Source organism: Chinchilla lanigera, unplaced genomic scaffold (assembly GCF_000276665.1).
Source record: "Chinchilla lanigera isolate Chin_1 unplaced genomic scaffold, ChiLan1.0 scaffold00006, whole genome shotgun sequence".
NCBI classification, from domain to species: Eukaryota; Metazoa; Chordata; class Mammalia; order Rodentia; family Chinchillidae; genus Chinchilla; species Chinchilla lanigera.
In genome coordinates this window covers 42,962,496-43,034,584 of record NW_004955407.1, presented here as the reverse complement: position 1 = coordinate 43,034,584, position 72,089 = coordinate 42,962,496, and the positions used below count along the sequence as shown (strand labels likewise).

The window sequence follows — 72,089 nt, the reverse complement described above, 5'->3', positions numbered from 1 at the left end:
GATTTCTCTCAGTCTTCTCTGAGCAGTGCAATGAGGCTGGGCCCCCAGCAGAACCCCAGAATCCTGTCCTGCTCCTGTTTCAATTTCAGTCTCATGCAAAGGCCTATCTTGTGAGCAGCTCTGTGTCTTGCCATGCTCTGGTGGCTTCAGGAGGTCATGGGGCAATTGACAGGCTGTGTAGCATTTATGCATGGGAACAGATAAAGTCCCTGGGCCCTCAGAATCACTTTGTCTCAGGGTAAGTCCTGATTCCCTGAATTTTTCAGATGTTTGGGAAGCAAAGCATCAAGTCCATAACATATATTCAGAGATAAGGGCTACTGAAAGCTGGCCTTAAGTCCTGTTTTCCAGATCATCTGCATATTGTCAGAGTCTTTACAAAGGGGCATACACGAGTACATGTGGCTGGGGTTCCAAAGGAAGTGGAAATTTGTTGCCACCTCTGATGTGATAGTTATTTTCCTTGGACTGTTTGTTGACATTGCCTTAAAAAAATCAATGCTGACTGAATTAGGACATAAACTTATTTGACTGGAATATTGAAATGGGGGAAAACACCAAGTGTAAGTGTAACACATGGGGGGGAGACCAGCCAAGCCCACCAGGCTTGTGTAAAGGCAACATGGCATGGAGCTTACTGTGCCTGGGTACAGGCAGACAGAAGGCAAAATGGCCATCTCACTGGAACAAAAAGAAGTGGGCCCTTTTCATAGGGATAGAAAGAAGGCAGGGGCACTAGGCAGGAAGATTTTAATAATCATCTGTGGTCAAGGTTCTCTGGCAGTCTTGCATCTCAGTGGGCAAAGTCCTTGAAGTGCCTGGTGTAAATTTTTGGTGGCTCCAAATGTTCCAGGACCCGAAAAATTCCCTGTCCTGTCTTATCTCCTTTATGACATTCTGTGCTTTTGATGATAGACTTGGTGCTGAGCTGAGTTCCCTGCTGAGAATGTGCCTCTGCTGGCAAGTAGGCTGTGGGCTGCAGGACTAGGCTCTAATGGAGTTCCCTGATCACTTAGAGGCTGTGGACCTGATTTACTAGTCTGAGGATTATAGAGGGGAGGTCAAGGAGGCCTCCTAGTGTGATTATGCTCCCTAAATAGATCAGTGAGATGAACATTTCCCCTCAGAGACAAATGAGGGTCTCACAACAAGGTCAACCATGATATCTTTGTCTTTCTCATGGTCCTCACTAAGTACCATAGTTTTTGAGCATTCCCTTTGATAAAATGTCACAAAAGCCTGAACACAAGGCATTTCACTCTGCCTTTTATGTTCCAAGGAGAAATGCTGTAACTGGAGAATAGTCTTGTAGTTTGAAGTACCATCCCATATCTATCTTTGCCACTTCCTCATTCATACTGAACACAGACTATATACCACAATAGCAGATACACTGTTCTCATTTTAAATTATCAGGCTCAAACCTGTCCTTTTCATCAAGGATATAGGCTGGTGGTGAAGTTGGTAGACTCTGTGTGGTGATAAGACTTGATAGATTTCCCACCTGCCTATCTTGGGACCTATATAGAGAAGGAGACACCTAGGTCTGCACTTCTTAAGGTGATGTCCCACACGGAAGGAGACCCAAAGTCCCCAAGATGTTTCCTGTGGGAGTTTTACACAGCTTTGGACAGACATTTCCACCTGGACTTTAGGGGAATAGCAGTATTGAGAACACAGAAGCACAGAAGAAAGCTCTGTGAGGGCTTTTGTCTCCACATCAGCAACCATTAACTCCTTAGGGACAAGGGAGCTGGGCCCTCTGCTGGCCTCCCTAATCCAAACTTCTGTGCAGTAATGGCAGAATTTTCCCAAAATTCTTTTAACCACCTACTTGAACATCTTGGTGGCCAAACTTGTACTTATTCTAAACCTTGATGGTTTAGATGGATGGTATTTCTAGTCCCTTGATTCTAGTTAACCAGAGTGAAACCATATGGAAATCTCTTGTATTTACTATGATGAAAAATGTGCTGTTGTTACAAATGGAAGACACGTTGCATTGAAGAACTTGGAAAGCTGACAGCTTCATTAGGCTGGTGGGCAGATGGGAATCTCAGTTCCAAATCATCAGTCTCATCTTGGGGTTAACAAGTCACTTATATAGGTTGTTAGAAGAAAGTACAAAAGGCAGATAACAGGATATTCTATAGTTGGCTACAAGTTGTCTTGCCATACCTTGCTAGGCAGATTTATTCTGAGAGAGCTAATTAGGGGTTACTATCATATTACAAGAAGGTCAGGGCTGGGGTGAGCAGGAAGAATCAATCATTGTCTAATACTGAGCTGTCTTGTCTCTAGGTGATAAGTCTTTGAAACTTGAAAGCAAGCAAACATAACAAGATGCACTGTTCAGCTGAGTTACATTTATCTTGCAGCTGGTGTTGGAATGCCAAGGCTAGCTAAGTTTTCTTATTCTCTAATTACAGGAGCAAGCTGTGCTTCCCAGTCTTATCCTTGAACAGTATCCAGCTGTAAACTTAAAAATTGCCTTTACATTTATTTATTTATTTATTTATTCGTTTATTTTTGTCTCTTTGAGACAGGGTCTCACTATGCGGTTCAGGCAGGCCCTGAGCTCACTTTGCAGCCCAGGCTGGTCTCAAACTCGCGATGATCCTCCTGCCTCAGCCTCCCTGAGTGCTGGGATTACAGGCAGGCACCACTACGCCCGGCTTGCCTTTACATTTAAAATTGCCTTTACAGTACTAAGAACTGGGATGGCTCTGTTTTTATACACTCACAGTCAGTTTAATTAGCTTTTAAATGTTAAATGGTGTTCTGTTCAGGCATTAGGCCAATCTAGGTGGTAGCCTCAGGCAGGGTCTTGGACCAGGAGAGAGCAAAGTCTTGTCCAGCTCATGGTTCAAGTCAAAAGCCTTAGGCATTTTATAACGTTTCTTTTCTTTTTTTCTCTCTTTCCTTGTCTTTTCTTTTGCCTGGACAGAATCACACTATGTAGTTCAGGATGGCCTCGAATTCAGTATGTAGCCCTAGCTGGCCTTGAACTTACAAGTCCTCCTGCCTCAGTCTCCAGAGTGTTAGGATTACAGGCATGCATTACCACACTGGGCCTATGGGCGTTTAAAAATGGACAAGATTTTTTGGTTTGTGTCCACATCTCTTTGGAGCTAGGTAAGATTGTCACACCCTTCTGGGGCAGGTCTCCATTGCTTGCAAGTCTGCATGCATCTGGAGGGATACGCCTGAGGCACCAGTGCTGGACACTGCCCTGTACATCCGCATTTGCCCGTGGCTGCCACTAGAGTTCTTGGGTCCTGGTCCTTTGGTGCCCAGCCAGTTTGTTTTTCCCATTGCAGTCCCACTCTGCCAAAGGTTTCTTGATAGCAAAGATTTTTTAAAGGGATAGCATACAACTTTTCTTTTTAGTGGGGAAAGAAAGAAAAAGTTTTTCTCTCAGATTTTCCATAAGCCCACATGCTTTCCAAAATCAGATGCTTAGCTAGTAAGGTCAGTTATGAGAGAACGAGAAAGAGAGAGAGATGGTGGTGGCAGGTGAGGCATGCTGACATAAAAGTTATGCATACTCACTCAACAATACAAGATAGTGGCTGGTCACATGGCAAGAAATTATGGCTGCTGGCCACAGAGCAAGGTAACATGGCACTCCTGATCAAAATGGAACCCAAGAAAAATACATTTACAAACTAGAGTAACTGAGACCAAGCTGATTTCAAAAAAAAAAAAAAAAAAGCAAAATATACAACACACAAATGTGCAGAAAACCAGGCAACACCTATGGGGTGAGTGCAAATGGCTAGAAAGATAATCTACATCCCCTTCCCCATGCTCATGGCTAGAAAAGCAGCAAAACAGTTTACTTGAGAGTAAGTCCTCCATATTACTGGCCTTGGAAGACAATAAGGAAGAGAAGGAGAAAAGATACCTTGCAGCATCTTAGAGAAACAAAAAGTGTGCCCACATGGGCCTTACCTTTGCCTTTGGTACTATTACAGACAGCTAAGTTATTTAGAAATATTGTAGGCAGTAAGAAAGGGCTGAGCCCATGCAAGGTCAGTGCAGAAGACAACTGTGGCTGAAGGTGTATTCACTGAAGGCCAGGCTTCACGGAAAAAGAGGAACTACTCACCCGTGTACTTCCAGGAAAGTCCTTGTCTGTCCCTTGGGTACATGACTTCTTCCCAATTTGATTCCCATTGAATCAATATTATCAAAGCAATTATACTTATTGTAATCTTATTGGTTGACTGTAGTTTTGTCTCACCTCACACCCATCCTGTGATTTTCCATTGAATCAAGATTACCTAAATGACTATACTTTTAATCTTATTGATTGATTATAGTTTTGTCCCACTTTGAACCCACCTCACCTCATGGCATTGCTCGGTAATACAACCTTGAGAAGCAAAGCCATGGGCAACCCACTTTCCAGGTCCCCTTCTGTCCCTCTTAGACTGAAGCTTTCTTTTTCTTAATAAATTCTCCCCACTCTCAACCTCCACTGTTCCTAGAATTCATTCCTCAATCTTAGAGAACACAAACTCAGCATTATGGACATTTAGCGGGTTAGAAGTTTCTTTCCCCCATATCAGCACCTGAGCTTTTACTCTTGTGGCTGGCCATGAAAAATGTTATCTTCTGGCTGGCTCTATCAAAATATTGTCACATAGCTCCTTTACAAATGTCTCACCAATTAAACTCATTCTAGGTCCTCCTTGCCTGGAACAAAGAATTGGATGAGGGGCTGGGGATTTAGCTCAGCAGCACAGTGCCTGCCCTGCAAGCACAAGGTCGTGAATTCCATCCCTGGTACTAGAAAAAAAAACAAAAAACAAAAAAAGAATTGGATGAGACAAGCCAAAAATGGTGCCAAAAGTTTATTTGAAAATGAAGGGGTAGCTGGGTGTGGTGGTGCACACCTATAATCCCAGCACTCAGGAGGCTGAAGCAGGAGGATCACTGCAAGTTTGAGACCAGTCAGAGCTACAAAGTGAGCTCAAGGCCAGCCTGAACTGCATAGTGAGACCTTGTCTCAAAAAGACAAGAAAGTGCACTCTGCGTCAGACAGAGAGTCTATAATGAGGAGTCATGATAGTGGGTCTCCTCATGGCATCTGTATCCTTATATGCAGTCCATATCTCATGGGATCTCACGAGCAGTTCCACATAGGGGGTCCTGGGAATTTTTTGGCACTGTCTTGGGATCTTATAATTGACAGGTCCTGCTTATTTTCCAAGCCTGGTTTGCCACACCCTCCCTCCTACCTCAAGACCAGACTAACAGGAGGGGAAGACCTTCTCTGGTCCAGAAGCTGATTTTGCCATCTTTCATCATCTCCTGTCTCCCAGATTCCTCTACTCTTCTTTTCTCCCTTTTTTGTCTAGTGATTGAAATGTTTGCAAAACTTACTGCAAGGTTTGAACTGGAACTGACTCTCCCAGCCCCCAACCTGCTTGCCGGCTCTCAGGGGGGACTCAGCTCACCACCAAAGCTGTCATGGGCAAGCACAGGAAAGAAGATGAGATGGAATATGAAATTTTTCAGGTCCTTGGACATCTGGGGACATCCGGAGACACCAAAAATTTACATTAGACATCTGATTAGAATTAGGGTTAGAATTAACAAGAACACACAGAAAAAAAGTTTACCATCAGTGGCATCTAATTAGTGCATTCTAAACAGTATGCAACCAGCACTACTACCTAGCTCCAAAACATGCTCGTCATCCCAGAAGGGAATCCTGGGCTGGGGCTGTACTGAGAGCCTGTGTCTTGTCTCTGGGCTGTGTATACAGATTGTACCGGTTAGAAGACAGTCTGGTCTCCCAAAAGAGAGTTTTCTTCTTAAGAAAAAAATAGACTAATTCAAGTGGTGATACTTTTAAAGGTAATGCTTAACGTTATTGTAGTGACACATTTTAAATCACATAGTAGTTAAATAATGTATAATTTTAAAAATGACCCCTGTTAGGAGACACTGAGACAGTTCACCCACCCTTGACATCAGTGTGCATCTCATCCCAGGGCCCTTCCTGCATCAGCTCACTGGCTTCTGCCCATGTCATTACTCCACAGTCTAAGGAGGGTTGGTTACTTCTTATTAACCTGGCCAGTTTAGCAAGACCTTATCTCAAAATAAACAATAAAATGGGAGCTGGGGATCAACCCCCAGTACTACTGAGGGCTGGTAAGACCCTCAGCTATCTGTTGAGAGGAACAATAGGGAAATAAAGAAAAACACAGACAATTTTCAAGGTACAGAGGGACTGAGAGGAAAACTGTCTCTAGTGGACTGGCTTGACCACCTTTGTGGTTGGCCCACTTTTATTAGCCAGCAAGAAGTGCAGGGGGAGGGGTAGCACCTGTTTCATGGAACAGAAACTATTGAGAATAGCTAGATAAGGAAGAAATTAATGAGGAACCAGATTCTCTCTATACTCAGACACCTGTATTTTGACAACTGTCCTCAGCAGATGCTGCCTTGCCTCAGGAGTGCCCTGTGATCAGCATTCCACCATAGCCAGGAAGCACACGACCTTCTGCATGCTTCACTATTCCTGAGGCAAGATAACACCGACCTCAAGACTGCCTGAATTACATAGCCTAGTTCCCAACACAGTACCCACCACAAAAAGTACAATTTGGTGCATTTTAGCATATTCACAGAATTGTGCAAGTATCCCTGCTGTGTAGTTCCAGAGCTTTTTCATTACCCCAAAAGGAGACCCAGCAGTCCTAAGACAGTCACTCCCCATTCCTCCCTCCCCATGCCTTTAATCAGCTTCTGTCCCTATATATGTGCCTATTCTGACGATCCTGCATAGACTCCTAAGTGGCTTTTTGCAGCTGTCCTCTTCTATTATAAGGTCTTCAGGGTGCATCCCTGTAGTAGCACGTGTTCGTCCTGCATTCCTTTGGTGGCCCAAGCATTGTGTGGATACTTGTATGTTCCATTGTGTGGATAGCTGCATGTGTTCACCTGTTTATCAGCTGTCAGACGTTTGGGGTTCTTTGGGCTGTTGTGAGTCTTGCATTGTTCTGTTGACTACGGTATACAGCGTGGTCATCCCTGTCGTGCAGATGAGGCACTGAGACCAGAGCCATGAAGCCATCAGGGCTCCTCTGATTTACAGCTCTGCCATCATAGCACCCTGGGGCCCCGCTAGAAGCATTGGGATTTATTCCACAGCAGTTCTGGGCCTTCCTGGCTGGTGTGTCACTCTTAATTGCTGTATGTCTCCCCCCCAACAGTCAGGATGAGAAAAACCAGATGATGACTACCAATGTCTGGCTAAAGCAGGTGAGGCCTGCTCCTGAAGGAAGGGAAAGGAGCCCACTGACAACAGCCCCGGTCTGACCAGGTGCCAAGGAAAAGTCAGATGCAGAATTCACAGTTCACAAATAGTGACTGCTCAGAGCATCCATGGCCAACTGGCAGCAGACAGCATCTCCTGAGAGCTTTGCTCAGGTGTGGCTAAGCTCTTGTTCTGGTAGATTCACAAGAAACACTCACGGAGGTCAAGAATCAGACACAAGTGAGTTAATTTAGCCAGTGGGCAGCCTTTGTTTTCAGGGGTTTTTATACTTTAGCAAGCCCTATGGTTACCACAGCAACTACATTACTTCATTTTGGGGAATTTTACAAAAATGTCACGAGGTTAACAATTTCTAGGAGATTTTCAAGGGCTTGTTAGTCAAGCAGAATGTGGTTAAATTTCAGCTAGCCCCACAGTTTGTCCTGTTTGTTCCTTTAGTTTATGGCTAGCCCTTCCTTTGTGGGTTTTATGGTTAACTAAATGGGAGGGGGTGAGGAGTAAGTTCCTTTAAAATTTAAGTGACTTCTGAAATGGAGTTCTAAAAACAAAATGGAGTTACAATTAGCCATGTCACTCTGAGTCTGCTACCTGATAATGTCACTGATGTCACATACGAGAGCCAAGGGTGCCCCTTGTTGGAAGTGGGCCTTTCACAGTTCTTGCTATGTGAGGACAGTCTGCAGGGCAGCTCACAGCACTGTCACTTAAGCCCCACCAGAAGGTTCACTCTGCCCATCAGATGAGGGTAAAAGGGAGAATAGAGCAGGCCAAAAAATGAGTGTTTAGGTGTGCCTGAGTCTCCAGAGAACACTGAGTGTTCCATGTCTGTGCTGCCTGACAAAGACCCCAAAGCTGAGTGGCTTAAATCAATGACCAGTTTCTCGTATCTCAGGGTTTCATAGCTGCTTTGCATGGTGACAACTATGGTGCTTGGCATCTGGCTGGTGGCTGGGTCTGTTTGGGAGAGTCTAAGACTGTTTCCCTCATACATAGATCTTTTAGTAGGGATGTGTGGGAGGCTCTAGAAAGCTCTAAAAGATTCTAGAAGGCTGGGTCTAACTGAACTCCTCACCCTGTCAGATACTGTGAATATCTTTCCCCAGCAAGGAAACTGGATTCTCGGCGGCTCAAGGCTCCGAGAGTGACAATCCAGTGCAAGGTCCTGAGTTTGATTCCCTGTACCAAAACAAAACAAAACAAGAGTGACAATCCCAAGAAACAGGAAATGGAAGTTGCTGGTCTCCTATGTCTAGATACTGGCCCAGCATCAGTCCTGCTCAATTCAACTGATCCAAAGGAATCCAGCTGGATCCAGGGGGAGGGCCATAGATCTTGTTTCTCAATGGAAGAGAAGCCAAAGAATATGTGGTCCTATTTGACCTGCCACTCCCAGGACAGACTCCAGGTCTGGCCCTGATGAGAGTGCTTCCCTATCCCTTAGGCTCTGCCCAGCCACTCCCCAGGTTCCCAACACAGAGGAGGTGGGAGAGTATGAGGCAAAAAGACCCAGGCCCCTGCTCACAGCCTTCTCCTCCTCCTCACTGGTACCTGCCTGTTCCTATGGCAGAGGATAACACGCAGAAAACCACAGAACCAAAATGTGTGCTCTGCGCTCTCTGCTTGCCTCAGTGGGCCCTGGATGGTGTTGGTTTGTATGCCAGGAACTTGGTTTTCAGTTAGATCCTTGGGATGGAGGCTTTGTGCAGATATCTTCTTTACAGATATGCCAGCTGGGGGCCTGAAAGTCCCTTGGGTACCTAACATGGGTTTCTGGATGCCTAGGGCAGAACCCTATCCTGGCATTGCAGCCCCTCTGTTCTGTGGGGCTTTGGGGGCCCAGGTTTGGGGTACCCTATGTTGGCCCCAGACCCCAACCCTGGAGGATAAAAGAAATGGAAATCTCTATTTTAATTTGTGTGTTTGGTGTCAAATAATTTTTCACTGAGAAGTCAGGGCCCAGGTTTGGGATACCCTATGAGGCCCCAGACCCCAACCCACAAGCTACAAGCTGAGCTGGAACCCTGCTGATGTTGACATTACCTCCCTCTAGGTTCCTTCTGAGTTAACCTGGATCCCTGATATGGTCCCCTGTAACAAGTAAGGGGCAAGTGAAGGAGACCTGGGCAGGGTGCTCCTCTCTCTCACCTCCTTAGCTTCTTTATTTCTTTCACTCCTACACACCAGCATTTAATGAGCACACTCCTACTGTGGAGTGTGGAGTTACAATTAGCCATGTCACTCTGAGTCTGCTACCTGACAATGTCACTGATGTCACATACGAGAGCCATGGCACTGTGCTAGCAGGAAAGACTTGCCAGTTCTAAATCATCTTTGGAAAACACAGTGCATTTTGAGAGAGCTTGTACTGTAAAGGATGGCGATGTTGCTGGAACCAGTCAGTGGCATCCTAGGGAAGCAAGTTGGAAGAGGACAGACTCACTTGTGATTTGTGTTTCATCATGTTATTTATGGTTGCCTCATCCATGTGCACAACCAAAATGGACCCATCTGACCATAACAACTAAAAGCATAGAGAAGGCAGGGGGAGTCTAAAGAGAGTCCCAGTGGGCAAAAGTTAGTGAATTAACTAAGGTAATGTTTGATAAAAGAAGTGGAAATCTCTATTTTAATTTGTGTGTTTGGTATCAAATAATTTTTCACTGAGAAGTCAGGTTAAAAATGTTTTCTAAAGGGGGGCTCTGAGGAAAGCACTGCTTCCTTGAGATACAAATAGGTATGAGGTGCTACAGCCACTTGATTTTGGATAACAGTGGTGTCCATCAAGCCCCCTCAACCCCAGGCCATGGGAAGACCTCTGAGCACAATGGAGTCCTGCGGCAAAGACACCAGTTCTGATTCCCTAGGCTTTAGAGTCTACCACTGGAACTGGAGGGGAGGGGCTGGTGTAGAGCAGGGCATTGAGGCCACTGTGCTACTGCGTAGGGGCAGTCAGGGGCTCAGCTCCCTGTCACCAATTTCTCAATGTCCCAGAACCCAGGTGGGTCACTGAGTGCCCCGTACCTCAACGCCCCTAACCCCATCTCCACTGCTCCCCATTAGCACCTATCTCTCCAGCCCCAAGGTGCCCTGTGAGCATTACCTTTGCCCTACCTGTTCTTTGTTCCCATGAGACCCTCGGCTGTCACACTGTCCTCCCTTCTCTCAGCCACATTCTTCCCTGATCAAGGCCTTGATCAAATGGCACTGTTTGTGATGACCTACATAGTCTCTCCCATTCCTCAGGCCCTAGGGAGTGAGGTGCATTAGAAACGCATGCTACATGGAAACATCCAGCCAGAGTATTAGGTCCCACCTGAGAAAAGACCAAAAGATCCAGGTGGAAAAGCTGTGATCCTCCTCCATCAGAGGGTTGACTTACCATCTGCTAGAAGGGAAAATACAATCACTCTGAAAATGAGAAATAATCAAGCTAAAACATTAAAGGAACAAAAATAGGCCAACTACATATACCATAGGGGCTCAAATATGTAAAGCTGTTATAAAATGATCTGCATGACAGTCAAACATGAGGTGTGATCAAAGTATATGGTGAATCTTCAAGTTAAAAAATTACTATTACAATAAAAAGCACATTGCCACTAATTCCATTCAAAACCTCCCCCAGCTTTGCATATATTTATCCCATCATTCTAGCCACTTTCTGAGCCATTTCTAAATGTTTTCTTTCCTGAGTGTCTTTACAAAGCATGATAAAAAAAATTACAGTAAATGTTGCTATCAAGTGCCATCCAATGGAAAGGCAACCTCATAAAAATATTCTGGTGTGCTGTCACCCACCTTATGCATTGGATCTGGCACCACGTGACTTCTGGATATCCTCCAGAAAACGTTTTGAATCATGACATAGAGGCAGTCACAACAACCCAACTAAAGACATTTAAGAATTCCTCCTCTAGCTCAAGTCTGTAGTCACAGCACTCTGGGAAGCTAAGACAGCAGGACTGCAAGTTCAGTTTCTATCTGGGGAATTTAGCAAGACTCTGGATCAAAATAAACAATACAAATAAAAAAGATCTTGTGTTCAATCCCCAGTACTGCCTATGTGTGTGCACACGTGTGCATGCATGCACACACTCACACACACACACACACACAGAGCCTACCTGGGAGACTGAACAGGAGCAGGATTTTCCTATCACTACTTATAGGTGGGGCAAGGCAGTGCAGGGAGGTGCCAAGTGTGTCAGCTGGGCATCTTCACCTTCCTCCTTTGTGCTGTCTTTATTCAGTGACCGCACATTTTGTAAGCATCACTCTTTCCATGAAAGCCCTGCAGATCCTTGGTTATGTGAAGGTGGGCGCCCTTCCTTGGCCCCTGCCATTTGTACCCAATGTTCAGCACTGGAGTTCATGTTATCAAACTACATAATGAGGAAGTGCCAGAGGTGAGTACTGCATCTGACCCTAGAGTACATAAGAAAATCATATATTTGGCAGCAGCCAGGAGTCCAGACCCCTGGCCTTGCCTATGAGCCCAAGCCCCACAAAGCCCCTGCCCTCCCCGCAGGCCACTGTAGGTCACAACAACCTGCACCTTCCTCCTCTTTCATCCCCTGCAGTTGAGTACAAAGGCAACATGAACAACCAAGTCTTTACCCCTCTGTCAAGTGTAGCATTTAAGTCACAGCAGACCCCAGAAGGGTCCATGCCCCTAGGTGGGTCTAGCATGTCCTTGTGTAGCCTCCTTTACTTGGAATCTAAGAGAAATGGCTAGCTCTGGACCCCACGGGATACGACAGGAACTTTGGATGGTTGAGGAGACTGGAACTATCCCTGTACGTCCCCCACCCCATCTCTGTACTTTCACTGACCTTTGCTTTCCAGGTCTCTGAGGGTTGTTGTTGCTGCGCCTGTAATTGTCCCTACTGAAGCTGTGCATGGGAAGGATACTTCTCCCTCCTAAGGCCTGGTCTCTGTCATTGTGAGCCCCTTTGTGCCTGCAGGTGAAGGAAGACTGGAACTACGTTGCCATGGTCATGGACAGGAGATTCTTCTGATTGTTCATCGCCTGCTTCCTGGGAACTGTCAGGCTCACTCTTCCTCCATTCCTGGCTGGCATTATCTGACTTCATGTTCTGTGTGTTGGCCCCAAGATAACCCTGCTAATCACCTTCTGACATCCTTAATTGTCGCTGCCTCCAGAGCATCCTTTGGAGTCAACACCATCTACCCATATTGCCTCTATGGAGTCCCTAAAGTGGCTCAGACATTGCAGCCTCCTAGGTACATTTCACCTTGACATCACTGCACCCCATAGTGTGATCTGCTGGATGCAAAGCCTAGCTTTGGAGGCTGCAGAGCTGGGAAAGGTGAAGGTATTTGCTCTGCAGAAGGCTGAGATGTGACAATGACAGTGTGAGGCAGATGATGATGCTCCTGCAGGAGCTCCTGGACCCCAAGTGACAGAGGGCATGCGGGAGGATGGACGGGTGGGACCAGGACAAAGAGAAACAGAATGCAACTCCAGGAGTGATGGAGACCGTGACAAAGCAGCTCTGAGCAGGACTTTAAATTAACCAATTGGCTTTTCGTGTTTACTTGTGAGTCTGTCTAAAGCCTAGGCTGCTTGTCTAGAGATGGGCAGTGGACTCACAGTAAGTGAACTTCTTTGAGTCACTGACCCCTGCTGAGGCCTGTAATGGTCAGTGAAGCTATGAAGCCTCAAAGGATGAGACAAGGTCACAGCCAAGGATAACAGGATCCAACCTCAACTAGGTAAAAACTATAGCCTCAGTCATCTCACTCCTGGGTGGATTAACTTAACACCTTACTTGGAGAAGTCCTTAAGTGGCTCTACTCTTCTGATAACTAAGTAAATATAGGCTACCCAGAGAAGGTCTTGGTCTTGGCCCCAAGAGAATCCTGAATTCTGTGAAAGGGTTTTGATCCTCCTGGAGTCCTAAAATCATGCCATTTGCCTCTTTTATTTAGCCTTCATCGTACAGTCATTCGGGAGACTGAGGACCTGATCAGTCTGCAGTAACTAAGGGATATTATTAACCTGATACAGGAGGGCACATGGAGAAAAGGGGAGGAAGCCTGGGGGTGGAAAGACTAGAAACAACATTGTGGGTGCAGGAAAGAGCCCAAATTGTCAAGGAGGAGCAGACAGGCAGCTGGCTACTTGCAGATAGTGGAGCCATTCCCCCACTGAAGTACCTCTGAGCCCCCTCTGCCTCCACACTGTGCCTCTCTCTTCTTTGCTATAAAGTGGCTGTCACCAGGCAGCAGAGCTAAGCCACTACCTGTGGAGCACCCTTGTACCAATCCATGCAGTGGACGAATGAAAAAGAATCCATCCTGAGTCATTCTTGTTCCAACTCAAACTTGCAGCTTGGGCTGGGTATAATGGCACACACCTATAATTCCAGCATTCTGCAAGGCTAAGGCAGGAGGATCACAGTTCAAGCCTAACTTGGGCAACTTCTGCATGAGCTTATCTCAAGGCTTACAAAGAGCTGGGGATGTAGTCAGTGCTACCTGGGTCCAATACTCAGTACTACAAAAATCAAAACAGAGCAAAAATTGAGCTTGTTGTGTAGCCCCTCTGTCCCTCCACTGGGCTTGATCGATGTTTTTTATGATTTAAGTTCTTTTAGTCTGAACTCCTCCAGGGCAGGGTGGATGCCTTCTGTCTCCCCTCCCCAGCACCTAGCACAGGGCCAGGTGTGTGGGATCCAGTCATCAGGATGTGTGGTCCATGAAGTGGGGGGCAGCAACTGAACGGGTTTGGGCCCCAGACTGCTGGGTAATGCCAAGGCCTTGGGAAGGTTCCCTCCCAGCCTTCCCTCCTGGATCTGACAGGCTCTGAATGGGTCTGTGTGGCTTTCCCAGGCATCATAGCAGAGAATGTTCCATGGTTTCAGCTGCTTGTGATTCCAGAGCTCAGCAGCTCACAGAGGTGGGCACTGAGCTCTCCAGACAGTGCCAGACTCTAGGCAGGAAGCAGACGAGGGGGAGCTTTCCATTTCCATGCAGTCTTGGGGCCCTTTCCTTCTAAACCCACACATACCTCTCCCTGGCAGGCCCGAGGGAAACTATCTGACCATGACTGTGGCATGTTTCTATTTCTGGGTCCTCTCAATCTATAAAACAAGAGTCCATGGGGTGAGGAAGGATGCTGACCAAGTAATCAAGTTCTCGGCAGGCAAATCATACTTAGGCCTTGGCTGAATCCAACCCTCCAGGCTGAAGATGAGTCTACAAAAATGGACATGCCCACCCAGCCAACTCACCTTAACCCAGCTTAACATAACTCCCTTCACACCAACATCCAGAGATTGACTAATGTTCAAGAGAATGGTCAGGACAGTGGTCAAATGTCTTAACCCATGTTTTACCTGTCTACACAGATGACGTTTCTTTTTGCCACCACATCCCCAGTGCACATCACACACTGAGCACGTAAAGCATAAGAAGTATTTGTCCAAAGAAATGAGTGCGCAAGTGAAAGGCAATCCCAAGGCTGTGGAGCTCTCCCACCAGATCTGAACCAGGACACTTGCCCCGGAAGCTGGCCAGGTACCAGGAGAATCCCAGCCCGAGATGGTAGCACAGAAAAACAAAGTATGCTGTTTCCTTTGTGTACCATTCAGGAAGGGAAGAGTGAGCTGCAGGTCACAAGTTAGCAACTACCTTTGAGGGGCACCACCTGAGGAGCACCTGAAGAACTCTGTGTGTTGTCATATTTGGCCTGAGTGCTGGGTATGTGCATGTGCACTTTGTGAGATTTCACCTCTCTATATATTCATGATTTGACGGGCTTTCAGTATATACTGTACATTTTAACAAAATTTTGCAAAATGATACAAAAGCAAATTGTAGACATAGAAATACTGCCATGTATATTTCTTTGTAATACCAAGAAAAGATTACAGAGCAAAACCTTCCATGTTTGTGATAAAAAAGTCCACATGCATAGAAATAGGATTATATAGCATTAGTTCATTTAAAAATATTTATTGAGCATGTACTATGTCCAACACATAATTTACCTGGAAGATACCTACACACAGAGCCATCCCATGCAGACCCTCACATGCACTGCCAGCTCCAGCTCTCATGCAGAGCCACAGCAGCACTGTAGCCCCCACGCCCACCACCCTGCTCCATAGCCCCATGTCCTGCACATGGAGGGGCTAAGTCAAGGGCAGCATGGATACCACCGACACATGATGCGTGAATGTCACGGCCACAGGCTACACAGCTGCATGCACGTGTCTGAGGAGCCTAGAACTACACGTAGCTAGGACACTGAGCCACAACCACCTGCAGGCCGCAGTGTGGGCAGCACAGAGCAGACACCCGGGGGACACAGCCTACTCTAGAGGGACAACACTGGGCAATAGCAACAGGGGCTCCTGCCTGTGCAGGGTCCTGATGTCACCTGCCAGGCTGGAAAGGGGTCAGGGTGGCACAAACAGGCATGGACTTCCCAGTGTGGGTGTGCTGGCAGCCAGATGCATCCTCATCCCTCATCCCTGCTTCCTAAGCAGCTCATCAACTGTCATCTCCAGATTGGAAAGACTTTCTCTCCAACCTGGAAGAGGTAAAAGAGAACAAATAATAATTTAACACTGGACAAGGGGATAGCATTCAGGTGTGGGTATTTTTTAAACAACAAACATTTAAACTTTGAGTATGAAATTATTAGAAATCCGTTATTAAAAAGTAAAGGAAATCATAAGACTCTTCTTCTTTATTTTCCATGAGCCCCTGAAACCTGAGGCCTGAGAGTACTTCCAGCAGCCCCCAACACCCTATTCCAGGCAGAGCTGCCCGCTTCCACCACCTCACATGTGAAGACAGAGGCCACTCAGCCTCCAGCACATGTCCAGACCAACTGCGGGGTATGAGAAAGGTGCCTTGTGAAAGGTGCCCGCCAGCACCTGTGTGTGTCTCGCCTCTCACTGTCTGCGTCACCTAAAGAAATGACTTCCCATCCTGAACCTTCCACTTTCCATGCTGGAAAAGGAGAAATGAAGATGGTAAGAGCATCCACTTCTTGTGTGAGGATTAAATAAAATGGTACAAAATGGCAGGCACCCTCCCAAGTGCGAACAAAACCTTTGCCATAGTTATCACCACCCAGAGCTGTTTTTATGAGGACAGCATCCTCAACACATAATTTTAAAACTAAATATCTTACTTTTTGAGATGTCGGGTCTTGTCTGGAAGTCACAGCCCAGCTCAGAGTAACTGACATGTGCCTTCTCCATACTGGGTTTCTTTGCAACACAACGGAACCTGTGACCACATCTCCCTTGTGGACTGGGACTGGGTCATCCATCATAAATAAGGTCTGTTTCCAGTGTGTGGTGCTGCAACACAGGATGTGGGTTACCTGCAAGCCTCACCTGCCAGGTGACCCAGCCCCAATGTCTTACACCCTCCTCAGGAGCCTGGGGACACAGAGCTTGACTTCTCAGTATAACAAAGAGGACAGATTTCCAACCCTAAATGGTCTTTATGAACCACTGTGGCTCAAAGCTACAACAGATAGTGGTAAGGACATTCCTCCAGAGACCTCTGAGGTTCCCAGAGGTAAGGAGGTACATCCAGGAAGCCCACTGGACAGGAGGCACAGGTGCTCAAACCCCCACTGGATGACGGCTGCACACCCAGAGTCACTCTGCTGTCCCCCAGCTGCTAATGCCAGGGTTACTCACAGCCATAAAAGAATGACATACACTGACTACACCAAGTCCCAAATTGTCATTTGTGTGAGGTGAAGTTAGTGTGAACAGGAGAGCTGTAATCCTGAGGGATTACTGCAGGATTCTCTCAAGGAGGTAGGAAACACTTAAGCTCTTTGAGCCTGAGGCCCACATGCCCAGCACTATTCATAGGCTGGCCTGGGACCCTGTCTGTTCTCTGCCCAAACATCCTTGCTCTTCCTCTCCTCCCTGAATGCATCACCTTGAGGGCAACTGCCCAGAAACCCAACATCCACCTGATTTCCCATCTGCTGCCTATGCTAGGTAAGGAGAGGCTGGAAGGCAGCAAGACCCGTGCTACCACTCCCTCCTGGAGTGGTACCTGAAGGCAGTGTACACTGCTGTGCATGGCTGAAAAACCAGGGAATTCTGGGTAGTCCCTCAATTCTGTGTGCTTCTGCCATGGGAGGCCAAGGGGTTCGCTTCTGTCATGGGAGGCCAAGGGGTTCGCTTCTGCGGCAAGGGTGATACTCGAGGCAGTGGCAAAGGGGACCAGGCTGGTCCGTGCTCTATGCACCTTCCTGGTGCACATACCCCCACATACTCCCATAGGCACTCACGGGTGCAGTGGGCCAGTGCTGAGCATCTCCTGTGGCTGGCCCTCCTCCAAGCTCTGGAAGTGCACACTGAACCAAGCTGTGAAGCCATGCAGGGTCCCGGACTTCTGGATGTCGAAGTGCAGCTCCCCACGCATGGTCTGCACCAAGCACAAGACAGTGTTTGGGGCCATGCAGCCTGCTCCAACCAGAACCCCAGGCCTAGTCCAACCTAGACCTCAACGCACAGGATTCATAGACCAGCCCCAAACACAATCTCAACTACAATCCAACCCCCAAATGCAACCCAAACCCATCCCTAAACCTGACCTTAAGCCAGCTCAAACCACATAGTTTGCAGATCAGGCCCAAATACAATACCAACCCCAACACTAACCACAACCCAACCCTACCCAATCCCAACTCAACCTAACTGCAACCACAACCCACATACAACACAACCCCAATGGCAAGTCCCAGCCCAAGTTCATTCCCAACCCTAACCACAACTCCAACCCAACCCAGAGGGTTCACAGCCATGGCCCAAACACCAGAGTCCCTACACACAGTTCAGGTTCCAATGCATAAGCCTAGTTCAGGCTCCACTCCCAATGCCCCAAAGTCCTGCCCGCACTATGGAGGCTGCCTGCTCAGCACGGACCCTACCTGGGACCCTGAAGACCCGCCAGGCCAGCCAATCCAATGTGTGAGTCACACAGGAAATACATCAGGAATTTTATCAATGGTAATTAAAAACCCTTGAAAGAATTTTTAATTCAAATACAGTACCAGAACACACAGAATATAACTTAAGGGATTTTGACGATGCCAAGGATATTAAACACCTAAAAATAACTGAAGATGCTAGAGATTAACTATAAAGAACATGATGTAAAAAATTGAAAATCAAAATGAAACACAAAAAAGGAAAAACTGGAAAATTCAATAGTAAATAGTGTATAAATTCACTCTTTTGTTTGGTAAAACAGTCACCAATACCCCACACTGGCTGAAGGCCTTTGATGAGCCAGGCACATGCCAAGTGTCACTGGCAGCGAGAGAGCAGTCGCCTCTCCTCACCTCTACATCAGAGATCTGCACGGTTCTCATGTCCAACTGCAGTATGGTGCAGGGCTCAGAGAGACAGTCTTCTGGCTTCAGAATGTGATTATACTTGGGCTTTGAAAAAAACTCCTTGATTGCTAAAGATCTGAGGGAAAAGGGCAAAGGAAGGGCTCAAGGTCATCACAGAGATCTTGCTTTGAAACACATCTGACAGAAGCAAGAGCTCACAAGCCAACAGCAGCAGAAGGCTCACCAAGTCTGGTGCGTGGGCTCAGGGCAGCCCTAGGAACCTGCCCTAGAGGTCTTGCCCCAAGGGATCTACCCTGTGGGACCTGCCTAGAGGAAAAGCTGTTGCCCCAGGGCCTACCTGAGCCTCACTTGTCACCAGGACCTCCCTTTCATGTCCTATCCAGGGATCTGAGCACAGGATGCCAGCCTTCACCACATGACACCCAGGGTTAGTGTTCAGTGTGCTTTCTTTTGCTTTTGAATCTCTTTTTTCTGAAGCACTTCTTGTGGATTTCCTATGACATCCACATACAGAAGCAACTCTGGCTGCCAGCTTCTCTTAATGAATGTGATACACAGACGCCTGTGCTGAGATGGACACTGGGTCCACCATGCAGGTCTGACAAATCTTGTTGCCTTTCATGCCTTTCTACTTGTGTTGCCCACAAAACCATTTGCCACAAAAATCTTTTAACACTCAGCACAGCAGTAACTTCTGGAATAGCAAGCACTGCCAATGTTTTCACAAACATTACATATTTCTGATTATATTTCTCATGATAAAAATAATAATGAATGTTTAGAAAACTGGAAAATACAGACAAGTGTAAAGAAATATCTTCAACTACTCATCCTCTTGCTTTGAATGTTTTGATACACTGGTTTTTCTCCCCATACACATTAGCATACACTTACTTATGCAAAAAAAAAAGTCATTTTATAAAAATAGTTTGTCCTGCCAATTTTACTACATCTTAAACCATTCCTAATACATAACGTCACACCTTGGTACTCAACTGCTTTGAAACTGGTCAAACTTGTCACATTTTATGCCAGTGCCTGTCATTCATTTGGTGCTCAATCCACAACCTAGAACTTGGTGTTGACTGCTTTGTGACTTGCTACCCTTTCCAGCTAAAACAACTGGTACTCATTTTTGGTAATTGTCACACCTCCTGGGCCAATTAACTATGATTACAAATGTACCATTATCCTCCTAGATAACCATTTTTTTTAAAAAACAGCACTAGATACGCATGAGGTGCTGTGCAGCAAGTTACATACATCTGTAGGATAGCTGCTTGTGCTAATAAGTCTTCCATACACTCCAACCAGCAGCACGGGGAGTGGTGTGGGTCTGAGGCCCTAGGCCCTCACTCTGCAGCTCTGGAGAGACAACGTCCATCTGCCCCGCAAGCACTGCTGGGTGTGCAGGCAGCTGCTGCCAGACAAATACATGCTGTATTTTAATTTATTCTTTGCTTGTCTAGTAGGCAAAAATAGCATTTATTTTAATTATTAAAAACAGTCTTTTAAAAATTCTAATTTTTCAAGTATTTATCAGTAATTTCACTCATTTCTGTGACTTGGCTATTCAAGTGATTTGCCTATAACCCAGTATGGATATTCATCTTTTCCTAATAGATTCTAAGATCTGTCTGCAAGTATTGCTCCTACTTATTGTCTTATAGTTGTTTTTTGCTGATTTCTAGCACACAAATTCCATCAAACCCATCCTTACCCTCCTGATTTGTAAGCCACTTCTTAAAATACTCTGCTCCATGCTTTCTGCCCTGTCCTGCTGGTCTGTTTCTGGCAAGGCAGTGCACAATTACTCCAGCCCCTCGAAGATTTTAACACCTGGCAGCCAAGTTCCCTTCCCACATCCTCCCAGATGAAATATCCAACCACCTTCCCCTCTACTCCCTCTGAGATTCTGACTAAGGGAACAATGGTTCCATACATTAACTGGAGAAGATTTTATACCCTTGTATTTTTTTCTTTTATTTCTTAATTTTTCAATTAAAATTGTTCCAGAAACTCCAGGCTTTGCCCCAACTCCCCACCTACAAGTATCAACAGGAGCCCAGGCTAATCTGGCCCTCACCTAAGGAACCAGAGCTTTCTTATATAGTCATACCTTGATACTCCAGTGCTTTGAAACTCATCGAATTTGGTATGTGACTAATTTTAGCACAAAACTTTTGTCCTGATACACTTTGTTGGTTTGGTATGCAATGTGCCTCCCAAGTACCAAAGTACCACTGTGCTGACTTAAGCAGGCTAGAGACAAGCAGCTGGGAGGTACTTGAAAACTAAAGATGTGATTTTTCTTCCCTTTTTAAATCATTAACTATAGATATGATCCCTACAAGCTTGTAGCTTCAAACTTCAGATCAAGAGAATATAACATCTCTAGGCTAATAAAAAGTTCAGGGTACTGGTGAGGGGTTGGAAAAACCTCACAGTCTCAAAACAAACTAAATGGAACAGGCACCCACTTCCCTCTGAAGCAGGTAAACACAGTCATTTTATTTTTTACAGGAACTACAACATAGGGATTACCTCAGGGATGGAGAAACAGAATCCTGGGCCTTTACCTGCTGCCCATAAAAAACAGGATTTGTGGTTTGTCCTGAGACAGCCAGGGATTTAAAAGCCACTTTTGCTATGAACCATAACTCTTCACTAGGGCCTATAGTTGCCCAATAGGTAACTAAGAGCAGAACGAAGACTGACCTTTTATCCTTTGCTATTATAAATCTTGAGGCAAGTATCTTCTTAGCTCTGCATATAGATAATCACTCAGGGGTGTTTGTCTAAAAGTTGGCAAAACAAGGCTGAAGTGTTTTTTTTTTTTTTTCGTACCAGGAATCAAACTCAGAGGCCAGGGATATAGCTTAGTGGCATAAGCGCCTGCTTAGCAAGTGCAAGGTCCTGAGTTCAATTCCCGGTACCAAAAAAAAAAAAAAAAGGATTCGAACTTACGACCTTGCACTTACCAAGCAGGCCCTTGTGCCACTGAGCTATATCTCTGGCCCAAAACAAGGCTGATTAACCCTTATTTTACATATTCTGACCCCATTCAAGATTGAGGACACCAAGATGGAGGATCTGCAGGCACATCCAACTATGCCCAGAAGTATCCAGCCCTTGTCCTGTATCTGACACCTGTGGTCACCTAGTAACAAAACCATCCCCACCCATAAAGATTCCAGATCTATGACACAAGGACTGAGAAACTATGACACCAGCAATGGGGTAATATGAACTGGCCCCTAGCCCATCAGCCAATCCTTGAAAGTTGGTCTCCTGACATTCTGGATGGGCCAGTCTGAACCCCTGTATGAGCAACAGTTCTTTCTGGTGAATGAGGCCATTCCCTCACGTCCACAGCACCCTCTCATCACCCTCTTCCCAACAGAGGCTACACTCAGTAAGACAAGCTCAGCAGCGAATCACCTAGTTGGAACCTAAGGTTCAACCCTGAAAGTGTGTCTGTGTGTTGAAAACCAGAAAGGCAATTATTTCCGAGTATTGCTTTCTGTGCAAAACACTGTGAACCACCAACATATTTTCTTACACTCATTAAAGATTTATAGCTTTCAGCTAGGCCTGGTGGCACACTCCTATAATCCTGGTACTTTGGGATTGGAAGGCTGAAGCAGGAGGATCACAAATTCAAACCCAGCCCAGGCAACTTAGTGAGAACCTGCCTCAAAATAAGAAATTTAAAACCCTGGTTATGTAGCTCAGTACAAAGACCCTGGGTTCAATTCCCAGTACTATAGTGTGTGTGTATGTCAGGGGTGCTTACAGCTCTCAGTGGGAACAAACACATTTTTAAAACTCGTACATTTTTGAAAGCCTAATTTTTAAACATAACTTTTTTCCCATTATATTTGAGAACTTAACTTGAAGACATCTCAATTCCAAACTCATCTCAAAAAGCAATGTGCAAAGTTCTTGGGTGCAGGGTGAGTTTAGAATAACTCAGGAGAGCCCAATTCTGAAGGTGGGGCTTTCTTCCCCAAGCTCTTGCCCCTCCGCCATCTCCCTCAGGAGCAGAGTGTGCTACATGACCTCCCCAGTGGCCATCTCACAGATCCAAAATGGTGTGGCCAGGGCCCAGAGCAGAGAAGGAAACAGCACAAAATCCCAGCAAGGTTCTCACAGTTGTCCTGGACCGCTAGGTGAATAAAGGACAGTTTTTCTACAACAACTATGTTTCCCGGGGAATTACCAGGATGACCCCTGAGAAGGCACGGGTGTGTGCAGCACAGAGGCAGTGTTCAGGAAGGCTGTCAGCCCAGTGTGATTGGCCCAGCAACTCCCTCCCTGCCAGTAACCCGGGGTGGCAACGCACAATGCACACCTACTTGAGCGCACTGAGGTTGAACTCGTAGGCATTGTCCCAGAAGAGGACCTTGCTGTGGTAATCCTTGTCAGCACTGCAGGGCACCAGGTGCAGGGCGGCAGTGGTCGGCCAAATGACCCCATCCTCCTTCAGCCATGTGTCCCGGGCATACAAGATGGACTCAATCATGAATTCAAACTGCATGGGAGGTGAGACACATGGAGACTTGTCACCAGGGTTCACCAGCCAGGGTCACAAAGTGACAGCCCACCTGGGAGTACTGGTCTGAGCCTCACACTACTAAGGCCAGGCTGGCGAGATGGGAGGGTCTGTTCTACACCCACAACTAGAATCACAGATGTGTGTCAAGGCATCCTCTCCTGTTGGACTGGGAACTAAAGGGCATCTAACAGCCAGGGCTCTCAGGGCTGCATGGGCTCAGTTTGTTCTAAGGTATTTTCAGAATTTTGGCAACCCTGAAACCTAAACCTTTCCTAAAGCCCTGGAAAATCAGGCAGGTGAGCAGAGGTCCTTCCTGCACACTAGAATCAGGGGCACAGGTGGATTCTACCTTCCGCCCTCAAGACAGTGGGTCATCTCTGTGACAGAGGACCCTCAGCCCCAAGGTCATTGTCCCAGAAGACACTTCCAGTCTGACCAGCATTCACTTCAAACTGGGGAAAAAAGAGAGTGAGACTGAGGCTAGAGGTCCTTAGACCTAAGGAAACAACAGGATTCTGCTTTTCTTAATTAATTTAAAAAGATTTTAGCCAGGCATAGTGGTACCTGACTGTAATCTCACATTCAGGAGGCTGAGGCAGGAGGATCACCGGGAGTTCAAGGCCAGCCTGGACTACATAGTAAATTCAAGATCAGCCTAAACTACATAGTGAGACCCTGTCTCAAGAAAAAAAAAAAAAAAAAAACACACTAAGCAGATTTTTATTGTAGAATAAAACGCTCAGTATAAAAAATTTAGAAAATTCAGAAATGAACAAAAATAAAAATCACAAGTAAACTCAGCATCCAGAAGGAATCACTGTTATCACCCTGATTTATCTCCAAGTATTTTTCACAGCTACAAATATACACACATGAAACACATATTCTTATATGTAACTTAAAAATTTTAGTTTTTGTTACCATACAGCAAGCTGACCGTCTTTATTATACAGCCTGACACTTGTGGCCATCTGTATATCACAACCACAGCCAGGATACACAACCCCATTACCTTAATAGTCTCCCAATAGCCAGTCCCTTCTCAACCCAGGCTCTGGAAACCTCTGATCAGGTTTCCACCCTGCAATACTGTCTTTTGGAGCACAGCATGTGAATGGAGTCACATGGTAAGGAGCCTTTGAGACAAGTTTCTTTCACTCAGTGGAAGGACCCTGGGTTCATCCACCCGAATGTGTGCTTTGAGGATTCTCTCCATTGCGTGGATGTGCCAGTGTACCCACTGACATGCTGAAGGACCCCTGGACTGTTTCCAGCTTTTGAGCAATTACAGTTATTCCATACAAGTTTCTATGTGAACACTGCCTGCACTTCTCCAGGGTAAACACCCAGGAAGGGACTCTGGGTCACAAAGCAAGTGCTGCATCACACTGGAGGAGCCCAAACCTGCCCAGAGTGATTCCCAAAGGCATCCACAAGGGTTAGCTGCTCCACATCTTTGCCAGCACTTGGTACAGCTGTTGTCTTCCTCATTTTGGCCACCCCTCAACAGTTATTTTCTCACCATGGTCTTAAGGTGCACTTCCCTTAAAACTCTCTTCATATGATTGTCTGCCAGTGTATATCCACTCTGATGAGGTCGTTCAAATCTACCCATTGTTCCCTGGGTTGTTTTCCTCCTGTTGAGTTTTGAAAATTCTCTGTATATTCAAGGTACAAAACGGATGTGTGATTTGCAGTATTTCCTCTTAATCTTAGCCTGCCTTTTCATTCTCTTAACATGAACTTCTGCAGGGAAAATATTTTAATTTTGATGAAATCCTATTTATTATCTAAACATTTGGATCATGCTTCACAGCCTGTCTTAGTTACTTTTCTCACTGCTGAGATAAAATACCTGACATGCAAAGTTAAAGAAGGAAAGGTTTATAGTTTATCATTTACAGAGGTTTTATTATTTTTTTTTAATAAACATGGATCCATTTATGAAACAGGATAGGAACAATACAAACATTAGAGAGTTATGGATAGATTAGTAGGAAAGTATCAATGACTGCTGTAATACATGGTGGTATCTTCTTCTTTTTTTTTTTTTTGGTTTTTCTCCGGTACCAGGAACCGAACTCACGACCTTGCGCTTGCCAGGCAGGCGCTTTGCCGCTGAGCTAAATCCCCAGCCCCCATGGTGGTATCTTCAAAGTGGTTTCTCAGGAAGAGAGATACACAAGAAGGATCTAATGAGTAGTTACAGCCTAAGGGTTGTCAAAAATCAAGTGAGCCGTCTGGGGCAAAAGCCATTTTTTGCAGCGTTTTCTCTCCAGCCTCCCATCGCATTGGGACCCCACAACCAGTTAGTGTCCTCTCCCCAGCTGTCAAGCACAGGCAGTAGGAATCCTGCTGCAGACTTCTCCGAAGCTCCACCACAGTCTGTACTGTCAGGGGAAGAATGGCTTCCAATGAGTCTCTGCAGGTATTGTGCAAGGTCCTCCTGGTTTACAGCTTCCGAGCGGCTCTCATGATCCCAGTCCACTGGACCTCTGACTCCGTGGGCTTAGTCTGCATTCTCATGTTCTCTGAGTCCTTGTTCAGCAGCTGCTCCTCCACTGGCTCTGGACCTTTCTGGTTCTCAATGGCAGGAGCAACAGTGGCAAGTTGTATGGCATGTATTCCCAGGGGTTGTTCAAAGTTTGAATGATTCACACACATCCGTGGGTGGGCATCTGCAGTTGGTGCATGGTGGGCCAATTGTGTCACTGTTTCTCTGTGTCATGATAGATCTCAATTGAGCGGTGGCGGCCGGCCTAAGGGCCGGCGCGCAACAGTGCTCGCTGCCGCGTGGCTCCCCATGTGCTGGGGGCCCTCCCTCCGGGGGCCTACGAGGCAGGAAGCTAGCCAGCTGGAAGACGGGCACGCCCCACCCGTGGCTCCCTGTGCGCCAGAAGTCCTCCTTCCGGGGAACTACGAGGCCAGGAGGGAGCCGCCTGTCCAAAGACCGGCGCTCCCTGCCCCTACAGAGGTTTTAGTCCATAACTGACTGGCTCCAAAACCTGATGGCCTGGCAGGGCAACATGGCAGAGCAGCATGGCAGAAGAAAAGCAGACTATGGCAGGGCAGACAGGAAGCAGGAAGCAACAAAGCAGCAGCAGCAGCAAGGCTCCCTTTTCCTCTTATTCCACTCAGGCTACAAACCTATAGGTTGGTACAACCCACACCCATGGTAGATGTTCCCATTAGCCACACCCAGAACTGTTCTGTGGTGGATTGACAACTGGAAATCGAGTTGCAACATCCAGCTGAACTGAATCAACATGGCACTAGGTGTGGGAGGCCCACCTGAGGATTGCTGCCAACAGAATAAAAAGAACTAGAGAAGAAGTTCAGAAGCTGTTGGGAGGCTGCAGGAAGCTGTTAGGGAGCTGTTGGTTCTCTTGGAGGAGCTTATCATGCTGGCTTTCCTGATGAACTTGACTGTTCTCATCAGTGAAGGAGCTTGGGACCTTCTTGCCACTGAGAATGGTTTTCATTCAGTTTGGGGCAGCTCTGGTCCTCACTCTGAGCATTACTTCCTGGTTCCAGAGGGGAAGATGGTGCACTGCTCAGTCTCCAGGAGAAGCTTGATGAGCTTAATCTTAGCCTGCCTTTGGATAATCTTAGCCTGCCAATTTACCAGCTAAACATATAGATAAATATGATCCATATATTTAGGTGATAAACTGGATTTCCTGATGAGCTTGGCTGTTATCATCATCAGAGGAGCTTGGGACCTCACTGTTGCTGACAATGGCTGAGGTACTTTTCAGAGGAACTCTGGTTCTTACTTTGAGCATCACTTCCTGGCTCTAGTGCAGAACCCTCAGCCTGCTAGCACAGATCCTTCATCCCACTGGCAGAGACTTTCTAGTTTCTACCACTGACTTTTGGGTCTTCCCAGCACAGATCCGTGATGTAGTCCTGCATGAGACATTGTCATGGGCTCTTGGTCTCCAGCTGGACTTGTGGAGGGGCACTGTTATGGGCTGTAGGTCTTCAGCTGGACTCATGCAGGATACTGATGTTGGATCCAGGCCCTCAGCTGGATTCTTTTGGTCTTTAGTGTGTGGACAGATTTTCTGCACTCATAAACTATATGCCCTGTATTAAATTGTTTCCCCCTGTAAATCCCTGACTACAACATATTCTAAACTACTTGATGGACTAATTTAGTTATCACATACCTTTAATCCATATTCATGTACCCTATCCAGCCATGTCCAAAAAGCCTTGGGGGCACATCTAGATACAAGCCATAACAGAGCCATACCTAAACTCTGCCTAGCTCCAGATCATAATGACTTTTTTCTTATACTTTCTTATATTTTACACACTTAGGTCTATGATCAATTTTAAATTTAGTATGAGATCTGAAGTTTAGGTTATGGTTCCTCTTGGTTCTGGATATGGTTGCCAACAATTTAATAAACTTTGTTGAAAACTTCCTCCACTAAATTGATTTTGTACCTTTGTTAAAAATCAACTGACCACATCTGCAGAAATCTATTTCCCTATTCTGTTCCACTGACTTGTGTCTAGCCCTTCATCAATGCCACACTGTCCTCAGTAGCTTTAAAATCAAGTAAATAATTCTTCCAACTTTATTTTTTGCAGGCCCTGGCATACTATGTAGCTGAGGCTGGCCTCAAACTCACAGTGATCTTCCTGCTTCAGCCTCCTGAGTGCTGGGAATATAAGCATGCGCCAGTGTGCCTGGCCCCAACTTATTTTCTCTTTAATTGTATTGCTTGGGCCGCAGATATAGCTCAGTGGCACAAGTGCCTGCCTGGTAAGTGCAACGTCCTGAGTTCGATTCCTGGTACACACACCCCAAAAAAATTGTATTGCTGTTCTAGTTCCTTAACATTCCACACAAATTTCAGAATGAACTTGCTTATATCCACCAAAATAATCCTGCTTGACTTTTGACTGGAATTTACTGTCAATCACCCTGAAAATGGATGTTTGCCAGATTTAGCAGGCATCCACTTCTACGCCCAGCATATTGTGTCTCTCCATTCCCTAGATCTCCTGACTTTCTGTATCAGCACCTTGCAGTTCTCATATATAGTTCTTCTATACATTTTGTCTGATTCTTAGCATTGTATTTCATATCTCTGGAGTTACTGTAAATGATATTCCTTTAATTTCAGATTCCAATTTTTAGGGTATAAAGACACAATGTTTTACAATTATCTTTCACTCTATAAACTTGCTAATCTTACTTATTAGTTGTAGGAAATACTTTTGTAGATTATTTAAAACTTCTTTATTTTTTTATTTTTTTTATTTTTTTTCCAGTACCGAGAATTAAACTCACAACCTCACGCTTGCCAGGCAGGCGCTGTGCCGCTGAGCTAAATCCCCAACCCCCTATTTAAAATTTTCTATAAAGATAGTCATATTAACTGGGAATAAAGATGGTTTTGGTTGTTTTTTTGTTTGTTTGTTTTCCCAGTACCGGGAATTGAATTTACGACCTCGCGCTTGTCAGGCAGGCGCTGTGCTGCTGAGCTAAATCCCCAGCCCCTAAAGATGGTTTTGTTTACAATCTGTTTATTTCTTCCTTTTTGTGTAAGTTTGGAGTTCATGTACTATGCCGAACAGGAATGGACCACGTAGTTACCAGTGTCTTAGCCCTACTCTTTTGGAAAGAAGTACCAATTACTTCCCTGCTGTGTATGAAGTCAGTTGGAGGGTTTTGTACCTGAATTTTATGAGGCTGGGACAGTTCCCTGCCATTCCTAGTTTGCCAGATGGAACTGATACTGAATTCTGTCAATTTTTTTCTGTATTAACTGATATAATTGTGTGGTTTTCTTCTTTGCTCTGTAAATATGGTAGTTTTCACTGATTGGTTTTCAAATTCTGAACCAGCTATGCATTCCAAGGATAATCTCTTATTGTACTCTATTATTCTTTTAACATATTGCTGTATTACATTTGATAATATTTTCTTGAGGATTTTTCATTGGTCTGTAGTTTTCATATTTTTGTAATAATTTTTTGGTTTTGGTATTAAGGCAATGTTGAACTCAAAACAAGCTGAGACATACTCCCTCCTCTTCTATTATCTAATGTAGTTTAGAATTGGTGCTCTTTGTTCTTTAAATGTACTGGCAAAATCCACCAGTAACATCAGCCTCAGACAGTGGTGGTGAACCTTTCACAGCTTTCAATGATATAAACAGTTCACTATGACACGTATGCCATAGGTTTGCCACTACTGGCCTAGAAATCCTGCTTTCAGAAGGTTTTTAATGAGTGCAATATCCTCATTAGCTACAGGACCACCAAGGTTATCTATTTCATCTGGGTGAAAAGTGTAGTTTGCAGTTTTCAAAGGAATCAGTGTACTCTGTGCATGTTGTTTAATTCGTATAGATAGAGATCCAAGGGAGCGGAGTGACCAACTCAAGACCAGCTCAGCAGTGCTTCAATTCTTGCCTTCTTCCCTAGGATATTGCTACCACAAAACCTTTCTCCCTGTGCCTGGCCAGGACCCACAGCTGAATCGGGGGAAGACACTGGGAGTGAGCCCTCTCCATCCTACCTAGAAGTAAGCCAGGTCACTGCTGCATATAATTTAATGAAACAAACTGGAACCGTGCTGCACATACTCTTTGTACTTTAAAATCACCAATATGTCCTCATATCTTAGCTCAGATTATTAAAAATCTTTCTAAAACATAATTTTAGTGATCATATGGATTGTCATAATGTTTCCACTGTTTCCAATATTCTACTTGAATAAAATGGTGCTGTCATGAACTTTTTTAAACATAAAGTTCTGTAAAAATCTGTTGCCTTAGGTAATGGAATATTACTCAGCTATAAAGCAAGATAAACTCCAGGCTTTTATAGGTAAATGGTCACAACTACAGACCATACTCATAAGGGAAATAAACCAGACCTCCATGTGTAAGCAACGTATTGTCTCACTAGTGTAAAAACCTGAAAGAGTGAATAAAAATTAGGAGGTATGACAGACACTGTGAAACGAAAAGAAAATGCTCAAAAGTAAAGAGCAACTGGGGTGAGGGAACAGAGAAAAGAAAGAAAGGGAAATTATGTATATATGTAAATACAGGATAGCTAACATAGTTGTACTACTGACTTCTACTGCTTTACTGAAAGGAACAGTTAATGATTAATTGATCAATCTTGCATGTCTCTATTTGTTTTCCTGAGAAACCACTTTGAAGATATCAACAACCAATGACCCACCTGTCACTCTCTTCCTACCACTTTGTCTGTACCTCTGTACTGCATGTATTGTTCTTATGCTGTTTTGTAAACGGATGTCTGTTAATGTTTTCCTTCTATTTTTAAAATAAATTTTAAAAAAGTTTTCTTAAAATAATTCCATTTAAAAAAGGTTAACACTTTTTTTGTGCTCACTTTGGCAGCATATATACTAAACATTTTTAATGCTTTTTGACATGTTCTGCCCTATTTTACCTCAAAAAGCTGTAGCAATTTACAATAACCCAAAACACGCATAATGGTGCACATCTTCCCACAAACAACAATACTGGTTAGATGACTGCCCAGACAACTCCTCCAAGCAGAAATATTTATGTAATTCTCTCATGACGGCATGAGGCTCATACTTCTGTATCCTGCAGTTCTCTGGGGCATTCATTGCCTTTCCCTCCCTCTCCCCACTGCCCATGAGGCACCCATCTCTTGCTTTCCTTCATGCCTTGCTGGAGCTCCTTGTATCATAAAAGCTGCAATTCTTATATGATAGAATAGTTTCACTCACCTTATGATAATTTATTTATAAATGGTAGTTTTTCATCAAATATTTTTAGTTTTTGCTTTGTTCTTCAAACAATCTTTTTCACCCTAACATCAGAAAAACTTTTAGTAGTTTTATACTTAAACAAACAACTCTTTACCCATGTGAACTTTAATCAGCTTGTGCTGTGAGGGATCTGTTTTCTCCCAGTTTATCACCTGTATTACTTCTGTCTCTGACTGACAATACCCGTCTCTCCAAATGGAAGCCTGAGCTCTCACCCACCTGTCACTCTCTTCCAAGCTAGCAGTGTGCATGACAAGGGAGTGTGCCGTGTGTGTTAGAAAATAACCACAACAGTCCAGCTGACCCACCAGCAAGACCAGGGTGGGTGGCTTCCAAGGCCAAGCACCAGGTCTCACAGCTACTAACCACGGCTACCAAGCACCACAGGGCAGCCTAAAGTGAGGAGCCAGGAGCCAAAGACTGCTGACCTAACTAGAGAAACCACCTTACTGTGCATTCTGGACCACTGCAAGCCCCCAGGCAAGGCAGTTTCTATGACTCATAAGAAAGTGACATTAACTTCAACTTAGTTTCCTACACAGGTATTTTTCTTCAATCAGTTAAAAATCCAAGACACTGACCCAGAGTTCATAGAAGAAGTCAATTATGCCTCACCATAGGAGAAAAATCAAAGCTAATCATGATTTCTTAAGATCTCTGAGGCAGGCCACAATGTCTAGTTCCAGAAGCTCCAAAACCCACTGCCCCTGGCCAGCACAGGCCAGCCCTTACCAGCAGGCAGGTCCCCATCCACTCAGACACCAGGACATCTACTTTCTCAGGCAGTACCACATCCTCCACCTTCTGCTGGAACACGGTGATGGTGTCAGCAAAGCCGTTCTGCAGGACCAGCTGGCCCGTGTGCTGTGCCATCTCACTGGCCTCCACAGCGTATACCTGCAGTGGCAACATGCTCAGCAGTGCACATCCTGACCCCGTGCCGTGGCCCGTGTCCTCTACCTTCCTTCTGGATCACAGTCAGCACAGAAAGTTGCACAGTGTTGGACAATAGTGGGTGGTGCAGACCAATGCCCACAGCTCACCCCCTCAGGTGATGCCCAGGCAAGCTGTAATTGCTAACCCTGCCACCCACCCACTCTGCAGGTAACAAAACCACTACCCACCCAGCTGCTCCTGCACTCAGAAAATATGACCACTGTCTGGAGAGCAGCCAGTCTGAGAACACAGTGGCCTGAGGGGCAATTAGACCACCCTCATACAAAGGGCGCTGGGGTTGGTCCTGCCAGCAAATTCTCAGCAGCTTCCATCATTAAGCCAGCATCTCGTATACTGTGTCAGGCTCTGGGGGGAGGAGCCATGAAGGGAGGGTAGGGAGGCACAAACACTGACTCCAGGACATACGTCTTATATTTAATTGAAGTAACAGCTCAAAAAACACACCCCAGAGCACAACTTACTCAGTCACATCCACCCTATCCCATGCCACTCCTAACTGTCCGTGACCTGTACATCCATCACTGTTGCCCATCTGCCTGACATTAGGCCTCACTCACAAGGACACACCAGGACCACTGAGTCACCCTACAGCCAACCTGGTGACAGCACCTATCAGACTCAGATACCACCTGGGGTATCACTTTGTACCCTACTCACCGCCTTGGGTCGTGCATGGTGTGCACAGAACAGGCTGATGATGCCAGTACCACAGCCAACATCCAGGATGACTTTGTCCTTCAGGGATTCCTTGTTCTGCAGGATGACACTGTGGTATTTTGTTGTCCGTGGTTGGTCTGCCAACATTTCCAAATGCAGTTTCTAGAGGAAACACACTGAGCATCACTGTGAGGCCACAGTGGGCAGTGCAGGAATGAAACAGGTTTCTGGAATTCTCCCAGTGCAGGCCAGTACCACCTGCAACTCTCCCTGTATCTCCCCTGGAGCCAAGTGAGCAGTGGGGACCACTCCAGATGGAGGAACAGACACCTCCCCGACAGTCAGCGGGATGTTGCATCCTTACCAGGTATCTATCAAAAGAGAACACTGAACATGTCACAGGAGAGCTGTCAGTGAGGCCCAATGAGCTCCTCTTCACACATAAGTTTGCCCCTTGATTGCCTGAGGGTGGTGGAAATTATAGCTTGCATGGAGGTAACAAATCTGGTTGGCCCATGCAGCACGGTTGAGAAAGGAAAGCATCTGGGCCCCAGGAAGACAGAGAAAGGCCCCCTTAGGATGCTGGCAGAGCCCCGGGCCACTGCAAGGATGCAACACACCCCACCATCCTCGGCTGCAAGACCCAGCTACAGAAGAAGCACCACTAGAGGGAGATAAGCAGCCAGCAGAGCCCAGGAGACCTTTCTGGGACACACAGGAGCCTGGATGAGGACCCTTGCAGCTCCTCACAAAGACACCACAGCAGAATAAAAACAAAGGGGCAGGAGGCAGGAGGCTAATAGAGAGGAAAGTCAAGCCCACTCATCTGACAAAAGTATCCCCTTGACACGTAAGCCCAGACTGGGTGAAACACAGGATGGGAAGGCATGCCACACTCACACCATGGGAGGAGAGCTGGAGCAGCTGCACTGACATCAATCAAAAGATATTTCAGGGAAAGGCATGTTCCCAGGTGACAACAACACAGGAATTGACTCATCAAAAGGACGTCATAACTCTAAATATTTCTGTGCCTGATAACAGAGCGTAAAAATATAAGCAGCAAAAACCAACAGAAATGCAAGAAACAGAGTTCGTTACAGGTAGAGTCCGACACCCTCCTCAGTAACCGACTAAGTGGACAGGGCACATCAACAAATGTTTAAAACAGTAATAACTAGCCCAAAATGTTCAGAGATAAATTTAACAGGAAAAGTAGACCGCTGTGTACTATAAAAACCTTAAAACTCTGATATGAAACAAGGCCTGAGCAAAGATAGAGAGTAGACACCACAGAGATTCGTGCCTCCCAAAATGCTACTCACAGTCCAAGCAGCTCCAACTAGAGCTCCAGCCAACCTGGCATGGGGGGCACAAAATGAGAGTATCTTTTCAAAACAATAAATGCCAACGCTACCAGGAAAATGTTAAAAATAGAATGGCTGTTGAGCTAGCTTTCAGACTTACACAGCTACTGTGACGAAAAGAACAGCAGAAAAATAAGTGGATCAATAATATAGGAAAAAGATGCCAGAGGAGATGCTTGAAATATAAGATAAGTGTGGCACTTTCCCAACTACCAGGGCTCGATTAGCAGGTATTTGTGGGAGGAACCTAAGGCAGAATATCTTCTTCTGCTTTATCGCAAATAAATCACAGAATGCTTTAAGTATTTTATTGTTTAGAATTTTAACAGTTGTGCCAGAAAGTGTCCGTGACCCTTAGTGAAAGAAACCTGTAAGAAGCAGCTGTCTTTGTTCCAGGAGTGCAGGCCAGGAAGGCTGATTTAGGTTGAAAGTTCTAACCATGTACATAGATTAATAAGTGGCTTTTAATTGTAATTTTTAATTTAGAAATACAGCACATGTACCAAAAAGTGAATTAAAAATACTGGTACAGATTATCACATAGTTTACAAAACAAACCCTGAGTGTGAGCTATAGGATGCCGCACAACAAATCTGCCCGCACAGCATGTGATCACAGACCCTCCCCGTAATAAGAACGGCCACCCAGTTTCAGGCACAGACCCCTGCTACCAGTGTCACCACTCTGCTACATTCACATCTTTATGTAAATGAATCAAATGTCACTTGTGCCTGCTTCCTCCACTCACTCAACTGCTTTTGTAACATTTATCCCACAAGTAGCTGTTTATGTCTAGCTTTAAACAGGTGTTGTTGCCTGAGCCATAGGGCACAGGCCTTTCTCTATAGCAGCAAAGTAAAAAAATTAGTAAGTTGGCTATTTATAGGTATCACTGATTTATGTAATTTTTTCTACTTCAATTTTAAAGTAAAATGTATTACGTCTTTTAAAGGCTGACAGAGTTCACAATCTCTTACTCAAATAGTGTCTCTAAACCGGGTCAGCAAACAGCACCTCTTGGGTCAAGTCCACCCCCACTTGCTTTTGTATAGCCTCCAAACTAAGAAAGGCTGCTGCATTTCTGTGTTTTCATCAAAAGAAAAAGATCTGGTGACGTATGAAAGTCATATGAAATTCAGATTTCAGTGTCCCTAAATAACGCTTTATTGGAGCATAAGCATGCTCGTTCGCATGTACACAGCTGCCTTCACATCACCATGGCAGACAGCAGCTGCAACAGAGACCTTATGGCCACCTGAGCCAACCAGGGAGTTTGTCACTCATTCTACATAATCAGAAGAATCACGCCAGAAATTATTTTTGAAAATCTAGAGCCTAAAACTAAAGAGAAGAATCTGCCACCAACTCAGCTAAGCTGGGAATCTGGAAGGTCATACCAGAGTCCCGTAGCTGCCGAAGTACTCCTCATCCTGCCACGTGTCCTCAGGGTCATACTCTTCCACCTGTCTCCCCATGTGGTTCGCTGGGATGTACCCACAGCAGCCTGCCCGCTCACCCCACCACCAGTCAGCTGTCGTTTGTCTCAGGATAAGAATTTTTTCTCCCCTCAAAAAACTGAGCTGCAAAACAATCAGAAGCAAACAGACATTAAAATCCAATAAAGACGCCAGTAACTTCATCTCAGTGGTGACTGGGAGGTAAATTCCTGTCAGTAGTGAGTAAATTGGGGATTTCAAACAGGGCCCACAGGTAATTCCAGCAACTGACAAATTATGAAAGTCACAGCAGCAATTAAGAGATGTTTTGTGGAGTATCTATTTGAATAAATGATACATCTTAATTCCTACTCTTTAAAAGAGCAAGCTGGGCATGGAGCACATAGCTGTAATCCCAGCATTCTGGGTGGCTGAGGAAGGAGGATCACAAGTTTGAGCCCAACCTGGGCAACTTATCAAGTACTGTCTCAAAATAAAGTTAAAAAAGTACTGGGACATAGTTCAGTGGGAAAGCCATTGGTTCAAACCTCAGTATGAGAGAGAAAAGAGAAAGCAGTTGAGGGGAGACTGGCAGGAAGGAAGGGCAAATACTCTCAAATGGTTTTGGGCAGAATTTCTCAACAGCCTGTCATTATACTTGTGTTGTGGCACACTCAAGTCACAGGGAGGCTCACAGTTACAGAGAAAGCAAGCAAAGTCCAAACAGATGCTTTGGACAGCTTCTCTGTAACAGTGGGTTCTTTAGTGCAATTTCCAAGCAGCAGTGGAGCCAGTGCTTCTCCCTGGGTGGGTCAAGGGCCCCACTCCTCACCCAGGTATGCTCACACCCTACTAGGTCACAATCTGTGAAGATGGGAGGCAAAGGACATGCACAGGCTTTAAACGTCCCACTTGTTTAACTTTGGTATGACACTGCAAAATTCACATCTAGATTAACTACCAAATATGTTGAAATGCCTACATCACACGTGTTGCGCAGCTACCTGGGTCTCATCAGTGGCAGCATAGTCTGCGATGGCCACAAATTCCTCTGGCTGTGGCTGCACACCCTCCTGCAAGAGCTGGGCCTCGCCAAACCCCATGGGCTCCTCTTCCTGCTCCTGCCACAGAGACACAAGGACAGCACCATGGAGTTCCTTTTTTTCCATACAGGTGATTGGGATGGGTTCAAATAAATATTCCTATGAGTAAGGATTTATTAGGCAAATCCCTTGGGTCATCTTTACTGGCATAATTGAGGCTCTCACCTTCACTCCACCTTACTTTACATCACTGATATGACTTGCAACCTGAAGAGAATGTCAATAGGAGCACCAAGAAAAGGGGTCTACGACCCTTGGCTACACAGGCAACACTTCCTGAAAGTGAAAGGGCACACAAGAAAAAAAAAAAAAAAAAAAAACTATAAGGGTTTGGGTTCCAGAGACCTTTTCTCCCTAGGACAGAGCTAGTGGGCACAGCCAAAGGCCTATGGAGGGGCGTTGTGACCTGGCATAAAAGTTCCATAAATATCTGTGGAGCCCAGACTGCCCCACTGGGACCCATGCTGCTGGATCTGGAGGAACCCTGTCCTCTGCCACCTTCCATCAGGATCCACAGGCCTGGAAGACAGCCCTGGAGATGGCAGAGCCCCAAGCCACACATCCCTGCTCAACAGAGCATCCTGTCCCAATTGATGTACCTTTAACAAGCATTCCTAAACACAAAAGTAATTTCTGCTCAATTTAGGAAATGTGTGAAAACACAAAAGAAAACAAAAATATACTGTATACTCATCCTGGAATCAGAGATGACACTTAACACGTTGGTATTTACCCTTCCAGACTGAAGAAAGTGCACATTAGCACTTGCACAGAGCACTTGCTGGAATCAGTTGCCTTACTATGTCTCTCACTTCCTAACTCTGAATATTTTCCCTGATACTCAGTATGCTTCTAAACATATACAGATATACAGTGGTACCTCAGTTCACAAACTTAATTCTTTCCACGATTCTGGGTGCAAACTGATTTGGATGAGAACTAATTCCAATTCAGTGCTTAGGATCAATGTTGACCTTATGGGGAAATTTGATTTGCTTCTCATCCAGTTCAGATTGTGACCAGAATCAGGCAGAGAATTCAGTTCATGAATCAAAGTACCACTTGTACTGGGGGTTGAACCCAAGGCCTTCACATTAAATGACATCACTACCCTTTTTGAAAATTTTTTATTTTGGGTCTTGCTAAATTGCCTGGGCTGGGCTGGAATTTTCAATCCTCCTGCCCAAGCCTCCCAGAATGATGGGATTATGAGCATGCATCACTACACCCAGCTTCAATCCATATATTTTTATTTATTTATTTATTTTTCTTTTTCCCCCCCAGTACCGGGAATCGAACTCACAACCTCGCACTTGCCGGGCAGGCACTGTGCTGCTGAGCTAAATCCTCAGTCCCTCAATCAATGTATTTTTGATATTGATGTAGTATTCTAGTCTGTGAACTTCCATAACTTACATAATCTCTCTTAAATTTTGTACATTTGTACTTTTAGTTTCTTTCTATAATTACACTAAGGTCAAATTTCTTAAACATTAATCACACTGCCTTTACCTGACACCTTTCTTAGAATAAATTTCTGAGTGTGAAGATGACGGATCAAGACTCCAGCCCTTTGTGATCTTCGATTCTACCATCAAATGCCTCCAAAAGGGCAGGGTTCCTCACTTCCTTGGGAGGAGTAGAATTTGATCATGTGAGTGGCAACTGCCAATTTCCTGCACCCTTATCAACAACAGATATCGATCCCCTTCATCTTCACCAATTCCCTGGGTAAAAATTACTTTTTTTTATTACTTCCACTTGCCTTTCTTTGATTATTAGTACAGTCAAGCATGTTTTTCAAAGTTCTGATCGGCCATATTTGTACTTTGCTAATAGCCTGCTGTGTCCTTCACGTTCTCCCTACTGCAGTTCCACTCCCCTCCCACCTCCCTCACACACCTGCTCCATGTTCACCACAGACACCTATATGCCTGCATACACACACACGGGCCCAGTGGGTTTTTATTCCTTTTCACATAGCTTTTTTGGTAAAGAAGATCTCAGACCTTTTCATTGTATTTTGCTTTTCTTACACAGTAGTGTGGAAAACTTTCATATTTTCAATGATTACAGAATATTTAATTCTGGTTGATTTATCAACCATCCTCTATTGATTTTCATATGGTACCATTTCCCATCACCAAAAATCATGCTAAAACAACAACACAAAGTCTGTGCATGTATTCATATGTAAAGACTTTTTTTTTCTTGTTACTGGGAATCAAACTCAGGACCTCACACTTAGCAGTGTAAAGATATTTTCTTCCCAAGGGAGAGACTGGGCAGCCTGAAGGATAAACAATGATTCAAACATGTCAGAACCTTCACGTACAGGGTGTGCCTACTTCACTAGCAGAACACAGTACTAGCTGAACACCCAGTACAAACAGGCACCATCACTGTCTCTTAATATTTGGCAGTACCAGGTATGGTGTTGATTTCAATTATTTGGTAACATTTTTTTCATGGTTTTTGGTTGCTTAAATCTGTTATAAATGGCCTCTGCATTTGGTTTGCCCACTGTTTTATCTGGCTATTTGTTTTCTGCTTATCAGACTGAAAGAATTTTTTGTATTATGTATCTTATTTGCAATTTTGAGTAAATGTTTCTCCACATATATTGCTATTCTTTTTTTCAATAATAAGTAAAGTCAAAGTTAACAGGAATTATACAGCCACACTGAAGTGCACACAGACACACACACTTTTTTTTTTTTGGTTTTTCTCCGGTACCGGGAACCGAACTCACGACCTTGCGCTTGCCAGGCAGGCGCTTTGCCGCTGAGCTAAGTCCCCAGCCCCCACACACACTCTTAAAAAAGATGAAAAACATGAGACAATGGATGAGACATGTGAAACAAGCAAAAAAAATGTAACTTGTATGCAATCAGAGTCCTCCCAAAAAAGAGACAGAAAAAATAACTGAAAATTAATGGCAGAAATTTTTATAAAATTAACAAAAATATCACCTCAGATTCAGGATAAGTACAAAGAAAATAGTGGAAAAAAAAAGAAAAAATCCTGAATGTAGCCAGTGGAGAGGAAAAAAAGAGTTCAATTAACAGAACGAGACAGTGGTGACTTCTCACAGGAAACAACAGAGCCAAAAGATGATGAAATGACACATGCTAAGTGGTGGGAAAAAAAAAACTTCAAACCTAAAACTCTATATCAAGCTAAGACACATCTCAAAACCAGAGTCAAAATCATTTTCACTTACACCAAGGCTGACACTACATGATCAATAAGCCAACTACCTACCAAAATAAGCTGTTCATGTTGAAAGGAAATGAGCCTACAAAAAACTAAGTATCAGGAAAAACAGAAAGGCCTTCAAAGAAATGTAAGAGACTGTAAGACTTTATTTAAAAAATGGCTTTCAATAGTATACAGCAAGAGTGACCATCTAATCTAGGACCTGTAACATGTAGAACTAAATACACGTGCTGGAAAATGGAACTTGCAAGATTTTTACATTGTAAAGTGAAAAAGAACATGGAAAAAAGATTGCATATTGCAGTTTCTTGGGAAGCCACTAAAATAATATATAAAAAAAATACAAGCCGGGTGGGGTGGCGCAGGCCTGTAATCCTAGCACTTGGGAGGCTGAAGCAGGAGGACTGTTGTGCCTGGGCTACAAAGTGCGCTCAACCCAGCCTGAACTGCAGAGCGAGACCCTGTCTCAAAAAGGCAAAAAAAAAAAAAATGCTAACACAAAGATAATCAGCATCATCAGACTTTTCTTCTGTAGTGGAGAGTGCATTATCAGGATGATTTAACACACTACCAAGCGGGCTGGGGATTTAGCTCAGTGGCACAGCGCCTGCCTGGCAAAAGCGAGGTTGTGAGTTCGAGTCCCAGTACCGGAAAAAAAAAAACAACACACTACCAAGATTCACAAGGAATCAGGGAAATTAAAAAATATCATTTGTAAACCCTCTAAGTGACCAAAATTAAAGAATCTGATGCTGTCAAGTATCAGCACTACTGTGAGCTCCTGGAGACCTGTGAACCAGGGTGGTTGCTTGGGGGAACAACTGATCTTTCTCCAGTGAAAATGACTGTATCCAATTCCTGCCCCTGGCAATGCCATCACTGGAGGACGATGGACAGAGGCTGTTGCCACACAGCACTGTAAGGTGGGGAAACCTGGAAAAACATGCATTGTCCAACAAAAAGGGAACAGACAAAATGGGGTACAACCTTCTGTGCAAGGGTAAGAATATGACAGGCCTGCATACGCACCTATGAAAGTAAAGTGTTCACGCAAAGAACACGCAATGAACCCGCATACATACCTGTGAACGCAGTGTGCTCACACAAGGATCACTGACAAGATCTCAAAAGTATTGAAGCTGAAGTAGCATGACACACTAACAAGGACAAATACCCCAGAAGTAAAGTTATATGAGAAGGGCAATCACAGGTGACAGTGAGCATGATACTACTTACCCAAACTTTAAAGAGCACCCACAAAACAGTATCATAAATTGTTCAAGGTGGCATTAAACCATAAAAAAACAGTGCAGAGGTACACATATCACTCCCTAATTCACAGCACTGTTATCCTCTGGAGAAAGAGTAAGAAGTCTAGGTATAGAGAACAAACTTTTATTTACAATATCATTATTTCATATGTGTATGTTCTGAGGCAAGTATGACAAAATGTTAACAACTCTACACATAGTACAATGTGTACTATACTCCATGTTTGCAATGTTATTCAACATTCAAACATATAAATTTCCCAAAGGAAAAATAGGACTTCATGGAATTAAAACATTTTTGTGACTAATTCTAAGAAATAGACTTGCTGGGCATGGTGGCATACACCTGTAATCCCAGCACTTAGGAAGCTGAGGTGGGACGATCAATGCAAGTTTGAGGCCAGTATGGGCTACAAAGTGAGTTCAAAGCCAGCCTGAACTGCATAGTGAAACATTATCTCAAAAAGACAAAAAAAAAGACTAACAAACTGAGCCACATATAAACAAAATTCCTATATATAAAAACCCAAAGAAGGAAAAACAATCAGAAGAAAGTACTAAAATTGACATCACAGACATGATTTTTAAAAGTTTATTACAGTATTCATTTAATTGCACATAATCAACATTCTTTAAATTTTAAGGTGATTTCCCTGCTAACTTGAAACTCTACATGTCCAGAAGGCAAAGAAATAACACAAAAATGGCTCTCCTCTGATGCCAAGCTTACCTTCAGCACCGCTAGTTCCCTGCCTGCAACTTCACTAAATACTCCAGAACTATCTGAGGCCTCAAATACAGGGCTCTGGATGATTGTGCCGTTGGAGGCATGATAAGCATTTCCCTGGAAGTACTTATATCAAGTCAGAAAGTTGAAGACTCACATCCACTCTATTTCCCCCTTTAAATGTAAACATTATATTGTTGCCAGCCACCTTCCAAGGGACAAGAAACATTCTTCCACCACAGCTGTGAGCCAATGCATAGCACTCTGCACTGTTCACGTTCCTGAAGCACAGGCTCTTACACACCAGAACCACAGTTACCTGCAATTCACTTTGGGGACAGTCAGCCGGTGTTGCCATAGTTCACTTAAGCATTGCCTCATAACTGATGCTTTTATTGTTTCATTTTCCTGTCCTTCTCTACTTTAAAAGAGAGAGAGAAACATAAAGTACATGTTACACTGCTTGATGACTAAATTCACGTCACCTGTAAGTCCCTCAATAAAGGTCCTCTATCAAAAAATATGTGTCAATAGTATAGAAATGTAATTTATCATTACGAATCTTTAGAGACAACTAAAAGCATTTAAAAATTATACAAACTTCAATTTGTGCTTTCCCTACTTCCTACATGGTGCAAATCTTATTCCACAGCTTGTTAGTTTCTGTTAGATCACCATGCTCATTTGTGACAATAAATCCATGCCCATTCTCTCCCTGGAACTCTGACAGCTTTAACTCCATTTGAAGTCATTTACCTGGCGCTAGCAGTGTTTCCAATGGCAAAACCGTGGCCAGCTCGCCCAGACCCTTTCCCCCTCAACCTCATTTTCTAAGGGCACTCTAGAATGAGTGTCTTTTTCAAATACAAGCAATTATTTGTTTAAAGTTGTGTTTCACATCTAAATCAAGGCTGATATTAATTTATATACATTTTCAAGGGAAAGTCTGGGCCAGGATTGGTTGAGGCAGCAGGGGGAGGAGACATAACTCTAGAATACAGTCTGGGCAAGGGTCGGGAAGGCGTGGCTCCGATTCATAGGCCTCCAGCGGCGCGGGCCGGGGAAGGGACTTTGGGCAGAGCGCGGGCCGCGGGAAGTGGGCGGGACAGAGCTGGCTTGGACCCAGAGCTTGGAGCCGACACGGGGGTGCTCGCGGAGGTCTCGACTACTGTCGGAGGCATCGGTCCGCCAGCAACGATACGCAAAGTGAGGGCCCCTCCTTTAGGATATCCTGCCTCACCTGCGTTACAGCTGCCTGAACTGCCCATCAGGAAACCTACCTTGGCCTCGTTTCTCCGCTGAATATGAGTCTACACCCCAGTAGGCGACGTGCCACCGCCCTCCACCCGCGCAAGCGCAGTCCGCACAAACTGTCTGAGGCGTGGGTCCCGCCCAGTGCTCAAAGTCCCGCGCAGGCGCAGTCCGCACATGCCTCACCGTCTGGAAAAGCGGAACCGCCGCTTAGGTTCCACAGCGGCGTAGGACTCCGCGCAAGCGCACTTTACAGCCGCGTCTCCCGTGTCTCGCGAGGCGGGCGCGCCGGCGGAATGTTGGGCTTCGAAATTCCTGACCACCGGCTGTGGCTGCGGCTGGGGTGCCTGGCGGGCCTTCTTGCGTGACCGCTGATTTAAGGAACAGGCGTCGTTTCTGGTGCTCGCGCACCGGCCTCTGGGAGTCCGCGGGGCTTTCGAGAGAGACGGTCGCTGCGAGCATTCTCGCGAGGTCCCGCCGCGCGTGATGGTGGGGCCAGCCCTGGCTCCTGCTTCTCGAAGACCGCGCTGCCCGTGAGTAGCCGTGCACGCCTGTGCCCGAGGCCCCAGCGGGCCCAGAGACGCAGTGCACCTGTGCAGCGGCCTGGCGCAGAGCCTGTGACGAAGCCAGGGCCTGGCAGGCTGCGGGCAAACACGTGAACTCTGGGCCCCAGTGGCGGTGAGCTCGCAGGACCTCGGGCCGCGCAGCGTGTGCCTACACATGGCCGCAGCTTCCTGAGACCCTTGCTGGGTTTTCTAGGCCTGTCTGAAGAGAAGCTAGAGTTGAGCCAGAGCTCCCAAGGCTGACAGAGGCCCGGCGTGGTCAAGTTGATGGTTCTCAGAAGCTCAGGCGCAACGGGATGGGCCCAGAGTGGAATGCACTGCATAAACCAACTCAGCGTCTCCAGCTCAGCCCCCAGCAGCCTGACGAATTAGGAGAGGGTCTCTCCCTGGTAGATGACATTAGGCATAAAGCTGACGTACAGTAAAACTGATACTGGATGTGTGAAGAGGCGGGGGGAAAGTAAACCATATGCATTCTTGACCAAGAAAAAAGTTGAAGTAGATGTACAGATGGTACAGCTTCCGGAGCTGGCAGACTCGGACATTAATGAAAATTGGTGTGTTAAGTTTTTAAGGGAAAGGTAGACAAAATGGATATAAGATGAGAAACTAATATAGAAAATAAGGACATACTTTTAAAGTCAAACAGGTAAGCTCAACTGAAGTACTATAATACCAGAAATGACCAGCACATGGCAGAGTGGATGCATGCAGCAGAGGTAGGAACAAAGAATCCCAAACAGATCTAAGGAATTTATCCAAACTGTGGCACACAAAAAAGAACTGAAAAAAGCAGAGGCAGGAAAAGGGAAAGAGAAAAACACAAGGCCCAACAGGAAAGAGGTCAAATTAACTCTTTTATAATCTTGAACAAAACTTTTTTTTAATGTGTGTGTAATACTGGAACTTGAACCCAAAGGCACTCTACCACTGAGCTACAGCCCAAGCCCTCTTTATTTTTTATTTTGAGACAGCATCTCACTAAGTTGCCCAGGCTGGGCTCAAACTTGTGATCCTCCTGCCTCAATCCCTCAGAGTGCTAGGATTACAAGTGTGCATCACCACATCTGGCTATGGACAAAACATTTTGAAATTATCAACATACGTAGATGAGGAAACTAAAAACATACTATCCAGTAATGTGACCTCCAGAATTAGTAATCTTTAAGTCTTTAAGAGTAAATAAAGCTTAAGAGTTTATTTAGGCTTTTCTTCATTAACTCACTCATTTTGTATAAATACTCTGCTTCTATGGTTTTATTAGGGGCCATAATATGAGTCTATTGAGAAGAGCCTAAGGGAAGAGAAGCAATATGCCATGCTATGAAAAGTAATTATTTATTTTACCCAGTGGTTTAGTTTGTTTTAGCCCTTTGTCACATCATGGTACTCACCAACTAGTACCTCACATGGGTGTGGGGTGTGGCCCTAGAGTAGATTGTGCTTTCCGAAGTTGTCCACAGCTCTATCTCATGCTCTTCTCCAGTGTGGCCTTACCTCTTCTGCATCAAGAAGTAGATTTTTTAAAAAAAAAGTAAATTCTAATTCCCCTCTCTTTGATTTTGGGTTGGCTTTACAATCTCCCTGAAACCAAGAAATTGTGACAAAATAGCCCAGGATGACTTCTGAGGCTAGATCACAAAGCCTATATAGCTTCTACCTCATTCTCCTATGTGAGGCAGCTCACAGGTCAGAAGTTCAATCACTGTGGGATGCAGAAGTGGCCCCATCTCTCTGGCCTTCAACAAGGGACTAGACGTGTGAGGCCATAGTGGCCCCTCTAGACCACCTCAAGTGCCAGCTGAACTGAATATCACCAGTGACCTCAGTTGACACCAAGTGGAGCAGAAGACTGGCCCAGTCCAAATCTTTCCTATAGAACCTTTGGGTATCTAATTTTTTTTTTCTTTCGGCCATACACTTTGGGGTATTTTGTATGCAGCAATAGCCACTAGAATACTCTGTCGTGTGAGAAAGTGTCTTTCCTCCATGTGTGGTACAGGACATAAAGCCACTGATAATGGAGCTCTGGCCACTAAACAAGATCTTTCACCTTTACCCGTTGTGAGTATGGAGTTTATTTATTATTTTTTAAATGATTATTGAAAAGCAACTATAATTCCACTTCATGGTAAAAAATGAAAACAAAACACACCGGTTACAAGAGTATTAAAATATAAAATAGTAATAAATCTCACCTGAATTTACAAGACCTGTACACAGAAAGCTAGAAAACATTACAGAGAAATTAAAAATTTCAAGAAACATTTTAAGGTGAAACACTTCAAGATAATTTTCTATAAAAATCCAAAAGATTTGAAATCATTAAAACAATTTTGAAAAGGAAGAAAAAACTGGAAGGCTAACATGACATTATTTCCAGAATTAATATACATTTATACTATCCTATAGTTTGGAGCTTTTTTAATGGATTTGAGATTTTTACAAGAAAAATGACAAAAGTTCAGTGATAAAATTTGCATATAAAACTGCATTGTTTTTAGAAATATTCCTAGAAAACAAAGAATTAAGAATCAAGTGTAGATCCATTTAGTCCATTTTTTTTGCTGCTATAGCAGAATACTGTAGACCAATGATAGCAAACCTTTTAGAGATCAAGTGCCCTGGTGGGGCCTGGTGGCACACACTTATAATTCCAGCACTCAGGAGGCTGAGGCAGGAGGATTACTGTGAATTCAAGGCCAGCCTGGGCTACAAGGTGAGTTGAGGGCCAGCCTGAACTGCATGGTGAGACCCTGTCTCAAAAAAAAAAAAAGATCAAGTGCCTGAACTGCAACCCAAAACCCCCTTATTTATCTAAAAATGCCAACACTGCAATTAAACTTGAATAATGAAGTTTTAGTTTAGAAAAAGCAACTATTATCCAATGCTCAGCTGCTGGAGGGACTTGGCTCACATGCCATGGGTTCGACACCACTGCCATAGACTAATGTATGAACAACAGAAGTTCATTTGGTTCATGGTTCTAGAGGGTAGGAAATCCAAGATCAAGGGGCTGCATCTGGCAGGGGCCTTCTGGCTGCATCACAACATGGCAAGAGAGCTGTAGGAAAGAAAGCTAAAGAAAGACAAACACAAATTCACTCTAGCAACAACATAGCCAATTTTATTTCCATACTGAGGATTGAACACGGCATTTGCACTGAGCTACATTCCCAGCCCTTTTATTTCTTGAGGCAGGGTCTTGCTGAGTCATTAAATTGCCTAGGCTGAGGTCAAATTTACCATCCTCCTGCCTTAGCCTCCCAGGGTGCTGGGATTACAGGCCTGCATCACCACACCTGGCTAACACTAACTTTTGCTATGGTGACAGTAGTTCAAGGCAGAGCCCTCACAGAGAATCATCTCATACAGGTCCACCTCTAAACATAGTTGCACTGAATATGAAGTTTCCACCACGCAAATGTATGGGACACACTCACACCATGGTACTCACCTTCCTTTCACTTTTATTCATGTCTTTCCTGAAAGACTTAATTTTAAAAAGGCTGAATTTATAAAAAGAACTACAAAAAGATCATACAAGAAAACTCTTGTTCAGGATGATAGCTCAGTGGCACAGCACTTGCCTGGCAAGTGCAAGGTCCTGAGTTTGATTCCTGGTACCCCCAACCCAAAAAAGAAAGAAAATTCTTTTGTGCCTCTGAGGAGCAGGGTATTTCCATGTGCTGCAGGACCTGTGGGCACCCCTGCAATGCAGTAGGGACTTTGACTCTGGAGGCAAACTCAGGTGCAAACCTTGGCATTGGCCCTTATCAGTGATGTCACCAGGGTACATTACTTCCTTCCTATAAGCCTGTTTCCTCCTCAATGGTGAAGAAACATAGATATCTTGAAGAGGCTGAGATGCCAGCTGAATTTCTCCTTGTCAGGGATTGCCATGCTTATATTCCCTTGTTTCTTCCAAGTGTGACTTGTCCTGTGAGTGCTTTTGCAAACCTGAGGATTCTCTTCTATCCAAGAATGAGTCTCATCCCAAATGACACCCCCACAGACAAACAAATCCAGGGGTGTGGGTATCTGAACACTCTCGGGGGAACCCTCCAGGATCTGGACTGGACTCTGAAACAGCTCTAAGCAGCAGAGCACACTCATGTTTGAAAAGTGCTGACCACAGGACCTGGCAGCAGCCCTCTACCTGGTGGAAGCATCAACCTCAATATGCCCAGGTAGAGAACGTTGGGCACACAGAAATCCCAGCCAGGGATTCAGTTGATTGTTGTTAGGTTACAAAGTGTGTCCCTGAAAGTCACCCAAATCTTTACTCAGGGTGGTCTCTGTGTCCTGAACTGCACCCTGTCTGGTGCGGGCTGAAGCCAGAGCCTCACAGCAGGTGCTGGGTACACAGGCAGTAGCCTGCCTCATCCCCAGAGGGGTTCAACACTATGTACACACTCTCATCCCCAGGTGCCTGAGTTTTTGTTTGAAAAGCTGTGATCACAACACAGTCCTCATCTGCCGCTCTGTCCCACAGCCTGCCAGGAAGCGGGTGCAGCTCAGGCAAGCAGGGCCTCTGCACATTTTTGAGGAGCCCTATAGGGAAGGCCCAGGCCACCCAGGCTGAATCAAGAAGATTGCTGCAAGAATCCTGCTCATGAAATTTTGGAAAATGCTTCAACATATTAAAAATACATTAAACTAGTAATATAAAAATGTTTCACAAGACATTTAGAAGTATAGTGACAGATAAATGTTAACATTAGCATGCATGTTATAAAAATATTGCTTTTAGTATGGAGATTACTTTAATTCCAAAAAGTCCTTCCTATGGTTTTACCTACATATCCTCTATTAGTTTTACTTAATTAGCACTCAAACTATTAGATAATAAATGTGCCTGTGGACATATTTCAGTCATACTAGTATGTAAATACAGTGCCATCCTCTATACAGCATCTTTAATCAGAAGTGTACATCTCAAAAGCAAAAGACACAACTGTCTCTAAATTATGAAAACTAATGAAAAGAAATACTGTGGCAGAGTCTACAAAAGGCAAGACTCCAAGTTTTCCTTTGATATCTTCCCCAGCAACAGCTCAAATGCTTCTCTCCTGGATCACAGTGACAGTCCCTGAACAACAAACCTCACAGGTACAAGTGCTGGGAAGTGGCTTTGTGTGGCTCTCTACAACCGCCACCTCCAGTCCCTCCCCAGAACCTAAAAAGAAAGAAAACAAAAACAAAAGCCAAACAAAAGCCTAGTTGTTTTAAGCTCGGCACTCACGTTGCCATGGATGCAGAGGAATGAACTTCAGTCTGCTTCCCACTCCAGGCTCCATGCTGAGCCTGCTCTTCTGCAAGGGATACTAGTTTCAGACTTAAACTAAATGGATTCATGGAATTTCAAGTGGTGCAAAAATAATAAAATGTGATACCTATAAAACACTGATATTCTATCACTATTTGCCTAATGGGGGCTCCTGGGCTCATTCTAAATTAGCCAGTTCACCCTGCACTTTTGGACCCTAACACATCTGGCTCAGAAGGACATCTTGTCCTGTTTTCTGCTGTTCTTTGCTTGCCTTGGCTGCCTCATCTACCAGGAGTTCACTTGACCATTCTTAATTTACACCTTCAACAATCCTGAGGCACACCGCTTCTCTATTCTGCTGAGTTGAGAAAGATGTCACTTGCCAAGGTATGCCTGCAGAAGTAGGAACTGAACAAGCTCAGCTCCAAGACTCCAGGGAGCCTCTGCAGCATGGCCTCTTGGGGCTGGTAGCTGCATTGTTTAGGAAAGTCATTAACCTTCCCTGCATCAACACTGCATTCAGTACACAGAATCTTTTGTCACTTCTCCCACATTCCTGTAGAACACAGGCCTCCTTTCTCCCTGTGGACACCAGCCACTGGAACCAACCTCATGAGCAGCTTGGTGGCGGGTGGCACTGTCCTTTGTGTAAGGAAACAGTGTTGCTGCCTGAGGCCTTTCCTCCTGACTGGCAGGCCAGAATGCCCTCTTCTTGCCCCAAGGCAGTGTGGCTAGGCCTGTGACTGGTAGCCTCACACAGCAGAGCCAGGAGCTTGCTGAGTGGAGAACTGGGCTGAAGAGAGAAGGAACTCCCAAGTGACTGGGCCAAAGAGAGGTGCCTGTGGATCCTCCAGGTTTCTTGCCCACTGCCTGGGTGGAAAAGGCTTCTTGGCCTGGGAGGCAAAGCACTGTCCCTGTTGTGGTAAAACTGGGCCCTGGGGCAGCCAAATCGGCAACCCTCGCCATTTGGTGAGGTCAAATGTGCTGCTCATAGTCTTATCCACTGTGAGCTTTACCGCCATGCTCAGGGCCCTCAAGCGGGGCTGAGTGCTGCAGTTGATTGTCCATGCTTGGGCCACACCAGTACATTGTGCAGACCCATCTATAAGCCCGGCTCAGGTGGTTTCTTTCCAGAATTTTTCTTTCACCTACATCTCAGGAGGTAACAGACATGACTGCAAAAGAGGAGGCAACAGGACGAGCTGATGCCAAAGGAGTCTGAGTCACACTTACAGTCTGCTGCATCTTCAGATTTGCTGAGATCCATCTCCCACCCCACATCCACTTGATGGCATGCCCGGGACCTCCATGTTCAACTCCATGGCCAGACAGCACTGCACTGCAGTCTCCCTTGCTCCATGGTCAAGGCACAGCTGCACCCAGAAGCGGTAAAGTAATGTGCACTACTGCTTCATTCTCCTCTGACCTCACTCAAAACCACCAGCCTATTGGGCTGAGGTGGCACATGCCAAGATGGCACTTGTATTTGAAATCCCCAAAGCACAGCTAAATGTTGTGTTTCCTTTTCATGATAGGTGGTACAAAATGCAGTCACTTGCATTTCATGAGGGGATATATCTTTATATCCCCTGAAGCCTCTCCCAGGTAGAAGGCCCTAATTTCTATAGGGGCTTATCTCCCACCCTCTAGGTAGGTGCACACATCTCACTAAGGCATTGAAAGTGCTTCTACTTGCTGTTCATCAGATCTAACCAGGGTACTGTCATCAACATGGCAGACCACTGACAGCTTAGGGAATTGCTGAGAAGATCAAGATCTCCATAGATATTACTGCACAGAGCAGAACCTGTCCCTGAATAACACATGAGGGCACACTGCTTACCCAGCTAAATAAAGGCAAACTGCTTCTGGTGGAACTCACACACTGGTTTGGAGGAAAGGCACTAGATTAGTAGTTGCAGACCACAAGTGGCTTGTGCTGATTTTCTGCAGGAGGGACATTCATCTGGCTTGACAGCTACAGTTGAAGTCTCCACCTGGTGTTATCAGCAATAGCTCATATTTGCACAATCCATGGGCCTTCAGCACAGGGCAAGAGGCCAGCTAACTAGGTCTGTGATTGTTTCACAACCTCAATCATTTCAGGCCTTCAGTGGCAGCACTAAGCTCTGAAGTTCTCCCAGGGATGCAGTCCTGTTTCCTGAGAAGGAGACATTCCAAGGACTTTCATATAGCTTTTTAAGAATCACCCCATAGATGAAAGAACCAATGAGAGGATTTGGCCAATGGCCAAGTATGTTTCAGTTACACCCTCGGGAGCTTCAGTTACACCCTCAGGATGTGGGGATAAAAAGAAAAAAAACTACAGGGAGGATCCTTGTACCAGATGGGTCCACCGTGAGAACTCAGGACCTCTGATAAGCTAAGACCTGACTATCACAAATTCCTACACAAACTAGTGAGCCAAGAGTAAGGTTGGGCACCCAGGAGTTGGTGTCATCTAGACACAGCATCTCATTATCCCAGAGAGATCCACATTGTTTCCCTTTCATTATAAGTAGCTGCAGTCACTTCAGAAGAGGTATGGAGGGAACTGTGGTATGGCCTCCTGGCAGTAGTTTGGAGTCTTTTTCAAGAGACCTGGATTTCTTTCCAGATCATATGCTCTGGGTCTGAATCCACTGAGATTTGCAGAAATGGAGAAAAACCATGATATTTTGCTGTGGCCACTCATTGGGATTTTAGCTACCAGCATATATCTTTCTTGCATGGAGTAAAGACTACTCTAGGAGGTTATCCATTTACTGCATGCCTGGCATGCTGTGATTGATTCATCACTGCCAGAGAGCTCCATGGACCAAGGAATTCCAACCATGACACTTTGCTCTCTATAGCTTATTTTCCCACCTGTCTCTGATGGATACATGTTACCATATGGCCCTTGATACTGAGTCCCATCCTGTAGGGGGCAGTGAATCTTAGCATACTATTTTAGATAAAGTAGTTCGGTAAAAGCTTGCATGGTGCCTTGGGAAACCTCCCGGGACAGTGCAAGAGCTAATTCCCCAGATCAACACTGCCCAGGAATGTCTCCTCAAGATAAGGGGGCGCCTAGGCCTAGGTGACCCTCCATGACCCTGCCTGGGCAGTGCCATCTCCTGGCCCTAGGTAAACATTGTAACCCTAAAGGAATGCATAGGTTGTAAAAAAGGAGATAATGGGGGGAAACATCTATCACGCTTTGACATGCGACCTGCAACTGACCTGGGGTCCAACAGGATGAGAGAAACACCATATGCCCACCGGGGTCAGAGAATGTAACATCCCAATCTGTTGTCAATGGAAACCAAAATGTATACGAGGGTAAACAAAGTTAGCCATGGGCCCGCTTCCAGATTGGCAAAGGAAGTGAGGGTGGCTAGCCTCAAGTTAAACTCTGGTTTGTTCTCACTGGCATCTCTTGTAGAATGTTTGGGACAAATGGGAATTTCTGCCATAACAATCCATTTCTTTTTTGTTTTGTTTTGTTTTGTTTTGTTTTCTGGTACCGGGAATCGAACTCACAACCTTGCACTTGCCAGGAAGGTGCTGTGCTGCTGAGCTAAATCCCCAGCCCCAGTCCCATCTATTTCAATGGCAGCAACGCATATAGTCATTGCTGGCTACAAATAATGGAGCTCTTCAGGTGTGCCAGCCAGTAGTGTTTCTCAGCGCTCTAGTGAGCAGCCCTCTGTGAAACACTGTTATGGGAGGGACAAATGTGCAGGCCACACAGGACCAAGCCATGCAAATTGCATCTGATGGGGTGAGACTCAAAATGGAGATGACAGAGAGCCCAGGTGATCTGGAGGTGTGGAGGCCAAGGAAGACCAATCAGATGAAGCTGTAAGGGGGATGTTCACAGGAAGGCTTAGTAATTTCTCCACAGGTGAACCATTGTTAAATGGTGGAGCTGAGATTCAGACTCAGCAGTCGGATGAACTCATGGGTACTTCAGGCTGTGCCCCTGAGCACCACAACACATGAGAGCCCCTCTCATGCAGCAGCAATCCTCCCCAGCCTGGGAGTCTGTGCATACTCCCAAGCCTCCCAAGATCCTGACACAGGTGGGTGCAGCACCACCCAGGCTACCCAGGAAGCAGCGGAAGCTGTGCTCCGAGGGCAGCCTGCTTGGTTCCCACAGCAAAGCATCTTAGCCCTCAGGGAGCAGGCTGAAGTATGCATGTGTACACCAAAGGGGACCCAGGGCTCAGGTCCCACACCCAACACCCTTGTCCTGTTGCTCCTTCCTCAGACCCATGCAAGTTCTGTGTATCACGGAGCAAGTATGTGTCCAACTCTTCACTAAACCCAGTGAAGCAGGGGGGTAATTAGGTGCCGCAGTGTGCTCATGTAGACGTGGGGGACACAGTGAGGTCCAGGCTGAGGCAATCTCATGGCCCTGTGCTGTTCCCACGGCACAGGCATAGAGACTCAGTCCAGGCACCGCTGAAGACAGGCAGGAGACATCTTGGCTTGGCTCTCCTGTGGCTGGCTAGCCAAGGGCCCTGGAGAGGAGTACACACAAGGCATTTGGATGTGACACTTTCAAAGCATGTTCAGGTTGGACAGCCTGTGAACTTCACCCAGGATGACAGGAGAAGCCAGGAGGTGCAGCTGGCATATGTCTTCAATCAGGTTAAACAAAGGGATTTCCATAAAAGCACCAAGAAACAAATTTAATGCCCATTTTTGTCCATGCAGACACTGGGCTGAGCATCTTTGGGAGAAGCCACGTGTGGCCCAAGACCAACCACTTGCAATCCTAACATCCATTAGGTGCCACACCAATCCGGAAGCTGGCAGCTGGGTGAAGAGCTCAATGGGATCTATGCTGAAACCAGGCACAGGCCACCCAATCTCCCACATTCAGTCTGCACTTGCAAGCTTCTGGTTCTTGGCTGTACATTTGCTGTTAGAATCAATTAACCCAGTCTCTCCCCACCCCCAACCTTGGCTTTAGAGGAACATCAGTATTTATGTAATAAGTTTAAAAAAAAAAGGCATAAAAGCTGACTCCCCACTTCCTGCCCCTTTCTCTTTCTTGCCATGTGCAATCTGGCTGCCCAGCAAGTCCCCAGGGACACTGGTCAATGCAGCCCTGTGTGTAGATCTGGCTGCATTGCCACCTCCCCACCTCCTTGCCCTCCATCCCCATTGGCTGCCTCAGGCCGCAGTAGGACTGTGCCAGGGCCCCCACTCAACCTCCCTGGGAGGAAGGAATAAAAGGCTGCCTTTGCCCATGCCCCTGCCACTCAGGACGCTGCAGCCAGAGACGCCGCCACTGAAGAGGCAATCAGGAGGAGGTGAGGGAGAACCCCTGGCTGAGGACACTAAGGAAAAAATGCTTTGGAGGTGGGGTGGAGGGTACTCAGGGACTTTGGCTGGGAATTGGGTGGCAGCTTAAAAAGCCCCTTCAGAACAACTGGTGACATTGCAAGACTACTATTGGTATTATGTATTTTTGGCCTAACTTTACTGTTGATGTTACTGCTGCTTTGTTGACACTTGACTACATCAGAATCAGACAGCTACAGATGCATTTACTGTTTTTATTTCCATAAATCAGAGAACCCCAGGTCTAGTGGCTCAGATATGACTGCTGACATTTTCCCACAAACACTGCTGCTTCTCTACAAAGGGTAAAGATTTGCTTCTCTCCAGGGCTGAGGGCTACTGTGGAGCCTAATGCCAGGTTAACCCCAACATTTACCTTCCTCCTTTCCCATGGCTCTGGGTAACTGTGTCCCAGTTTTCCAGTTTCCTTTTTGAATGCCAGGGTCCTCACACCCCCAGAAATTACATGACAGTTGAAAAGGTCTTTACAAATAATTACAAGTTATGAACTGAGTGGAAGAAATTGGGATTTATGCTAGGTTTTACTTTTCCTAAGTCATAAACTTCTCAGGCAGAAAAGCCCCATCTATAGAAGGCCCCTTACATGATAGGGAAGGTATCACTCCAAGATATTTAAGTCAAAACATTCTTGTTTTGAATATAAAAAGATTTAAAGGAACAGTCATAGAATGAAATGAGAAGAAAACATGAGTATTAACTTCCATTTACCTTAAAAGATAACCTATAAACCACCAACTGTTTTTTTAATCAAAGGAAAGAATTTTACAGGAAAACATTTTTAATTAATCTGTAGTGTGGTTATAAAGAAACTACATTTTATGGACTGTTCTAGCATATAGAATGTATGTTTCATACCTTTTTAAAAAAATTTTTGTGCCCTTTCTGCTTTAACATACTTTTAGTCATAATTCATAGAAAAATAATTTACCTTCCCATCTCCCAACATCACAGACTTTAAGAAGCATGAGAATAATGCAAACATTTTTTGAGATTTTTGATTTGTTTCTTTAAAAAACCAATAGTTGAAAACTTAAGTGCAAATAATAAGAGTATGACATGTTAAAGGGTTTAGTCCATCTGAACTGTTCTATGTGTTCACAACATATTAGATTTTTTTAGGGACTTAGGAGCAAAACACAAATACACTGATCATTAATAGGAAGACTAACAAAGTTCAAGCCACAATAAAAATCCTCAATTCTGTTTCCTTTGGGAGAACAGAAATAAAATGATAAGCATTTTATTACAAATTAAGATGTGATAAATTCACATGGGAATAATTTTTCAACAATATTTACTTTTTAAATTAAAAAATATGACTTGGGGCTGGGGATTTAGCTCAGCGGCAAAGCGCCTGCCTGGCAAGCGCAAGGTGGTGAGTTCGGTTCCCGGTACCGGAGAAAAACCAAAAAAAAAAAAAAAAAGACAACACAAAAGTTCTTATTTAATAATTAGAACTCAAGGCCTAAAGGTGGCAAGCTTCTCTGCCTGAGCAGCTTGCTTTTGTGAGACAAGCCACCAGCACCCTTGGTCAGGTGTGCCACCATCCCAGGATGGAGCAGATACCCTGCAGCACAGCATCAGGTGTACACTGTGAGGGACACAGGAAGTTTTTCTGTACTGTCCCCACCTTGGAAGATCACCACCACTCCTGTCTTAAGCAGGTATCATCAGGACTGTTCTGCTGTATGCTTCCCCTGTGTTGGGACACTAGCTTCATTGTGTAGCCTCTAAAATAGTTTTTTATTTCTCGTAGATCAAACACCTCTCATTTGTTTTTTTTTTAATTGTGGCAATTCTTATTTTTCCAGATGAATTTTACAGCTGCTTTTGTCATATTCCTCAACCATCAAAAATTATACTTATTTAAAATGACTCAAATTGATACATTAACTCAAAGAAAGATAAGTCCCTGCATCTTATGTTAATTAAATCTTTTGGAAAATCTGCATTTTTCTTTCTAAACTTTGATAATGTTATTGTACTATAAACAGGACACTTCCTTTTTTTTTTTTTTCCTTCTGGTACCAGGAATCGAATTCACAACCTTATGCTGGCCAGGCAGGGGCTTTGCCACTGAGCTAAATCACCAGCCCCAACAGTACACTTTCTACTGTATTTTTTTAATTAATTTTTTTGAGATGCTCTCACTAGATAGTTCAGGCTGGCTTTCAATGTATTACGTACCCCAGGCTAGCCTCAAATTTGCAGCAACCCTCCTGCCTTAGTCTCCCAAGTGCTAGAACTACTGGTGTACACCACCACACCTGGCCTTTCTAGCTTTTTATTAATAGAGTAGAAGGGTGCTATTGATTTTTCCATGCTGATTTGTTTCTACTCACCTTCCTGTTCCAAGTCCAGTCACCTGCCCTCAACCACTTGTCTTGGAGCCCTGCCAGGGCAGAGGGCAGCCTATGGGGGGGCGGGGAGTAGGAATCTGCCCCTAAATTCCCCAGCTGCTCTGTCTTGGTATTGTTGCCAAAGCTTCCCATAGAATCAACCAGCAGAGGGAGCTTATCTCCCAGGCCACAGGGGTACAGAGGGGAAGAGAGGGCCTAAGATGCACAGTGAAGACTTGTGATAAAAGTGCAGACTCCCAGAATGCCCTGTCCAGCCAGGCTTCAAGAAACTAGCCCAGGCCAATCCACCCCTCACTGAGCTGAGGTCTGTGCATGTAACACATGAGCACATCATATACACACATGGCAGAGAGCATGATGAGACATTTCTTCCTCTGTGGACCCCTAGGATGTCTGAGCTGGAGAAGGCTATGGTTGCCCTTATTGACATTTTCCATCAATATTCTGGAAGGGAAGGTGACAAGCACAAGCTGAAGAAATCTGAACTGAAGGAGCTCATCAACAATGAGCTCTCCCACTTCCTAGAGGTGAGTCTTGCTTTCTAAAATAGAATTTGCTAGTTTTCCTCCCCACTCACAAAAGCACCTTATACTTCTGAGCTTCTCTGCAGTTGACCGGTTCTGTTTTGGGATTCCTGGTTTGCTTCTGGAAACTTATTTGAGCAACAATTCCCTCAGTGTGGGGGCTGCTTCAAGGGTCCCTGTGTTTCCATGATCCTATCATCTGTCCCTGAAATATCAAAGGATTTACAAGTGACAGTGACAGCAGAATAGAATAGAAAAACACTGTCTTACCATGGGCCAAAGTGAAAACATAAGAAAGCTCTTAAGAATAAGAGGTGTTTAGTATTTACCATGGAGATGAAGATGCAGATATTCATTCCATACACGTTGACTGAGCCTCAGGAACTCAGCACTGAGAGATGCAGGCCCAGCAGATGGCCTGTGCTCTCAGAGTCCATCCTGACCCATCAGGGATGAATGACCACTTGACAGAGCACACTGTGGAAGTCTTCCTTTGGAAGTCCTGGGTCCTTGCAGGGGACTCCGTGGAGCACAAGATGTTGACAAAAGGTTGCCCCTATTCAGAGAACTGCACGAGGGCTCCTGGTGAGCCCCATCCTTCTCCACAGGTTCCTTTCGGCCCATGCTGGAGGCACTTCTTTTTTTTTTTTTTTTTTTTTTGGTTTTTCTCCGGTACCGGGAACCAAACTCACGACCTCGCGCTTGCCAGGCAGGCGCTTTTGCCGCTGAGCTAAATCCCCAGCCCCTGGAGGCACTTCTTGATACCTGCATCAAGGACCCACTTCCCCACTGGCCCTGGGCCAGCCACCCACTGTCCATCAGCATCATGCCCTATGGAAATAACCTGTAATCTACCTGCAACCTGATAACCCCTAAGTGGCTGGAACACAGGCTGGCTGTAAGCACACCCTGAGGTGGATATGCAATGGGCTTCCTTCTAGGTCACTAGAGTGATCAATCACCCACAGAAGAAATGGCCAGACAATGAGTCAGTACACTGGTGACTATGTTCCAACTCTGAGGATGACATTAAGGCTGGTGATGGGACACCACCCTCCTGAACTGTCTCCTGCCGGACGACAGGGCCTGGGCTTCAGCAACAAGGCAAGACATGCTGTCTGGAGGACTGGGTGTGATTCTCCTGTCCCATCCACCCAAAGGCATTCCACCTCGGAGGCAACAGGCATGCAGGCTTGCTGGGGGCATCCGATTCTGATTCTGGATTGTTTTTCTCAGGTATTCAAGTCCACAGGGTGACAGCTGTCATCCTATGACCAGTCATCCAGTCCCTCCAATTCTGCCTTTGACTTCATAAAAAAGTTCTAGTTTCTTAACCTATACAAAAGACTGACAAGGATGAAGTGAGTGTGTAGTACTTAATATAGAGTAAAACCTCAACAGATAGTAGCTACAAAAGAGTGTTTACTGTTATTAATGACTGCTTTTAAAACAAGAAAAAGCTTAGCATGTAACAACCATGATTTATAGTAATTCCCAGAGAGCATATTAAAGTATCCAAAACATTTGTTGGCCTGGTTTTATCAAGGTAACTTAGTTTATAAGCAAAGCTATTGTGACAGTTTTCCATCCCTATAACAAATACCTGAAAAAAATCAAACCAAAGGATGAAAGGTTTACTTTGACTCACAGCTTCAGAGGTTTTGCTCCATGCATGGACAGCTTTCTTGCTTGGGGCCTGTGGTGAAATAGAACATCCTGGAGGGCACATGGTGGCAAAAAGCAGTTTAGGTCCTGGTGGCCAGGAAGCGGAGAGGATGGCCACGTTACCCAGGACTAGCTTCTTCCCACTGGGCCACCTCTTAAGGCTCCACCGCCTCTCCACAGAGCCACTGGCTGGGGACCACGCCTTCAGCACGTGGGCTTCCCGACCGACCCAAACTGTAGTGCCTACAGTTGGAACCGGAAGGCATGCACTGCGCCCATCCATCTTTTGGGAGATGGTTCCAGATCCCGCCCTAGCTCCATGGGAATCTCTGTCTTTTACACTGAACCTTTTATATTCTGAGCAGCCATGGTACTTGACTTTTTCAAGTTTTATAGTCCTGGGGTTTTGTTATTCTACACAATCTGCATTTATATACTTCTTCAGGGTTCAGTGACCACATTCTTTTCCCCATCTTTGTAGACCTACTCTTTGTTTAATACTTAACCTCATCGTGCATTTGGCTTTGCTTTCAAGAAAGGAGAACCTTCAGGGGGGCTGGGGATTTAGCTCAGTGGCAAAAGCGCCTGCCTGGCAAGCGCAAGGTCGTGAGTTCGGTTCCCGGTACCGGAGAAAAACCAAAAAAAAAAAAAAAAAAAAAAAAAAAGAAAGGAGAACCTTCAGGAAAACACTTCCTCACACCTAGAAAACAACACAAATAGTAAAAAGAACACAAGGAGTTAACCTTAGGACATGTTCCCAAGATACTTCAGCAAAACATTATAATCTGCCAGAAGGCTTTACAACAGGGACTCTGTTACACACACACACACACACACACACACACCAGTGCTAAAAGTTCATTTCTTCTTTCCAGTCATTAGTTCAGGCTGACAGAGACTTATTTTTTTCCAGAGCTTTCACGTATAACACCCTGCAATTTTTCACATCTTGGTTGTTCCATCTGTTTTTTAAGTAATCAAAGTCCCACTGAACCCAAAGAAGGAGGTGGAGAGACACAGACCTTGCAGAGATTTCTACGTCGCCAACAAACTCCTAAGTTACAGGAGAAATCTGCCATTTCTACTTCCTCATCTGAGAAGTTATTTCTGGGGTTATTTCTGATGCAAACTGCCAGTCATCCAACTTTCACTCTTTCCATATCCCTGTATTCCCATTAAGAAACATGGTGGGCAACTTCACTTATCTATCTTTCTTAGGAAATCAAAGAGCAGGAGGTTGTGGACAAAGTCATGGAAACACTGGATGAAGATGGAGATGGAGAGTGTGACTTCCAGGAATTTATGGCTTTTGTTGCCATGGTGACCACTGCCTGCCACGAGTTCTTCGAACATGAGTGAGACAGAGAAAGCAGCCCAGCTGTTCCTGTAACAGAGACAACAGCCATGCAGGGAATCAGAGAACAAGAGCTGGCAGACCAGTAGGAGCTAAGCTCTCCAGCTATGTGTAGCTAATTAGGAAGCTTGACTTGCTTTGTGAATGAAAATTGAAAGCTTCTTTCCAAGGGCTGCTTAAATCGCTGTGTCATTATTTCTGCTGTTAGGCATTTGTGTGAGCTGACTGGTTTCAGGACTTCTGGCAATAGTCACTTAGGAAAGTAAATTTTTATCATAAAGCATGTGTTATACAAACCGGCATGACCTTGTAGAATCCTAGCCCAGAAAAAAAAAAGGACTACCTAAAGTAGTCCTACAGAATGGCTTCCAATACATCTGGAAATACAAAGCCTTGTCCACCATCAGTGGAAAAGAGCTCCCTTCCTTACATTTGTTCAGCATTCATCTAAATAAAGCCTAAAGATGGCCTGACCACATTGTCACTCCCATCCAAAAGAGCATGGTCACATTTAAGTCCTTTTTCCTATAGTGAGCTATGATTACTGAGTAAATACTTAATGCTAAACATTCTAAAATTAAATGCTAACCATTTACAGAAAAATGTCTCACAAACCGGTAAGTTTAAATCAATAAATACTGACACTTAACAGAACTGAGAATGAAAATTCTGCATTCAGTAAAATTCTAGATGACACTCCACTGGCCCTGCAGAACATGTGTGTAGGAGAAGGATGGCTAGACTCAGGACCAGGGTTTAGAGTCTACCCTCCAGCTCACTGTGCAGCTAGTAATGTCAACTCCCTGGCAATTTCTGTTGTCTATCAAATGAATGACTCCAAAGTCAAAGTTCATGGGGCTTGTTTTTCCACCACAGGGCCTCTTGGATGAGTCTCTGTGTTAACTGAGGCCATTCTTGACCTGCTGTGCTAAAAGAACATCCGGTAGCCACTTGGTCAAGTTGAGATGTGCAAGGTTGAACTTGATGCTTTTGTATCTGCATATTCAAATAAGTTCAAATAATTAAAGTTACTAATAAATAAAAATCAAGTTGCAACTATTAAAAGTCACTCCAGAAAAAAATCAAACCTAATCTTATTGACACCTTTTCCTATTTTATTTTTTTAACCAACTGATTTTTTGCTCACACTTGTATTATATAAAATATTACTGCAGCAATACCCTGTAGTCTTTAAATATGAAATAAAAACAAAATACTTGCTTGGTCAGGACCAGCAACAAAGGTCCCAGAAGTGGGACTGCCAGGCTTCACCTTGTTCTCAGATGTTACCCAAGGCCGGGCAACAGGCTGCTTGGGGGACAGGGGACTCCAGGGAAGCTGGCAGGAGTACAGCCAGGTCCCCTTCCCGACGGCCTGGCCTCTCCCCTAAAACTAGTTGCCCAGGGGCTCTAAGGAATTTCTGGTGTTTAGGTCTCATGCCCAGCCCTGGGCCACCTACCAGGGAGAGGAGCTGTGACTGGTCTAACACAGACGTGTTTTCGTTATTGATTTCTAACTTTGTACTACTTGACCCTAGAAGAGATGCTGTGTAATATATTTTTTAATCCATTGAGTCTAGTTTGGGGCCTAACTTATAGTGTTTTGGAAAATACTGCAGGTGCCCTGAAGAGTATGTATGTGACGTTGGAGTACTCTGTGTCTGTTAGATATAGCTGATTTACTGGGTTGTGTAAACCCTCTGTTTCCTTACTTACATTGTCTACTTCTTCTACCCATTATGAGATTAGGGTATTGACGTTTCCAATTATTATAGAATGATCTGTTTTCCCCTTTAATTCTGTCAGTTTTCATTTCATGTACTTTGATCATAATTGTTATATATCCTTGTTGTATTGAACTTTTTATTAATATATTGTCCTTCTTTGTGTCTTGTAACCTTTTTAAATTTAAGCTCAATTTTGTCTGATTTGAGTATAGTTGTCCCTGCTCACTTTTGATTAATATTTTCATGTACTATCCATTCTGTTTTGTTTTGTTTTGTTTTGTCTTTTCTGAGACAGGGTCTCGCTATGCAGTTCAGGCTGGCCTTGAGCTCACTTTGTAGCCCAGGCTGGTCTCGAACTCGCAGTGATCCTCCTGCCTCAGCCTCCCGAGTGCTGGGATTACAGGTGTGCCAGTACGCCTAGCTTTCTATTCCTTTTCAGACTATTTGTGTTTTGGACCTAAAATGAATCCCTTATAGATAGCATATAGGTGAACAGATTTTTTTAAGTCCATTTTGACAAATTCTGTCTTCTGTTTGGACAGGTTAATACATTTACATATAATTATTGACAAGGAGCAACTTACTCTTGTCCACTTGCTATTTGTATTCCATATGCCTTACAACTTTTTGGTCTCATACTCACTGCATTATAGTCTTTTGTGTTTAGTCGATCTTTGGTCGATTTTTGGTACATTTTAAATTTATTTCCTTTTGTGTATAGTCTACAGCTATTTTCTGTGTAGTTACAGTGGGATTACATTAAATCTCTCAAAGCTCTAATATTATAGCTTGAATTTTACCAGCTTAAGTGTCATTTTTAAAATTTGGCTCTGTAAATAGCCAAGGTCCTACCCCTTTCCAATGCTGATGTCACAGAATTGTATCTTTATAGATTTTTTTAAAATTAAGTTTATTGGTACATTTTAGGTATAATGATCACATTCATCATAGAAAATTTGTACCTGTACATGGTATATATTGATTCTTTTTCCCCATTCCTCTACCCTCCCTTGAAACCCTCTTCCCCTCATTTACAAAAGTTGTTTCCATTTTTTCCTTCTTTTCTCATTTTATTTTCCCTTCTTTCCTTTCCTTCTCTCCCTCCCTTGTTCTCCTTCCCATTTGAACATTTTCTTCCTGTTTTACAATATCTATTATACATTTTGGTCCTTATTTACATTTTCAGTTTCTCATACCAAAACAACATGGTATTTACACGTGTCCTAGTTATTCAAGGCCTGCTCAAGGCCCATCCATTTGCCTAGAAATGTCTCAGGTTTATCCTTCCTTATGGCAGAGTAGTACTCCATTGTATAAAACAACCACATGTTCTTTATCCATTCACTAGTTGGTGAACATTTAGGCTGTTTCCAAGATTTAGCTATTACAAACTGTGCCACTATAAACATGGGTGTGCATAAATCCTGTGGTATAATGCTTTTAATTCTTTCAAGAAGATGCCTAGAAGGAAAATAGCTGGATTGAATGGGACCTCTAATCCTAGTTTTTTGAGGAATCTCCACAATGATTTCCACAGTGGTTGCACCAGTCTACACTCCCACTGACAGCGAAGGGTTCCTTTTTTCCCCACAGCCCCATTAGCATTTGTTATTGGTTGATAACTTGATAACAGCCATTCTTTCTGGAGTGAGATGAAATCTCAGTATTGTTTAATTTGCATCTCTCAAATAACCAATGAGGTTGAACAATTTTTCATATAATTTGCCATTTATATGTCTTCATCTGAGAAGTCTCAATTAATTTCATATAGCCATTTTTGCATTGGGTCTTTAAATTTGGGGGTGTCTGGTTTTTTTTTTTTTTTTAGCTCTTTATATATTCTAGATAGTAATCCTTTGTCTGAGGAACAGCAGGCAAAAATGTCTTCTCACACTGTAGGTTATCTTTTCACTCTGTTGGTGGTTTCTTTTATTGTGCAAAAACTTTTTATTTTTCTATTTTTTTGTCTTTTTGAGACAGGGTCTCGCTACGCAGTTCAGGCTGGCCTTGAGCTCACTTTGTAGCCCAGGCTGGTCTTGGACTTGCAATGATCCTCCTGCCTCAGCTTCCCAAGTGCCGGGATTACAGACATGCACCACCATGCCCGGCTGCAAACCCTTTTAATAAGATGAGATGCTGGTTGTTCTTTGTGATAGTTCCTGTGTGATTGGGGTTTCATTCATAAAGCCTTTGCCTACACCAATGTCTTCAAGAGTTCTACCTAGTCTATCTTCCAGATTTAGTGTTTCTGCCTTAATACTTAGATCTCAGATCCATTTTTATTTTAGTGTAGTGCACAGTGAAAGATATGGGTCTAATTTTAATCTTTAGCATGTGGAAAGCCAGTTTCTCCAGCATCATTTATTAAAGAGGCTATCTTTCTTCCAGTGAATGTGTTTGGCACCTTTGTCAAAGATAAGGTGGCTGAATATGTCTGGAGTTGTTTCTGCATATTCTAATCTGTTCCACTGATCTTCAGGTCTGTTTTTTTGCCAGTACCATGTTGTTTTTATCACCATAGCTTTATAGTATAATTTCAAGTCAGGGATTTTGATGTCCCCTGCCTTGCCTTTGTTGCCCAGAATTGCCTTTTCTAGATCTCTTTTGATTCCAAATGAATTTTAGGATTATTTTCTCTAATTCTGTGAGATATGCTGTTGGAATTTTGATCAGGGTTGCATTAAATCTGTATAACAATTTTGGAAGTATGGAAATTTTCACTATGTTGGTTCTTCCTACCAAAGAAAAAGGTGTATCTTTTCATTTTCTTCAATCTCCTTTTTCAGAGTACTGTACTCTTCAATGTAGAGATCTTTACTTTTGTTAGATTGATTACTAGGTACTTCACTTTGTTTTTTTTCTGGTACTGGGAATGAAACTCACAACCTTGCGCTTGCCAGGCAGGCGCTGTGCCGCTGAACTAAATCCCGAGCCTCTACTTAACTTTTTTTTGGATGCTATTGTGAAAGGTGTTACAGAGATCCTTCCTGGTCCTTACCGTGGCCCAGGAAGTTTATTTTGGTAATCCTATGGAAAAGTTATTGGAATCCTAGTGAGTTAATTCCAATCTTCCACTTCCAGTGCAACCCATGGAGAGAATGATTTGTAGTTATGGGGAGCTAAGGGGTCCTAAATCCAGCCACAATTATGGCTATCCTGAAGAAAGGCTTTGACCCAAGCCTGAGCCCGGGTTTTATTCATTTATGAAGAAAGGAGTGGCTTAAGGATGAGCAATTGTGAGAATGGTGCGAAGTAGGTGAGTGCTGTGAGCTGGGTTAGGTAGAAGGCCTGAAATCACCTCTGCAGTATGCAGAGAGTATATGCAGAAAAAGTAATCTGCATAACACAATTGAGATAGCATCTAATGTTTTGGGGTCAGTGCTTCAGCTCTGATGTGTGAGCTTTCAAGCCCCCGAGAAGTCATAGCCTCTATCTGAGGCCTGATCCCAGTGGACAGCGTGGAGCATTGAATGCTCTTCATCCTGCCTCATCCCAGCTCACACAAGGAAACAATCTGGGGGGGCGGTGGGCTCCAGGGAAACACACCTGCTGTCTTCAAAGACTACATCAGCACCTCCAGCTAGGCTGATATGCATTGCTTAAAGCCAATTAAAGGGATAAGGAAAAGTCCTCCTCAGCTCTGTACATATCAATACATGGAAACAGGTCAGGCTTAGCCGAAATGGAGACAACTGCGCCTCTTTCAAGGAGAGTTACCCAAGTGGTCTGCCACAAGGTGTTGTTTTCCTAATTCCTCTTTCTGTAAGTTTATTTGTGTACAGGAATGCTATTGTTTTTTGAATATCAACTTTATACCCAGATATGCTACTGAATTAAATATACAAGTCTTTTTGTGGTGTTTTTAGGGTCTTTTATGTAGAGTATCATGCCACAAATAATGATAATTTAACTTCCTTCTTTCCTATTTTTATTCCTTTTCTTTCTCTTATCTAATTGCTCTGGCTAATGTTTCCAGAACTATATTGAATAAGAGTAGTGACAATGGACATCCTTGTCTTGTTCCTGACTTTAGAGTGAGTTTTTAGTTTTCATGTATTTAGTATGCTGTTGGCTGTTGGTTTGTCATAGATAGCTTTGATCAGATTGAGGTAAAGACCATCTATTCCAATTTTCTGTAGGGTTTTTAACCATGAATGAATGTTGGACTTTATCAAAAGCTTTTTCTACATCTATTGAGATGATCATGTGATTTTTATCTTTGGCTATGTTGATATGGTGTATTACATTTATTGATTTGTGTATGTTAAACCATCCCTGCATTCCTGGAATGAATCCCACTTGGTCACGGTGTATAATCTTTTATTTTTTTTTTTTTATTTTAAAGAGAATAATAAATGACAAGCAAACAAATAGAACAGTAGCAGCATACCAATATCATGAACATAAACAAATCAAAGCAAGAACATTAAAAGTGATACAGGGTCTAAAGACAAAATAATACGAATCAACAGTGATTGTCACATTACGTATTGCTATCCTCAACTACATTGCTCAGGTTACCAGATGTAAGAATGAAAGATTGCTCAAACCATTACAAAGAATAAGAAAATAATTCTTCAATAAAACATTAGAGATAATAGTTTCACTAGACAAGATGGTAGGAGTTCACCATTGTAATTCCAGTGCATATTGTCACCTTCAAATCAGTTGCTCAGACCACCAGACACAAGCATGCAAAATCAATCAGAGCATAAAAAATTGTAAGCATTAACTGTTCATTTCAATAATGGTGTATAATCTTCTTGATGATTTGCTGCATTCTGTTTGCTAGTATCTTACTGGGGATTTTTGCATCTATGTTAATTAGGGAGATTGGCCTGTAGTTCTGTTTTTTTGGTTGGGTCTTTCTCTGGTTTTGGTTTCAGGGTAATACTTGCCTTCAGGAATGAGTTAGGGAGTATTGCTTCACTTTCAATTTCATTACAGCTTGAGAGGTAGTGACATTAGGCCTTCTCTAAATTTCTTGTGGAATTCAGGAGTGAATCTGTCAGGGAGTGGGCTTTTCTTTTTTGGTTCACTGATACTGGTTTAGAATTTTTATATCTTCTTGATTCAGCTTTGGTAATTCACATGCATCTAGAAATCTGTCCATTTCTTCTGCATTTTCCATCTTATTAGAATACAGGTTCTCAAAGTAGGTCTTGATGATCTTCTGGATTTCCTCAAGATCTGTTGTAATTTTACCCTTTTTATTCCTGACTGCATGGATTTGAGTCCTTTCTTCTTCTGGTAAGGTTGGCTAAGGGTTTGTTAATTTTATTTAATCTTTCAAAGAACCAACTCTTTGATTCATTGATTCTTTGTGGTGTTTTATTAGTCTCCATTCCATTACTTTCTGCTCTAATCTTCATAGTTTCTTCCCTCATATGAGCTTTGGCTTGAGTTGCTCTTCTTTTTCGAGAAGCTTGAGATTCAACATTAGGGTATTTGAGCTTGCTCTGTTTTCTTGATATGGGTGTTCACTGCTATAAATTTCCCTCTTAGGACTGCTTTCATTGTGCCCCGTAAGTTCCCGTATGTTGTACTGGCATTATCATTTAATTGTAGAAACTAATTTCTCCACTTTCTCTCTGACTCAGTTGTTCAGGAAAGTGCTATTTAATTTCCACATGCTTATGGAATTCTTGTGGCTTCTTTTGCCACTGACTTCCAATTTCATTGCACTATGGTCTGATAATATGCATGGGATAATTTCAATTCCTTTTTATCTACTTAAGCATATTCTATGAGTTAATATGTGGTCTATTTTGGAGAACATCCTCTGTGCAGCTGAGAAGAATGTGTACTCTGATGTTGTGGGGTGGAACATTATGTAGACATCTACCTCAGTCTACCTGTTCAAAAGTTTGGTTGAGTTCTTTCATTGACTTTTTTGTCAATTTGTCTATTTGTGACAATGGGTATCGAGTTCTACCATTACAACTGCATTAGTGCTTATTTGATTTTTCATGTTTAGAAAAGAAAAGCCCATTTGAATGGGCTTCTTAATATTTGTTTTACATAGTTGGATGCACGGGTATTTGTTGCATATATATTTGCATATATCTTCTTTTTGGATTGTTCATTTACCAGGATGTAGTGACTTTGTCTGTCTTAATCAGTCTTGGCTTGAAATCCACTTTGTCTGCAAATAGAATAGCTAACCCTGATTTTTTTCTGGGTTCCTGTCACATGGAGTATTGTTTTCCACAATTTTTCTGTCTAAATTTTTAAACTGTGTTTCTTGTATGCAGCATATTGTTGGATCTGCTTCTTGAGCCATTCTCCCAATCTGTTTCATTAGTGAATTGAGACCATTAACATTAATGGTTATAACCAATATGTATTGACTTATCCTTGTCATGTTATTCTCTTGTTGGTTCCTTTTGCTCTTTTTTAAAATTAATTGCCTTGCACAGTAGATTTATTCTATTGGGGCTTGTGCAGTTGTACTCCTTGTTATCTCTTTGTAGAATATCCTTCAGAACATTTTGGAGTACTGCTTTGGTATTCTTGAGTTTCCTCAGGTGTTCCTTGTCATGGAAGTATCTTATTTTTTGATCAATTTTGAAAGACCATTTTGCAGGTACATCAATCTGGGTTGGACATTGTATTTCTTTCAGGACTTGAAATGCTTCACAGTCCAAGCTCTCCTTGACTTGAGTGTTTGTGTTGAGAAGTCTGCTGTGATTCAGATGGGCTTTCCTTTACAGGTGACTTGTTTCTTTTCTCTAACAGATTTTAATATTCTGTTCTTGTGTTGAATTTCCGGAATCTTGACAATTATATGCCTTGTTGTAGATTTTTTTGGATGATGGCTAATTTGAGTTCTATATAACTCACTTACCTGTATGTCAAATTCTTTTTACCTGTTTGGGAAGTTTTCTACCATGACTTCTGTGAATAGATTTGTCATTTGCTCTACCTCCTGATTTTTCATTGACTCCAATCACTCTTATTTTTCTTTGCATCATCTAGCAGCTCCTGCATTGATTTCTTGTGATCTCTTGCTATTTTTAAGAAATCTTTCTTTTCATGATCTCTAACCACAATCTTGTCTTCTACGTCTGAAATTCTGTCCTCACACTGACTCATTCTGCTGCACATACTTTCAATCTCCTGGATATCTGTATGTATCTGTTTCATGGATTCCATGTCTTTCCTGTGTTGGGTGTTCATAGTTTCCATTACTTTGCTAAGCTCTATTTTTTTTTTTTTAACTTGCATCTGCTCTGGAGTCACTAAGCATGTCTTTTATTATGGTCACCATCTCTGTAGTTATGAGAAATTATTTCTGATTTGATTTTTTGTACAGCCTCATTCATCTGATTTGTTACTTCCACTGTTACCACTTCAGAGAGGCCAGGTAGGTGGTTTTCAGATTGTCCCACCTCATTGCCCCGTGGGTTGGCCTTTGGTGAGGTGGAAGTCTGGGGTTGCATCTGAAGTGTCTTCTCATTTTTTTTTTTTTAGTTTCACTCCTGGGTTGATGCTTATAAATTGCCTATGGCCAGTAGTTTTATTTTTTTGGCACCAGGAAATAAACTCATGATCTTGTGCTTGCCAGGCAGATCCTGCACCACTATATCCCCAGCCCATGGCCAGCAGCTTTATTGCTAGTATTTAGAACCCTTAGGAAAGGACTCCTCAGAGATGCCTTCCAGGTTTAGCTGGCTTTTGAGTTTTGACTCTATTAAAAAATTCTACTTGTTCAGTTTATTTAGGGATGAGACGTTGCTGCCCATTTGGCCTAGCCCACAGTTCTTTGGCACTGACATAGCATTTTTATGACCCTTAGGCAACCTCAGCCTTGGTATGCCAGAAGAAGAACTGGTTAGAACAACTGTCGTCTTGCCTACAGTGATACAGTCAGCAATAACAATAGGATCAAACACAGCCTAGAAAATGATAAACTGAGGTAACTATTAACTTGCCACCTTTAAACATGTGAACTAGATTTGTGGTTATATAATAAGAATCTAAAATGAACCAGAAAATTGTATGTAGTAAATAAGCCCTCAATATGACAATTTTATCCACTGGGGAAAAAATTTAAAAGGGTTGAAGAAGTAAAAATAGAGAAATAGAAGAAGAGGAAGAGATTAGAAGCAAGGCTGGAGGACAAAGGAACATCATGCAAACTTTGGGAAACATGAAGACAGGAGGAAATAGACAAAGAAGAGATGAAAACAAGAATACAATAACAACAAAAAAACTAAGTTGTGTTCACACTCATATAAAAACAAGAATAACCAAGAAAAAAATATAATAAAAAAGAAAATAAGAAAAAAAACTGTCCAGTTCAAGGCACGTTTCTGTTGTCACTGGTAGACAACGTGGGAAGAGTTCAGGTCTGAGTTGATTAATACCAGCAAGTTAGTTGTAGCTTTACGGTGGGGTACTGGACAATTCAGTGAGCTTACACCTTTATATCCACAGAAGTTCAAGCTGCTTTCTGCCTGTGAGGCTAGAACCAGACTTGTCTAGCCTACAGCAGTCCATGTGCCTCCTGCTGGCTTGAACTAGATTCCCTGACCTCTTGTTGACTTGCAATGGGCTCCATGACTTTGTTACTGCAGCTGTTCTGAGCTCAGTCAGTCCCTCTCCAAGATAGCTACTGGCCAATGGCCCTCTCCTGGGGAATGTCTAAACCCAAATAACTCACCAACCACTGTAGTCCACTGTGTGCACTGCTGTGTCCCACTGGTGTGCTTCTCCATGGAGGCCTGTGAGGTCGCCAGTAGTCACTGTGCCTCTGCAGGTTAGAACTGACCCTCCCATACAACGAGTCCAGGCTCAGGGAGAAAGTACTGCCTGCCACCTCCTTCATCTTTGTTGAAGTCTCTCTCTTTACCCTCCCTGTGGGCTTCAATTCTCACTTCAGATCCTTCCTGGCTTCTGGGGACTTACTTCCCTCTTTCTCTTCTTCATGTTGCTATATTCCAGTGTCTGGACACCAAATCTCAGAAAGGGTTTTTCTTTGCTGTTCACCACTCCGCCATCTCTGAGTTCTAACCTTTATATATTATATGCCCCAAGACAAATTCTTTAAGTGTTCTGACCTCCTGAATTATGTACAAAACAAAATGTAGAGTAACAAAATGCTTTCAACTAATATTGTAAATGTATTAATCTCTTAAATCATATAACGTAAACAGAAAGTACAATTACAAACCACTTACTTATAATAATACCCGAATCTGTGTAATTGCCCATGTACTTATAAATGACTGAGTGGTTTATTTTTTCAATGATTGTCCAGTGTCTTCTCATTTCACCATAGAGAACTCCTTTAGCATTTCTTGGATGGCAGCTCTATTGGTAATGAACTTTTCCAGTTTTTGTTTATTAGAGAATGTCTTATTTTCTCTCTTTTTTTTTTTTTGAGACATATTCTTGCTATGTAGTTAGGCTGGCCTTGAACTGCTGCTGATCCTCCTGCCTCAGCCTCCTGAGTGCTAGGATTATAGACATGCACCACCACAACTGGCTTTTCTCTCACTTTTGATGGGCAGTTTTGCAAGGTATAGGATTCTTGGTTCAGGGTTGTTTTTAACATTCTAATATATCAGCCCACTGCCTTTTGGTCTCCAATTTCTGATGAGAAATCTGATAATCTCAATATCTTTTACATGTGACAAATTACTGCCTTCAAAATTCTTCTCTGGCTTTCAAACATTTGATTATATATATGTGGTCTCTTAGAGTTTATCTTACTTGTATTTATTTATTTATTTATTTATTCATTTATTTATCCATCCATCCATCCATCCATCCATTCATCCATCCATCCATCCATCCAGGAATCTTAGGGTCCTATGCTTCCCAGGCAGGCACTATGGCACTAAGCTATATCCCTAGCCCTTGAAGTTTCTTAACTTTTTGTATGCTTACATTCATGTCTTTCATGCAGCCATTATTTCTTCAAACATTTTCTCTACATTTTCCTCCAAATGTATGTATGCTGGGTTGTCTTGATGTCTCCCCCACAGGTCCCCTTGGCTTGACTCACTTCTCTGCTTTTTTCTGTCCCTGAGATTCAAGAATTTCTGTTGCCCCATCTTTAAGTTTGCTAATTCTTTCTTCCGCCTGCTCAAATCAACCTCTGAATCCCTCTGATTAGAGTTCTTCATTTTAGTTAGTGTACTTCGCAGCTCCAGAATTTATTAAAGTTCAGACACCTGCTTAGATACTTTAAAAAATCATTCCATTTAAACCCAAGTTACTCAGTAAGAAGTAACAATGTAAAAAGTTTTGA

At 43.9% G+C, this 72,089-nt stretch overlaps 2 protein-coding genes across 2 annotated transcripts; one reads left to right on the top strand and one right to left on the bottom strand.

The window, feature by feature from the left end:
• Positions 1 to 15,252: 15,252 nt before the first annotated feature.
• Positions 15,253 to 43,280, bottom strand: Prmt2 (protein arginine methyltransferase 2). The gene is given in 12 exon segments (XM_013505814.1): positions 15,253 to 15,857; positions 16,467 to 16,571; positions 16,574 to 16,638; positions 17,595 to 17,731; positions 18,651 to 18,780; positions 23,024 to 23,199; positions 31,754 to 31,918; positions 32,636 to 32,797; positions 35,400 to 35,582; positions 36,443 to 36,559; positions 42,078 to 42,176; positions 43,196 to 43,280. Coding segments are annotated over 11 exon segments (1,344 nt in total). The 5' UTR covers positions 42,117 to 42,176; positions 43,196 to 43,280; the 3' UTR covers positions 15,253 to 15,792.
• Positions 43,281 to 54,074: 10,794 nt separating this feature from the next.
• On the top strand, positions 54,075 to 62,001 carry S100b (S100 calcium binding protein B). The gene is made up of 3 exons (XM_005375939.1): positions 54,075 to 54,150; positions 56,951 to 57,089; positions 59,970 to 62,001. The coding sequence occupies exons 2-3, from the start codon at positions 56,952 to 56,954 to the stop codon at positions 60,108 to 60,110; spliced, it is 279 nt and encodes a 92-aa protein (XP_005375996.1). The 5' UTR covers positions 54,075 to 54,150; position 56,951; the 3' UTR covers positions 60,111 to 62,001.
• The last annotated feature ends 10,088 nt before the right edge of the window (positions 62,002 to 72,089 follow it).

Excerpts from the sequence above, each read along its gene's own strand:
- S100b (XM_005375939.1), top strand. The coding sequence starts at position 56,952 with ATGTCTGAGCTGGAGAAGGCTATGGTTGCCCTTATTGACATTTTCCAT. Across the intron at positions 57,090-59,969 it reads AGCTCTCCCACTTCCTAGAG|GAAATCAAAGAGCAGGAGGT; the intron begins GTGAGTCTTGCT and ends TATCTTTCTTAG.